Genomic DNA, 72,089 nt, shown 5'->3' with positions numbered 1-72,089 from the left:
GATCAGCAACATTAGTAGCATCATCGGTTTTATGACAAGGAATGAAATGTGCCATCTTACTAAACCTATCAACTACGACAAAGATAGAATCACGACCTTTCTTTGTCCTAGGTAACCCTACAATAAAATCCATGGAGATATCTACCCAAGGCTCCGTAGGTACAGGTAATGGTGTGTAAAGACCTTGAGATAAAACCTTAGATTTGGCCTTTTTACAAGTGATGCACCTGGAACAAAACCTATTGACATCTCTACGCATTTTCGGCCAAAAAAAATGTTCATGCAAAATATCTAAAGTTTTTGTAACCCCAAAATGGCCCATTAAACCACCACTATGAGCTTCCTTAACAAGTAATTCTCTATATGAACATTGTGGGACACAAAGTCTATTCTCACGAAACAAAAACCCATCAAGTATATAGAACTTGTCCACAGCAGACTTACCACACAAAGAGTAAATGTCACCAAAATCAACATCACCATGATACAACTCTTTAAGATGTTCAAATCCCAAGAGCTTAGTGGTTAATGAAGTTAAGAGAACATACCTGCGCGATAGTGCATCGGCCACCACATTTTCCTTACCTTGCTTGTACTGGATGGTATAAGGAAAAGTTTCAATGAATTCCATCCACCGAGCATGCCGCCTGTTTAATTTCCCTTGTCCCTTGAGATGCTTCAGGGACTCATGGTCAGAATGAATGACAAACTCTTTGGGCCAAAGGTAGTGTTGCCATGTCTCCAATGCCCTCACTAGAGCGTATAGCTCTTTGTCATATGTGGGGTAATTAAGTGCAGCCCCACTCAGCTTTTCGCTAAAGAAAGCGATCGGTCGTTTATCCTGCATCAAAACAGCACCAATACCTATGCCAGAGGCATCACATTCAATCTCAAACGCTTTCTCAAAGTTAGGTAATGCAAGGACAGGAGCAGAACATAATTTATCTTTTAGAATATTAAAAGCATTCTCCCGTGCTACCCCCCATGAGAATCCAACCGTCTTTTTAATCACCTCTGTAAGGGGAGCAGCTAAAGTGCTAAAGTCCCTCACAAATCGTCTGTAAAATGATGCTAAGCCATGAAAGCTTCGCACCTCAGACACATTACTAGGTGCAGGCCAATCACGAATTGCCCTTACCTTTTCCTCATCTACTTCAATTCCCTTAGCAGTCACGATATAACCAAGAAAAACAATTCGATCCGTGCAAAAAGAACACTTAGACATGTTAGCATACAATTTTTCCTTTCTAAGCACATCAAAGACACTTTTCAAATGACCTATATGCTCTTCTAATGACTTACTATACACCAATATATCATCAAAGTAAACTACCACAAATTTTCCTATAAATACACGCAACACATGATTCATTAAGCGCATAAAAGTTGATGGTGCATTAGTTAGACCAAAAGGCATAACGAGCCATTCATACAAACCATGTTTAGTTTTAAAAGCAGTTTTCCATTCATCCCCTTCTCTCATTTAATCTGATGGTATCCACTTTTTAAATCTATCTTACTAAACACTACAGCTCCATGTAATTCATCCAACATATCATCTAACCTAGGGATAGGATGACGATACTTTACCGTTATGTTGTTGACGGCTCGACAATCAACACACATTCTCCAGCTCCCATCCTTCTTAGGCACGAGAAGCACAGGAACAGCACATGGACTCATCGACTCTCTCACGTATCCCTTAGCAAGCAACTCTTCCACTTGGCGTTGTAATTCCTTAGTCTCCTCAGGATTACACCGATAAGCTGGACGGTTAGGGATAACTGCTCCAGGTACTAAGTCGATCTGGTGTTCGATGCCTCGAATAGGTGGCAACCCTTCAGGCAAGTCTTCAGGCATCACATCTTGATACTCCTGCAAAAGAGAGACACAAGAACTAGGCAGGACATTGTCAGCTTGATTTACATATGCCTCTTTATAAATAAGTAATAACACAGGCTTATTCATAGAAATAGCATACTTAACCTCACTGGATTTTGCAAAGAAATTGACCTTACTCCGCCCCACACTGTTATTCTCTCTTGACTCTCCTTTTGCATGTGGCCCCTCTCCTTTTAAACTCTCAGAACTATTTTTACCTCGACTCTCTCGCTCTTTGGCCACATCAATATCAATTATCTTTTTTTTTTCAGATTTGGCTTTTCTCTCCCCAAGTCCCCCTTACCATCACTCTTCTGATCATGCTTTTCTCTCGAATCTCTCTGTTTATCAATGGACTCAGGTGCCTTGTTAGAAACAGCCCCGTTGCGGTCTCTGAGCTTAATTTGGTCCTCATAGACCTCTTCTGGTGTCAAGGGAGCGAGAATAATTTTCCTTCCATCATGCATAAAACTATATTGATTCTTTCTCCCTAAATGCATAGCATTTTTATCAAACTACCATGGTCTACCTAGCAAAATATGACCGGCTTGCATAGGAACTACATCACAAAGCAAATCATCTTAGTATTGCCCAATCTTGAGTGACACTAAAACTTGCTTATTAACCTTTATTTCCCCACAATCATTTAACCATTGCAATTTATAAGGATGTGGGTGCTTTGTTACTGGCAATCCTAACTTCTCTACCAAAGTAGTACTAGCTACATTAGCACAACTACCACTATCAATAATCACACTACATACCTTGCTTTGCACGAGACATCGAGTGTGGAAAATATTTTCCCGTTGTTTCTTATCTTCGGCAATCTTCATTTGAGCACTCAATAGTCGTAAGATGACTAGTGATTCTCCCCTCTCGGCTTTAGTGTAGCCGTCTGCCTCATCAGAATCAAATTCCCCTTCATCTTCATCTACCTCACACTCACTCTCACTATCAGTGACCACTGCACCTCCTCTCATCACCATAGCTCTTCTATTCGTGCATTCAGAAGCTATGTGCCCGAAGCCTAAGCATTTGAAACATTGAATTTTACTTGCTCTCGGCTTTTCCTCTACCTTCTGCTTGTTCTTGTCAGTGGAGTCTGTCTTAGGTGTGGGTTTGTCAAACTTGGATGGATTTCTGCTTCCCCTCTCTTGACTTCCCCAACGGTTCTTCCAATTAGAGTTGGTAGATGAGGAACCCCCATTGTAGGTTCGAACTTCCTTCCTCTCCTTAAGTTGGCGTTCTGCTGTCTTTGAGGCATGTACCATGTCTTCCAAATCTACACAATGTTGAAATTCGACAATATTGGCTATGTCCCGATTAAGGCCAGCAAAAAATTGAGACTTGGTAGCTCTCCGATCTTCCACTACATCGGCTCTCAACATTGCCATTTCCATCTCCTTGTAGTAAGCATCTACGCTCTTAGAGCCTTGTCGAAGGGATTGCAATTTTCTGTATAAGCCATCATAGTAATCATTAGGAACAAAACGCTTCCTCATAACGGCTTTCATCTCACCCCACGTGTCAATTTGTGGCTCTCTGCTTCTAAATCTAGAGGTCACAAGTTGATCCCACCAAACTAATGCATAGTCTGTGAACTCAATCACTGCTGCCCTCACTTTCTTCTCATCAGAATAATTATGACAGTCAAATAGGAGTTCAATTCTTTTCTCCCATTCTAGGTAAGATTCAGGATCATCCTTACCATTGAATGAAGGAATCTTCAGCTTCACATTCCCAAGACCTCTGTCTTGTCCCTCATGTTGCCAAACTTGTCTATCCCGGTTATCACGTCGATTTTGTTCTTCGGCATTGCGTGCTTCTTCAGCAACTCTATGATTCTCCTCAATCACATCCATACGCTCCATTAACCGGTTTAACAAGGTCAATACTCGTTCCTCCGCCATTTTTTTTCTACACAGAAAAAGAAACACAACCAAACAGATAACGTTGAACAAACACAAGAAAAAATTTATCCAAGCTCACAATCCTCTCGGTGTTTCACTCAATTCTTTGGCTTTTCACTCTGATACGCTCACCACTCGTTGCCTTTTACCGCTCGATTTCTCTTATTGTGCTCTTTAAAACACTCAGTAGAATAAATTCAGTTTCAAAACCCCGAAAGTTCAAACCGGAATTAAATCCTACAACTTAAGAAGCAAAACGGTAAACAAGAACGGATCGCAGATAACAAGTCGATGACCAAAATTAAAGTGACGATATGGAAGTATAACACGAAACAATGATAATCCAAATACGAATGAAAAAACTCAAATTTTATTCACTATAATTTGGAAGCACCTAATTTTTGTGCTATGATGTGAATTGTAATTATCAATTCTCTGTAACTTTTTTTTTTGACTTTTTTTTTTTGGCTGCTTTACTTTCTTTTGTCTTCTTTCTGAATTGAATTTGAAATCAATTCCACAGCAACTAGATTTGGTTAGGTAAGCACATAATTTTTTTTTGAATTGAAATCTTAATTCAATTCCACTACAACTTCTTTTTCGATTTTTTTTTTCTTTTTATTTATATATATCTTCAACAAACTAGAATTGGTTAATTGAAGCAGATTTTTTTTTTCTTCTGAATTTTAGATTAGGCCAGAACCTATTCTTTGATTCGACAAAACTAAGAAAGGAAGGGAAAAAAAATAATTAATTGAAAAAAAAGAAAGAAAACGGATAGATGAAACCTGAAAAAGTTAGAGCTCGGCTCTGATACCAAACTGATGCGAACCCACGAGGAACGGTGCCTCGAAAACCCGATAACTAGATTTGATTCCCAAGAAAGCTAACGAATCAGGGTTGGATAGAAAAGAACCTTTGGAAAACAGAGTTACAAAGACCCAATCCCAATCTCCAACAACCAAGAATACGATCCGAATGATAAATTGAGACGGAAGAAAACCCCTGCAAAACGAAGTTGCAAAGACCCAATCCCTAGTCTAACTAACAAGGATTCGATTCCGAATTGTTCAGTTGTAGTGCTCCAAAGAACACAAGAGAAACCCTCTCAAGAGAAGAAATTCCAAACTTTAATTTTGATGATAATCGATGTCTGCCGTTACAATCCAAGGGAAAGCTATAAATACCTAACCTAAATCTAATTAGTCTTTGGACGTAATAGTCCTTACAATAAAATAAGGAATGAAATAGGAAGTTAAGGGTATATTGGTAACCCTTCCTAATTATTAAATAAAAACAGAAGCCGATATCTGTTAAGCCGTGCCCACGTCAATTTCCAGGCCACTTTTGTTATGAAGAAACAGAAGCCGATATCTGTTAAGCCGTGCCCACGTCAATTTTCAGGCCACTTTTGTTATGGAGAAACAGAGGCCAAAGTTGTCTAAGCCGTGCCCACGCATTAGGAAAACTTCCGAAATTGTTGCTAAATCCTTGAGAACAATGCCAATCAATCTTGAACATTCTCATGTGAGTCCGAATGCTCCAATTGACCTCCGTATTCACATCTCATGCAACTTGAAAGAGATACGACAATTAATGGATCATTAATTTCAGAAACTACGCTTTTATCCGCGATGTCCATCACTTGGACCATATATGATTCAAGCTCCTCTTCAAACTGTTTGGCTCTTGCTCGGGTAATAGGTCCATCGGGAAGCTTTAATTGAGTGATGTGAGATCCCAAGTTTGAGCTCTGATTTCCATTTTCATCACCTTTGATCCTAGGAAGCTGGGGTATTTATATAGGTTTTTCTAACCTTCAGCATTAATGGGGAAGCAGGTGGAGAGTCATTTCATTACTCATCTTTAATTGCTATTAATTCTCCATTAATCCCAGCATTTAGCATTGAAACCCTCAGAGTTGAGGTATTTGAACAGTCAAGTCTTTATTCCCCTTTAATGGCTATTAATTGCCATTTAATTGTATCTATTCCCATTCATGGATGGTAATAAAGGCGCCTTTTGGTATTCTTGGATTCGTCAAGGCGTATGTACGCTCTCCTTGAGAACAATGGCGGGTCTCCATTACTCGCTCTCATCGGGCGTATCTCGTTATGGCGTATCTCGCCATGGTCCACGTGATGTGGCATAATGCTAGAAATTCCTTCCTTTTCTTCGTTATTTATATATTCACCCCTGCATTAATTCTGCAATGATTGTCATTAATTCCATATTAATCATGCATAAATATCTCTTTTAGAAGGAATAATGGTTTGCCATTATTTCTATTTATTTTCCCTTATTCCTTATTCAAGAATAATTTGGGTTGTTATCAGAAGCCCCCCCTAAAGGTATAAAAAGCTCTTTAGGGTTGTTTAAATGGTGTTTCATTTTTCTATCTTGGAGGAAAGTGGACCCGCCCTAGATGGGGGATCACATATGGATATGATACGCTTTTAGGGGATTTTGCTTCTTCATGGATAGGTGGCCAACCGTATCCATTGTTATCCTCTAGGGGCTTCTTGAGAGTTATATTTCCTTTAGAAAGGGAATAACCCGCCCTTTATGGGACTATTTTTTCCTACCGTGTAGGATTATGATTCGCCTTAGTGACTTCTTTTCTTCAGTTCTGCCATATTAAGGAGAATGACCCGCCCATAGGGATCAGTAAGAATGATCATCCATTTAGGGACTTTTGTGCATTTTGTAGAGGCGAGACTTTGTTATTTCGATGATGAAGATGAGGATTCATTACTTTTATGAAAACGAGACTTCATTAATTGGATGAAGACGAGGCTTCATTGATTGGATGAAGATGAGGCTTCATGAATTGGATGAAGACGAGGCTTCATTGACTGGATGAAGACGAGACTTCATTGTTTGGAGATGAAGACGAGGCTTCATTACTTGGAGATGAAGACGAGGCTTCATTACTTGGAGATAAAGACGAGGCTTCATTACTTGGAGATGAAGACGAGGCTTCATTGACTGGATGAACCCTTTGCTTTCCAGAACTATTTTTACTAATGCATTATATCTTTTAGCAAGTAATTTTCTAGAATCTGATTTAGGATTTCTCTGATTGTTTAGGGTAGGTGGCCAGCTGTACCCCAATGTGTGAACCTTTGTGAAGGTTAGAAGCTTTTATTCCTGGTGAGGAAGTTAAGCTGCCTTAGGCGATCGATTTGCTTCCTATCTTTGAGGTGAATCGATCCGTCGCCAGGTCTTGAGACTCTTCTTTGGGAAGAGTATTTGAGAGTGTAAAGTTCTCACGTCTGAGAAATGTTTTAACTCTGTCTCTGACGGCAATCAATTTTTTCCTATCTTTGAGGTAGATCGATCTGCCGTTGAGATTATTGTCCGATTGTTTGAAAAACTTAAGTACAATTGTTTTAATCCTTATGGTCGCCATTTACTTTTACGTTTGCATAAGTAAATATATAAGTTTGTAGGATTTAATATGGAGTAGGTGGCCATCCATACTCCGTTGTGCGAACCTTTGTGAAGGTTTGAAGCTGTTCTATTCCTTCTAGAGGAAGTAAAGCTGCCTAGGGGATCAACTTGCTACCTATCTTTGAGGTGAAGCGATCCGCCCGTAGGACTTGTGAACCCTTCTTTGGGAAGGGAGTGAGAGAGTGTAAAGTCCTTGCGTCCAATGAATGTTTTAACTCTTTCTCGAATGGTGATCATCTAAAGATGGATCCGCCTATGAGAGTGTTCTCCTATCTTTGAGGAGAAAGTTGAGCTCATTTGAAAGCTCCTGAGGGTCTGTGCTTCTTATCTTTATGGAAAGGGGATCCGCCCGTGATGGGATCAATTGTCCTATCTTTGAGGTAATTGATCCACCTGTGGAACTTTTCATTCGTCAGCCACTGGGCGTATATCAGCACTAAAAGCTAGGCAAATGAATATAAGAAGTATGGCGAGAAAGAATAAATTATAAAATGTAGGATACTATAACAGTTTAATGCACATATAAGAATATGTAAAAATATTGATTTTTAGGCCTATGGTTCCGTCTTTTCTGAGCAACTAGAACCGCATCCTCAATGATGTTTAACTTATGAGTAATCACATATGGGCTTACTCCTGTGGGGATCTCATTCTCCTATGTAAATACGCTTTCAGACTCAATGAGAACTTTTTTAACATCCTCTTTGATCTCAAGTTTTAATCCTTTGGCGATCCGCATCCGCTTTCCATCAGCAATAAGGAGCGTTTCTGTGTCGTCCAAAGCTGTAGTGACAAGTTAATATTTCTCACCTTCGTCCTCTTTGGATTGTGGGCGGATTGATAGTGACGCCGAGTATAAATCTCTTTAGCCACCTTTTGGTTCCCGCTAATCATTACTCCTCCTTTGTTGGTGGGAATGTACATTGTCAGACGACGGATGGAAATTAGGGCTGCAACCTCATTAATCCTTGTTTCATTGACGTGAGACCTCTGGGCCTCATAGGTGTCAGACGGTGTACTATATCCTTTGTATAACTATTTATCTTGATTCAATAATTGCTCTTTCTTAATTATACAGCTATTGGGATGGATAGTTCAATATAATTAAAGGGTATCGTTCGTATCTTTAAGGAATATTCATTTATTTAGATCGGACGGTTACTGCAACTTTTCTAAATTTGAAGAGTGGTAATGTTTATAATTATTAACATTGTTCTATCAAATTCTAAAATTATTATGAAAATATTTAATAAAATAAAATAATTAATCAAAAGTAAATATATAAAACTCAAACCATGGATTTAATTCATCTTTAGAAATATCTTCTATCTCTTCCACCACCTAATATTACGACAAAAGAGCCAACAAAACTACAAATGAAAGGGAAAATTTACCTTTATACACATTATTTGACTTTGATTAATGGTTCCAAACAAGTTAATACTATATTTGTCCTTGTCCAGAATAAGAAGACTCAATCACCAAAAAAAAAAAATTATAAAAATTAAATTAGTAAAAGACAGACATTTCATTTTTATATTCAAATTTCCAAATAAATTTACGGATAAATTAGAAAGAATTATACATTTACTGTTAATAATATAATAACTATTTTAAAGTTATTTTTCCCAGTAACTTGATATTTTAACATGTTTGAAAAAGTTGAAACAACACACTAACTTATCAAAACTTAGTTGGTATTTTAATATGTTTGAAAATGTTTACAATAAACATTTTAGATTTATTAAAATTTGGAAAATTGAGAGTGTTTAAATCTAACTTTTCGGAACATCGGGTCCGTTTGTTTTCTCTGCTGTTTGCTGTTGCTGTTTGCAGTTTCCTGTTACGGTTTGCTGTTTGCTTTTGAAAAGGCTGTTGTTTCAAAAAACAGGGATTCCCTGCTTTTATAAAAAGCTACTTTTCGGCTTCAAAAGGCAAACAGGAGGTGTCTAACCAAACACCTCAAACTCTCCTTTTCAAAGTGAAAAGGCAAACAGGAGGTCGAAAAGCAGCTACCAAACACCCCCTTAATTTTTCATTTCAAACACCATAAAATTTCAAATACCATAAAATATGGGGCTCGGCTAACTTTATGCAACAACAACCATCTTATTCTTTAAGGGCCCGTTTGGTAAGATGTAATGGGCTTTGTAATAGAATGCCCATTAGATTGAAGGGTCATTCATGTTTGGTTGTACTTTAAAATTTTGTTGTAATGGAATGAGAAATCCATAGATTAAATTTTGTTTAACAACTATTGTAATCCCCATTACATAAAAAAAAAATGGATTGAATTCTCATTACATCCAACAAGTTATCCTAATTTCATTTTTAAAGTTCCATCTAACCTCTCATTTGTCAAATCTCACTTCTCATCATTCTCAAAAACGCAAAAACTAGAAAACCTAAAAACGAAAAAAAAACATGAAAAATAAGAAAATGAGAAAATAGAAAAAAAAACGGTGAAATGGAAAATGAAAAAAAAAACGAGAAAAATGTAAAAAAATACTATGAAAACACGGAAAATAAATTTGATTAAAAAAACACGGAAAATTATATACTAATTTCACGATTTTCATGTTTTTTTTTGTTGATTTTAATTATTTAAATAAAATTTTACGATTACATTTAACTAAGCAAACGTAAATATTGTAATGGTAATTACATTTCATCATTTTTTTTACCAAACATGGTAATGGAATCACAATTCCATTCCATTACATTACAAGTTTGATTACATTACATTGCATTACGTCATACCAAACGCACCCTAAGGGTTTTTTTGCCTATATCCTCCATTTCTCTTATTCTCTTCTCTCTCAGACCGTAATCTAACAAGTCTCAAACTTGATCTACTTTGAGTTCTTTTTTCCTCCTTCCCTACCGGGTTAGGTTTTCCTACATTTAAAGTGTTTTTATTATTATTTTCTTTTTAATCGGTGTTCATATATTTTATTGGACCTCCTTATCCATTTAAATTGTATATGCTATCTATTATTATTTCATTTAATATATGCTCCATGAAAAATAAGAAAATGAGAAAATAGAAAAAAAAAACGGTGAAATGGAAAATGAAAAAAAACGAGAAAAATGTAAAAAAATACTATGAAAACACGGAAAAAAAATTTTGATTAAAAAAAACACGGAAAATTATATACTAATTTCACGATTTTCATGTTTTTTTTTTTGTTGATTTTAATTATGTAAATAAAATTTTGCGATTACATTTAACTAAGCAAACGTAAATATTGTAATGGTAATTACATTTCATCATTTTTTTTACCAAACATGGTAATGGAATCACAATTCCATTCCATTACATTACAAGTTTGATTACATTACATTGCATTACGTCATACCAAACGCACCCTAAGGGTTTTTTTGCCTATATCCTCCATTTCTCTTATTCTCTTCTCTCTCAGACCGTAATCTAACAAGTCTCAAACTTGATCTACTTTGAGTTCTTTTTTCCTCCTTCCCTACCGGGTTAGGTTTTCCTACATTTAAAGTGTTTTTATTATTATTTTCTTTTTAATCGGTATTCATATATTTTATTGGACCTCCTTATCCATTTAAATTGTATATGCTATCTATTATTATTTCATTTAAATATTTTTCAAATTTAGTAATTGCATAAACGATTAATCTTGCATGTGGATCAATAGATTTACATGGTTACAACAAAAGAAAAGATCCAGATTTGAATGTTCATAATGATCTAAATGATAAAGATTGGATTTGCAGCTGCTTTTCTGTTGGATTTACAAGAAGTATATGTTTTATCGTTCTTTTGTGTTTTTTTAATATATTTTATGACTTTTTTGCTTTTTGCAGTTGTTTTATTCCCTTCCTAGATCTTGTATTGTAGGTTTTATTCCTTACTACTTTAGTGTTGTACTTGTACTTTTTTTCATCTAATGCAATGATGTAAACATTTCACTTAAAAAATATGCAACAACTTTTAGCTTTTTAAAAAAAACGTTAGTATTTTAGAGTTTTTCTTTAATGAATAATTGTTTGAATTTTTTGTATTTATTTAATATTGATAAAATTACTTTTCTCATTTCTCCAAAACACATTTATTTTATAATATTATTCTTATCTCCATAATATTACTGTCGAAAGAACAATATTTTACTCCGTTCAATAAATTATTATTACTTAGTTATTTAGATGATATTTTATTTATTTATTTGGTAGGAAAGGGAAAGAAAAAACAACAAAAACTAACACCTAACCCGGGATTAGCCTAGGAAAGCTAACCCCCACCCGATCATCCGATAGAATCGAACAAAGGGAGTTCGGAGGAGAAGAAAAGGTAGAAATTCCCGGCATCCTTTCATGGCCCTCCGCAACAAGGCGATCAGCCACCCTATTATGCTCCCTGTACACATGAAAAAAGGAGATAGTATAGAAAGAAGAACACAATCTTCTGATTTCTTTAACAAGGTTTTGGCTACTCAAACACATAGCCTTGTTATTAGCAATCATATTAACTGCTTCAAGGTTGTCAGAATCCACGAGCAGTCTTTTAAGCCCCAGCTCAATAGCCAATCTAAGACCAGAGAAGATACCCCAGAGCTCAACAGAAAAAAAAGAGCCCATCCCCAGATTCTGAGAAAAGCCAGACACCCAATTGCCCCCAACATCTCTCAGAACCCCTCCAGCCGCAATTCTGTCGTCCACAAGACACGAGCCATCGGTATTTAATTTCACAAACCCTTCTCCCGGTCTACTCCGGCCCAAAAGATGCTCCACAGAACTCTGGCTAGTACTGGCTAAATAATCCCCTTTGAAGCTATTGATAATAGTGTTAACTTTCTTGGAGAAATAACCAGGCAAATTAGGAATCACTATAGCTTTTTCACCAAACACCTTAGTATTCCTCCACTGCCAAAGCTGGTCACAGACAACGGCAAAGAGAATAGCACCATGCTCCAACTGAGGCAGTAACAAACCATTCACACCATTTAACAACCAATCATTTTCAGAGTGGGCAAAGAAGTTAAGAAGCAACTCACTTGGAATCACTTTCTCCCATACAATCTTACTCTTCGCACAATCCCTAAGAACATGATAGATGGTTTCTGCCTGCACTTTGAACCTACAACAAGTATCTGCCTCAACTAAATGGCGTCTCTTCCTTTCCACATTAGTTAGCAACCTATTCTTAGCGCTACGCCACAGGAAGCTCCTAATGCGATAAGGAACTTTTAAGGCCTAAATATTCTTCCAAGAGATAGAAGGAGGGATATCCAAGTTAGGACTGAAAGCTTCAATAGCAGATTTGCAGGAATAAGTACCATTGTTTGTAAAGGACCAACAGTGACTATCCCCATCCTCCTCTTTACAACTAACTTTAACTCCACGAATTTTCAGGAGCATTTCCAGATTAAGGTAAGATTCAAATCTCGACCAAACCCAATCTCCCTCCGAGTCCACCACATCAGCGATACTCCAATTTCGGATCTCCAGAGGCAAAGGAGAATTACACACTTCATATAAAGGGGTCTTATCGAGCCAGGTATCATTCCAGAAACTAATAGATCTGCCATTGCCCACCGACCAACCAATCCCAGAGCAGAACTCCGAAAAAACAGCGTTAACCCCTTTCCATAAGAAAGAACAATTAGGAGCTCTCTCTTTTGGGCCCCCGAAAATCTTATCATTTTTGTACTTCCCGCACAATAATCGAACCCAAAGAGCGTCCGGATTCTGCCACATCCTCCAAAGAAGCTTCATTAAAAGCACTTTATTATTATCCTTGGCTTGTCTGATCCCTAACTCACCCCTATTCTTAGATTGGCACACCTCTTTCTAGGGAACCAGATGAATCTTTTTCCCATCTTCCGAATCCCCCCATAGGAACCGACGATTGATCTTATCAAGGCCATTCAGAACCGGCTCAGGCAACCTACAAGCTTGCATTAAATGATTCAGGGCAGCACCATTCACAGACTAGATCAAAGTAAGGCGACCCGCAAGGGAGAGGGTCTTAGCTTTCCAATTAGCACAATTCTTATTAGTCCTATCGAGGATATCCTTAAAAGAGGCTTTTGATACTCTATCACTAGGGCTGTAATCGAGCCGAGCTGAGCCGAGCTTTGGCATGTTCAAGCTCGGCTTGCTATAAAATTAACGAGCTCGAGCCCGAGCCGAGCTTGTTATAAAATTAACGAATTGAGCCCGAGCCGAGCTTTGGCTTGCTCAACGAGCTTGAACCGAGCTTCGAGCTTATTTCGAGCCCAAAATCCTCTTTTGGACTTAGTTCATTAAGAAAATTATCTAACCATGAATTGTTTGTGAGTAAATTGTTAATTATATTTGTGAAGTTTGCTCGTAAATAACTCTTTAATTGTGTACATAAACAAGCTCACAAGCAAAGTTCGTGAATAAATAAACAATATGCTTACAAATAGTTCGTCTATTACTCATTTATTATGTTTGTGAACGAACTCATCTAATAGCAAATGAAATAATATTAAGTTTAGATATTTGTGAACTAACACAAAACTATATAGTTTTCTACAAAACTAAAATTTGTTCATAAATGTTCTAATCGAGCCTGCTCGCGAGCTTTCGAGCCGAGCTTTGGCCTGCTCAAACTTGGCTCGTTTACGAACTAAGCTAGTAAATCGTGTTCACGAGCGGCTCGTTTACAAGTCGAGCCGAGCTTTTATCGAGTCGATCACCGAGCCGCTCATAAGCGGCTCTGTTCATTTACAGCCCTATCTATCACTATGGAGAGGAATCCCCAGATAGTTACCGAGAGATTTGGTTAGAGGAATACCAGAAATCTCACTCAATTTTTTACCAACCCTTGGGTCCATATTCTTATAGCATAACATTCTAGATTTTTGGATATTAATCTTTTGGCCTGAAGCAGAACAAAAGTTGGTCAGGATATCCATTATCACACTAATTTGATCCCCATTCCCTTCCACAAAGATCATAACATCATCGACAAAGAATAAATGGGTGATCGGGGGACAGAATCTATTAATGGTAACCGGATGAAGCCTTTCAGTGTTCACAGCATCTTGGATGAGATGAGATAACCTCTCCATAGCAATAACAAATAAGAACGGGCTCATAGGGTCCCCTTGACGGATGCCCCGGGAGGGAGTAAACTCCTCAGACAAACCCCCATTAATTAAAACTTGGAAAACAGGGGAAGCTTTCTTCAGATCCAGTTTTAGGGCCACAATGCCACGCTTACCCTTTTTGATCTTCATTGAATGGACCATCTCCTGAGCGATAACAATATTGTTCATCATTTGTCTCCCTGGGACAAAGCTGCCTTGATTTTGGCTAATAATAACAAGAAGGATACAACGAAGCCTATTAGCCACAATTTTGGTAATCACCTTGTAAAGAACATTACACAGACTAATAGGCCTCATTTGCAAGAAAGAAGACGGCTTATCCACTTTAGGAATCAGGACCAGAAGAGTTTTATTAACCATCCTAATCCTTCGATCCATTAAAAACCCCTTTGACGAAACCATAAATACCATCTTTTACAGTATCCCAGTGTCTATGGTAAAACCCGGCCGGAAGCCCATCAACCCCCGGAGCTTTAGTAGCTCCAATGTTGAACACTGCCTGACTAATCTCTTTCTGATCAATAGGGTGAAAAGCATCAATCATCTTATCCTCACCAACCATTGGAAACGTAGTCCTAGTACGAGCTATATCCAACTCCATCGGCTCCTCTTTAAATAAATCTTTATAGAAATTGATTGCCAAAAGACGGATTTCATCTTCCTCATAAACCCAATTCCCATTAGGGTCCTTGATAGCCTCAATTCGATTCCTGTCTCCTGATAACAGTGGAAAAATGGAAATACCTCGTATTCTGATCACCATCCTTAATCCAAGCTTTCCTCGATTTCTGAAACCAAAGCAACTCCTCTTGCCTCAGCACCGCTTCCAACTCATTCTGGAGAGACCTAAGAAGACTACTCAAACTATGATCAAATCTGGTCTCCAAGATACGTTGACTACCTTCCACCCTGCTCAGAATTTTCTGTTTCCTTCTAATAATGTGGCAAAAAATGTTTCTATTCCAACCCACCACATTCCTTCTAAAACTTCCGCAGCCATAAGCATATTGGACTGGGGTTTCCAATTATCATGAACAAAATTCTTGAACTCAGGATGAGATTCCCAAGCCACCAGATACCTAAAAGGTCTTATCCCTTTAGAACGAGGAGCTCTCATCAACCTAACTAATATCGGACAATGATCAGAATGACGGAAAGGAAGATTCAACACATATGCTTCAGGAAACCTACTCTGGGCCACAATGTTAGCATAAACTTTGTCTAAACGAACAAATGTATTATTACGTTTCCAAGTAAACTTATAACCCGCTACACCAAGATCAGACAGACCACAAAGATCCATATTCTGTTTATGATTGAGGCAGTGATTAATATAATGATTACCTCCCCTTATTTGATCACTCATAAGGGCAATATCATTAAAATCTCCAGCAATGAACCAGGCATCCATCATACCCGTGCTTAAAGAAAACAAAGCCTCCCATAGACGTTTACGATTAGCAAGGATAGGATCAGCATACACCATAGTGATAAAGAAGGGTTTATTACCAGGATAAGTAACTTTACTGTGAATAAATTGCTTATCCATCAACACGATATCAAACTGAACAAGATCCGGCTTCTAGAAAAGCCAAATCCCACCAGCCCGACCCGTGGCCTCCGACCTGACACACTTCCACCTTTTAAATAAACTAACCACCTCATCAGCTTTAACTCCACTAACTTTGGTTTCTAATAACGCAAAACAAGAAGGGTTAAACTGTTTAATTAAATCCTTTACATAGATGCAGGTCGCCTTGCTAGCCGCTCCTCTCACATTCTAAACAAACAGATCCATCAAGAGAGGACAGCAAACCCATGCCCGCCCAACTAAGCCAGGTATTTATTCGGGGCTCCTAAGAGCCTAGTGGAGGTACCTGTCGCCCCCCTTTTCTCCAAGGTACTAAAAGAATTTTGGAAATTCTTTTGACTACCCTTCAGTTTTTTCATTTTCATTTCATTAACCCCCATGGTTTTCCCATTTCTAGTCTCAATGCTGAGTTTAGAAAGACTAACCTCATTATTCCTCTCAGAAACTTGAGAAAAGTGAGTCTGAGAATAATCCTGATGATCATCTTTGGATTCAAACAAAGGGTTGACCGTCTCCATATTGTTATCAACGGGATCAACAGGCTCTAAGTCTGGCATTCCCAACTCTGTTTGCTCATCAATAGAATCCGGGTCTTGACCATCTTCCACAAGTAGAGCCCCAAACCTTGAACCAGAACAAACCTTCAAAGGATTGCCAGGTACAGCACGATCCTTTGGACTAGACATCTCCTTCATTCCATTATCCTTTTGGGGCAGACTTTGATTACTAATAATATCAGGAGGAAGATTGTGGGCCACTGGAGCACGTGTCCTCCTTCTCCCAGAATGCTTAGCAACCATCCAAGGACCAAAAAATTTCCCATCCCCCTGGATCCCCTCTTCCCTAACCAAAACGGCCTCTGCAACAACCTCGCTTTCCTTCTTCTTCCTAGGGCAACCTTCATAATTGTGCCCAAACATCCCACATTCATAACATATGTTATGGATACCTTCATACTCAATAAAGTAGATGGTATTTTGAAGATAGAATTTAGACAAGAGGGATTTTGCTAGGTCAATATCAATACAAACCCTAGCAAACTTGCCTCTTTCAGCTCCAATTGTAGTTTTGTCCACATGATGGACTTTCCCCACAAGCCCTGCAATCTTCTTAAGGAAGATTTCATTATAATACTCAATTGGGAGACCTGGGAATCTCACCCAAGTCAGAATCCTGTTAACTGAACAATCCCTTGGATTAAAATTAGGGACCCAAGGCTTAATGGCAAGAACATGGTTAGATATAATATATGGTCTCCCATTAATAACTGCTTCATAATCTTCGGCCTGTGTAAATTTAATTACATAATAATCATTTTCCAATTCAGTTATACTTATTTTCCCTTTCCTTGCCCACTGAGCACGAATTCTCTGTGCAAAATAATTAAAACCAATTTTTTTCCCTAGGACAGTCACAATTAAAGATAATTTCCATTTGGACCAAAGGGAACGTTTATCAGCAGACGATAAACGAATAACAGTACACAACGGGTCATCTTGCTCATCATCCTCTACATCTGAGTCTGAAAGAATCTCCTCCCATTCCTCATCCGCCATCCCTCCAATGATGGAATTCTCCTCCTCTACAATCCCCATAACGGTATCCTTCCATGATAATTTAAGGTTCCATGTATACAAGGATTTATTGAAAGCCTCTGCAGGAATTGTCGTTGCCTCGCCTGAAACGCCAGACGGCTCTATCCCGCCCTTCACATCAGATCTGCCCTCCCCGCCAATAGCCTCCCCTTCCGTTGCCGACGCCACCGGGTCCGCCTCCCTCGCCTTTCCCTTATTTCCGTTGGACAAGCCCGCATCGCACAACCCTCCCGGTGCCGGAATAGCGGCCGAATCAATCGTCGGGACAGCTGCCGAAACAGCTGATCCCGACCTCCTCTCCATACCGCCCCCATCGCCTCCCTCCATCTGACCGCCAAACCAAGCCGCCGCAGCCACCATCCCAGCCGCCTCACGACCCCCTTCCTCCTTTTGTCCGCCCAGCCGAGCCGACACAGCCCCTCACCCCATCCGCAACCCGCTCTCCTTCCTCCGACCGCCCCTCCCTAACCAGCGCCGGCCCGCCACCGGAACGGGATCTCTCCCTTCGCCTTTCGTAAGCCTTGTCACCAACCTTCTCTCTCGGCTTTTCTTTCATGATCTAGAAATATTTAGATTATATTTATTAATTTGTGTATTAAATTTTTTATTTTTATAATTTATTTATTAATTAATTTAAAATATATTAATATTAGACATTTTATGTAGTAACAGCAACAACTAATCATAATTTTAACAAACAGTTATAATTGATCAGCTAATAATAATAGCAACAATTATTAGCTAAATGTTGAATCAAATAAGCCCTCAATGATATAGCACAATTTTTAGATATTTTATGTTATTGTTGGGTTAGTAAGAAATCATTCAAAAGTTCGTTAATATCATGTTTGGGGATCATGTGATGTGTTTATAACAATATAGGAAGTTCAAGTCATGTATGCAAATAATAATTGTAATTTTATTATCTTTGTTAATAGAGGTGATTTGTAAAAACTTAATATAACAATAATTTTAAATATTTGTATCATTTCGTGCCATTTTTGGGTTAGCATGTCAACCCTGACCTAACTCAAAAAATTTTGTATCAATTTCGTGTCAACCAAAAAATGACACATTTGAAGAGAGTTAAAAATAAGGGGTGAGATAAGCTTTTAGTGACTCTTTAAATCACTTTGGTATGGAGGATAAACAGAGTGGTATAAGAAAATAAAATCAAAGGATCAATTATCGCATATTTGTTTTAGAGACAGAGAGATAAAGAAGATATAAGTTTCTCAACCCTTAAATCTTATACCTAGAAATGGTGATATAAAGGATGAGATAAGCTTTTACAATTTTAATAAAATGATTTTATCTTTCTTTTTTTTGAAGAATATCTTTCAAATCATGTTATGCAATTTAAGTAAGCGTAATATAGTAAAATATATTATTTTATCAATATTTATATTTCATTATCTTTGTATTTTATCATTATTCATATTCTAACATTTATTCTTATCGTTATTAAATACCAAAACCAAAACGCTCCCAGTGATTTCTTGTTTTTTTTCATTGATAATTTATTATTGAGTTTATTATTGTTGGTGATGATAAGTAGCAATCACTTATCAAATGAGTAAATCTGAATGCTAAAATTGTGTGTTTATCTCCAATAAAATTATGTCATTTGGTAGGTTAAAAATAAATTTATATTTCCAAAATATTAGGAGCAAATTTGTAAATTATCCAAATTAATAAAATACGATTAAAAAAAAAAAGAGTAAATAATGCATTGTCTTTTTCAAATTGAATATTGTGGTGGAGTGAATGGAAAAGCAGACATCGTAAAAATGAGGCGCCATCTATGAGCTCTCTCGGCGAGAGACTATAACCAGTGCGTATTCCCCTGCACCAGGCCACCGCAATGAGCGACCGTTTCTCCAAAATTAGACAACCTAAATCCCCAAAAACTAATGCAAATTCTTCAATGGCGCGAAAATCATCTCTTCTCAAACAATCCCTACTTTTCTTCGGTCTTTTCATCCTCGCCATCTACGCCGTCTTCAACACCTTCTTCAACCCCACCACCCCTTCCCCCACCTTACTTTCCGAACTTCCCTCTCGAGCCAATTTTGTCACCTTTTCCGGCCAAGTGAAGGGAAATTACGGAAATAAGGTCAAGATTTTCATGTATGATCTACCAAAAAAATTCACTACCGGCATTATCGAGCAACACGCGCTGGCGCGTGGCTCCAAAGACACGGCGAATGTTAAATACCCCGGTCACCAGCATATGGGGGAGTGGCACTTGTTTTCGGATCTGAACCGACCGGAACAAGATAGGATCGGTTCACCTGTAATCAAAGTTGACGATCCCGATGATGCTGACTTGTTTTATGTGCCGGTGTTTTCTTCTTTGAGCTTGATAGTGAATCCGATTCGGCCTCCCGGAGCTCAGCCTGTGTTCACTCAACATTATAGTGATGAGGAAATGCAGGAGCAGTTAGTTGAGTGGCTGGAGCAGCAGGAGTATTGGAAGAGAAACAATGGGAGAGACCATGTTATTATTGCTGGGGATCCGAATGCGTTGTATCGGATTATAGACCGTGTAAAGAATTCGATTCTGTTGTTATCTGATTTTGGCCGGGTTAGACCCGACCAAGGGTCGCTGGTGAAGGATGTGATCATACCTTATGCTCATAGGATTAATACTTATAATGGAGAAATCGGCGTTAAGGATCGGAAGACTCTCTTATTTTTCATGGGAAATCGATATAGAAAAGATGTGAGTTGCTCTTTTCTTCTTTCCTATTGTGATTATTGCTGAATATCTCATAATTATGGATTTTTTAGCTTCATTGATTGTCCTTTTATGCCTTTAGATTCTATGTTTTGGTTCTAATATGTAAGATTTATTTTAACAGTAAATATATGCCTATACCACATTTATCAAAATATTGCCATTGGTGATCACTCAATGCAATGAAATTTCTATGCTTAATCTCTTCATATATTGGGGTGCCTAGCTTATTGTAAAATACATTTGTCTTTGTTATATTGTATATTCTAGTAGAGTTCTCTTCATTGTTGTGTTTGGCTGACTTCTTCTCTGACATATATGTTTGAGGAGCTATTTCATGCTGCTCTGATATTTTCTCTGAATGCTTGCTTATAGGGAGGAAAAATTCGTGATTTGCTTTTCCAAATGCTTGAAAAAGAAGACGACGACGTTGTGATAAAACATGGAACACAATCTAGGGAGAATCGCCGTGCAGCTTCACATGGAATGCATGCATCCAAGTTTTGTTTGAATCCTGCTGGAGATACTCCTTCAGCTTGCAGACTTTTTGATTCTATTGTTAGCTTGTGTGTTCCCGTAATTGTCAGTGATAGCATCGAGTTGCCTTTTGAAGACATCATAGACTACAAAAGGATTGCAATATTCGTGGAGACAACAGCTTCTCTAAATCCAGGATATCTAGTTAAGATGCTGAGAAGAGTAACACCACAGAGGATTCTTGAATATCAGAAAGAGTTGAAAAAGGCAAGAATTATTTTGCTTCTATTGACAATCTTTTTAAGCTTTTATCTCTTTGCTTTTGGTTGAAATTGAAATCAATGCAGGAAACAAAAATATAATAGGGTAATGATTAGAATTTATTTTGTTAGTTTCATTCTTTCAGTGACAAAAGCTATGCTCTGAAATGTTTTTACCTAAACAAAAAGGAAAATGAATTTGCTAGTCTTTTTTGGCATATTTTTATTGTTTCTTTTCTTATGGTAGATCTAACAGCTTAACCGACAGTAAATTCTGTGTTGATTAAGAAAATAGCAATTGCTAATAGCCCATTTTATTCTTTGGTCCCATATTGTTTCGTTAAGCTCTTTTTTTCTTCCAATGGTGCCAAGCTGTTGTTATATTAGTATCCTGACATAGACTTGATTCCCACAGCTTTGATTAGAACTGCATTTATTTAACCCCTTTTAGGTCTTCTCGCAGAAGTAGACTTCATCCCCGACTTATTCACCAACTCCAAAGCCTCTACCATTCCCCAACATATCCTTCATGCAAGGATATTTATCCAAACCAGGCTTCACTTGAAATGTCTCTTCCCTCACCCTAAAATAGTCTGATCCTTCTCCACATCCGTAGATGAGTACATGCACTATAGTGATGAAAATGCACACAACCATTACCCTCATTCTCTTCCCTCACTCTAAAATAGTCTGATCCTTCTCCACCATCCTTAGATGACTACATGAACTATAGTGATGATAAAGCACACAACCTTCACCCTCATTTCTCTTCCATTGCTCTCTCCAGGTGAAGCGTACCTTACCGGCTTTCCCTGGAATCCCATTATCCACCATCATCATTGTCCAGAAAATCTCATTTTTCTCAAGCATTCTATCAAATACCTTTCTTGGAAACCTTTTTTTTTTTTTGTAAAGTACGGATTATTTTGGAAGGAATAAGACAAACATTCATGCGGTAGCAAGGAGAAGATGATCGTAATAGGTAGTATTTTCGTCCTATAGTCTTTATAAGCTTTTTTTACTATCCTCCTTTCCTTATGGACTATAATGCCCCTTGTGTTCGTGTGATTTTCTCTCAGAAATTATTGCTTGAGTGAGCCAGATTGACCATATTTTTCATCACAAGATTTAGAACTCCGATTATGATATGCATTTTTCATTATAAATTTGTTTGTTAGGTTATGTTTGGAATTTGCGTTTGGTTAATCATTATCTAACTTCCGGAAAAGAGCCTTAAGTAATATCATGCCTTGCAAGTTTATATATTAAATTTTTGAACCTTTAAGCTTTCTAAGGGATCCCCAGCCGCTTTGTTTCTATTGAAGTCATCTTTTGGCTGCTAGATTGCATATGATATAACATTCAGTGTTTAATTAAGATTTTCTGGTTTCAATTGTGTGGTTCAGGTCAGTCAGTATTTCGAATATGGTAATTCAAATGGAACTGTGAATGCAATATGGCATGAGGTTGCACAGAAGCTACCTCTTGTAAGATTAATGGTTAACCGTGACAAAAGGGTCGTCAGGACGGACTTAACTGAACCAGACTGTTCTTGTTTGTGTACTAATCAGACCGCACTTACTCAGACTTTATGATGCCAACTTCTCCTACTTTTTCTGAAGACGATACTTACGAAACCTGGTACAATCGACTCCATACATCTGGGGAAAAAAGCCTTTCCCTTTCTTCGGTTTTTGAAAACCAGTAACACTATCATATGGGTATTTATTCGGAGGCAAAACATACATAGTCCAAGTCTTTTGAGAATGTAGGTTTTGGCCATCAAATTGTGTCCCCTTTTGCATATTTTTGTTGTTGTACTCATAGTAGATTTAACTTTCTTACCTACATTTACCTTGTATGCTATGAAGCACAAAATTAGAGTTGTTCAAAATTCTAATAGTTATAAAATTCATTTGTATATACTAGAGAATAAATCATGTGGTATTATAATTAATTCTTTTTAATTGTTATCTTTTGTTATAATCTTTGATTATAAATTTTTTTTTGAAAGGTTGTAAAGTTTATTGGTTACTTAGTTTTTTTTTTTTTTTGATGATTTATTGGTTACCTAGTTATTTGTAGTTTTAAACGAATTGCTCAAAGCTTTTATTTAGCTCTATGGAACTTCTTTAGTATATACTGTAAAGGAATTTGCATGCCCTTTATTTAGCTCTATGGAGTTTGATGAACCAACCCAAATATTATTTCTGTTCGGTTATTTTATTAAAAAAATCGAATAAAACCGAACTTAATTCATAGCTATATATATTATTGTATTAACTAGTATGTCTGAAATTGAATAAATTAGATGCGTTATTATTATTAATATTGGATTATAAAATTTTAAGATAACTTTGTCTTCTATTATTAAAAAAGAAAAAAGATAACTTTGTCTTCTCTTTTTTAATTATATTCAGTTTATATTCAAACTTAAAAAATCTAGTTCGATTTGATTAGTTGCTTCTTTTTTTGTTTCCTTCAATTGTATTCAGTTTGGATTTTTAAACCGAACGGATCCATAATATCCATATGCACTCCTATATTTTTTACCAATTCTTCTTTAGTTTTATTTTATAGTAATGCACCTTTTTTTAATAAATAAACCATATGCAGTCCTTTTAATACATAAACAACTCCATTGTGACCAATTGGGCATGGTTCAATTTGTAACTGAATGTGAAAGATCACGAGTTCAATACTCCATATCTGAAAAAAACAGAACTCATCCATTATGTGTGCCTAACAAACAAAACAAGTAGCTTAATTCATGATATTTTAACTATGCATACATAACGTGACATTCAACAAGAAATGTATCAAAGAAAAGAAAAAATAAAAAAAGGCTTAAGTACACTATTTTCTCAGTTAACTTGTCTAGAAAAAATTCATTCAATGGTTTCCTGAACTTTTAGAGTATTCTGATATTTTTCTGAACTTGTTTAAAACATTACCATAGCAAAATGTATATTTCACACGCCTTAAAAAAGTTAAACGAAGTCACACATCCAATTTGGACTGACACATAGAAAAACGACATGTTCTTTTTTTTTTTTACCATGTAATGACATTGTCACTTTTACCTACATTTTAATAGTCTAGTGTACCGAAACAAATACTTGTCACACCAAGAGCAAGGAACATTTTAAAAATTCTGCTCAAGTAACAAAAGATATTAGATTCAACGATGAAAAATAAATAATTAACCCCTTTCATTTTTCCGGTGTGATAGTTCAAATGCGACATGTCACTTATATGTAAATTTGTTTGACTTTTTTAAAACACGTACAATACACTTTTCCACATGTAGTTCACTCTTTACAATTAAGGAATTAATTGACTATATTTTAAACAAGTTAAGAGAGTTATCAGAGTATTTTAAGCAAGTTGGGGCTCGAAAGATTAGAGAAGATTAGACCAATCAAATTTTTTTTTTGAACAAATTCAAAAGAAGAGTGATGTACTAAGCCAAAAATAATAATTGGAAAAAATAAAGATAAATACAATTGATGAAAAAATGCTAAATACAGAAGCTAGATAATACTTTTTGCTCGGGGTTTATGATGTTGATATTAATCAAAAGAAATTAAAATAATATAAAAAAAACTCTGATTAATTTCGAATTCAAAGAAATCATCTTATAAGCGAAATATAAGATAATAGCAAACCTAAAAATAGGAACTGAATAACAACTCAACTCCTACAAAAAATAAGAAACTAAAACCATGTTCTCTAAAAAGCAGCAGTGACCTGCACTGGTTTATTTGTCGAAAAATATCGTGTTTTGGAAAATATTGGATATGGAAAAATCGTGTTGGAAAATAAAATATTTTCCGATTTTTAAGCACCACACCGAACAATGAGAAAAAGTAGTAGGTGCTACTATTTTTAAAAGGCTAAGAATGATGAAAGGTTTCAAAGGCTTAGAAAAATGTCTCTTTTCCCCACTTAAAATTTTCCGAAGCAAACAAACACCAGAAAATCATGAAGATATTTTCCGGCACAATATTTTTTCTGCAAACAAACGGAGCCTAAATCACATCATAGAATCCATTAGCAAATTCATTTCTAATACAAGGCACTGAATCATATGATCAACAACAATATAAACCACTTGAAATAATTACATTTACATCACACCAAAATTTGCAAATATAAGCTCCTAAACATGTGGCCAGGTAAAATATGATGATTGATAATGGAAAATTTTCGACCTTGCACCCTCTTTTTCATCAACCACATTTTCTACTTGTACATAAGAGGGCCAGATCTTGATACTGCAAATCTTGGCAATGGACTCGGACCTGTGCTGCCTGATGTTGAGCCTTCAAGTTTGCCTCTGCGGCTTGAACTGTAATCCAAGGGTCCAGAACGGCGAACATTCCGATGCTTGCTTTCGTTGTTGCGAAGGTTTCCACTCTCAGTATCATAAGTGTGATCCTGGTTAAGCGATGATGAGCCCTTAAAGTATCCCGAATCATATGCACCATGCTGAGGCGTTGAGTCTCCTCGAGGCTGCTTAACCGCAGGAGAAGCGTGTGACAGTGATACAGCAGGTGAATGGCGAGGTGATGAATTTAGTAGAGCTAGTGGCATGGAAGGCGAATTCGAGTAATACTGGCTGTAAATTGATCGGAGAATCGCATAAGGAATATGAGCTTCGAGAAAACTTCTCGGAAGGTATGGGGAAATCTCGCAGAGTTGGTCCAAGAAAATAAGCTTTGCTACCAGATGAGATCTGCTCAGAACAGAGGGATCTCCATTAATAATTGCCAGATTCATAGCACGAAATGAACTACTAACAGAAAAGAAAAAAGAACTACAAAGCACCCCTATGTTACATGGAACCGGAAATGTGAGAGAAACGTGTAAATAATAAAAATTTGGATATTTTTAAAATTATAAGGATGTATGTTTAATTTATATATAAGAAAAAAGGGCGGCCCGGTCGCACTACGCGTCCCCGCTGGGCGAGGGTCCGGGAAGGGGTCCCACCACAAGGGTGTACTGGGGGCAAGCCTTCCCCTGCCAATTTATTTGGCAAGAGGCCGCTCCTAAGACTCGAACCCTTGACCTCTTGGTCACACGACAACAACGTTTACCGTTGCGCCAAGGCTCGCCCTCTGTTTAATTTATATATATATGAAAAAAAAAAAAAAAAATTATATACAAGTCAAATAATAAAGGGGAAAAAAGGACTTTTTTTTATTTTGAAAGCTGTAGAAGATATGATCTAGGAAATATTAGAGATTTACCGAACAAGTGATTTAGCATTTATCCGTTTCTGAAAACACATTACATGCTAAAAAACGAGTTACCAAATTTTAAGAAACGGGTTTCCATTTTTTTTTTAATTATGGAAACATAACCTAAAACTTTTACTACAAGTTTTCAAGAGTTTCGGTTTCCGAAATGGATACAGAAAAGTGAAACACTTTAAAATCAAAGTTTCCGAGCAACATAGAATAAAAATATAGAGGTCTAAGAAAACATTGCAACTTAAAGATTGTGATTTAAATTTTGTTATAAGATTCCTGAAACACTATACAACTGATTAATCTTCCAAAGAGTAAATGAAAATAGGAAATTATCTCCATGCCAATTTCAAATAATTTGTTTTTTGGAAACTTTATGAGAAATCCTCTCAAAGACATAGTTTTGAGAAAGAACACACTATGTGATAAAGCACGACATGCAGTGTTGTGCAGACAGAAGATCGTTATGAATGGATGGCGGTGGAATATAAAAAGCAGAAACAGAATATGCAACAGATATGAATGTTTGAATTGTCCAAGTACACGAAGAAACAAGTCCAGACTAGAAAATTAACTTGGAATCTCTTTCCCCCAAAGAATTGTCAATAAAGTAGACACAACTTGAAGATTCAAGTTTTATGCAGATATGCATGTTGAAATGAGACTAGAAAAGTAGCATGACATCACATTCACAGACCAATCAAAAGGGTAAAAGGGACAGATTTGACACTTCAACTTGGTTCAATTTGCCTCGAGATGAACTTTGAGTACTAATTAGTATTTCTGCTTCGTATTTTGGGTCAAATTAGTCTAAAATGACACATGAAATCAGAAATTGGCACGTATTAAACAACCATGAAACATATGATGACATATTTAAAAAAAAAATGTCATGGACTTCATTGATACTCAAAGTTTGTGGAAAATTGATTTTGTGAGCCAAGTGAAAGGGTCAATTTGACCCATTATCCCAAATTCAAAAGATAAAGAGTATGCATAAAATGTCGGGTAAATTACATTCATGGTCCCTGAACTATAGTGCTACTAACATTATAGCCCTAAACTTCATTTATTGACATAAAAATCTTTAAATTTGCATTACTGTAATATTAAAATCCAAATCAGCAAAAATCCATCAAAAGATCATCGAAATGAGGGTAACATAGGTATTTATTTGACAATAATTTTTTGTGACTTGGATAAAAAAAGAGTCAATGATGTAGTCAAACTTGTTCAGGTCATTATTAAGTTAATTGTTTTATGGGTTTTTGTTGATTTGGACTTTAATGTTACAATAGTGTAAGTTCAAGAATTTTAATGTCAAAATATGAAGTTTAGGGGCCATAATATTAGTAGCGCTATAGTTTAGGGGCCATGGACGTATTTTACCCCATAAATGTCCACATATGCATGTAATCGTTGCTATGTTACCTATTCACTTCATTCCAAGAATCTAGCACAATTCCAGCAGCAAATTTGACAAAAAGCTGCATTGCAGATTTTATGCTTGCTTCTGTTGACAAATTGCTGTGTAGTTCAGGATCCAAACCCTCGCCAGAATGACCATTGGAAAATGATTGCCTCTGCTGATGTTCACGTTCCATTCTCACAAACTCACTTCCTGCAATCACAGCACTCATGCACCTGCCAGCAATATTCGAAACCATTATCCGAGTTCGTAATCTTTGAAAACATTATCCGAGTTCATAAAGTGTAAACACATCAGCAAAATCAACACCAGTTTTTATCTGTTTGAATTTGAACGAATGAAACACAGAAAAGCTAATGGGAATGACAGCTTCATGTTTGAAATCAACTAACCAAGCTAATGCATATAGCACAAACTGTATAAATGAATACACACAGGAAGAGATAATGAGTGAATCACAAGGACCACACTGCTAAATTTTCTTTCCTGGAAAATGATCAAATGAATCGAACATTTACGACTAAATCCGCTTATCCAAGCAAAAATAATAATTTCTTTTTTTGAGAATCCAAGCAAAATTAATAATTTCAACCCTTCAAGTATGTGATAAAACTTTGGAACTAAAATTTAAATTCAATTAAAAGGTGAGGAACTAAACAAAGCTTAATTCAAGTAACAGAGAGAAGAGATTAAAGTTTATATTTCTCCAAAAGTCCAGGAATATTTATAGTATACTCAAAGTTAATCACATGCACATTTTCTATTTTATCCAAGATTTGAAAGTGAGGAACTAAACAAAGCTTAATTCACGTAACCGAGAGAAGAGATTAAAGTTTATATTTCTCCAAAAGACCAGGAATATTTATAGTATACTCAAAGTTAATCACATGCACATTTTCTATTTTATCCAAGATTTGAAAAATTAGATGGTAAACAGGCTTGAGAGAAGAAGACCAGCGAATAATGAACAGAAGACCAGCGAATAATGAACTCATATGATATAATTTTTAACCAACCTTCAAGTAAGTGCTGAAAATATCTTAATCAAGAGAATATCATGCAAATCCAAAACCAACCTTGCCAAACAATGGATATTGTTGTTGAAGCCCCCTGTATCAACGTTGAAGCCAGTGGTATTCCATATATTTGATGTCATAAAGGTGGCAAATAAGTACGGCAATAAGGTCCAAGAACCATCATTTGCACCCCCAACCTCTTCAAGAATTGATCGAACCCACTCAGAATCATGATTCACAACTGTACCAATACTATTTGCCACACTTCTTAAACTCCTAATTTCTCTCTTTTCAGGCATTTCTTCAGGTATATGCTTAACTACCCCAGCAAGTAGTGAATATATCAAGGGTGCACCTTCTTCGAGAACAATCCCAGCAGCCTCAGCTAGAAGCTGATCAAAAGCAAGTGCTTGCCCTGCCTCAATACAAAATCCAATTACTGTGTCTAAGTCCACAATCTGCTTTGAAGATGCCTCTCTTTCTATTCGATCACCAGAATGCATGCTACCAGCAACAGCCTCCAAGATTTCTCGGTTTGAACGCAAGGATGTGTCAATGCAATTTAAAAGTGCAGCAGTGTGTTCTTTCATCATTCTGTCTAGCCTATCAACTCCATAGCCACCAAAAACACGAACAAAGGCCTTTAATTCTCTGAGATCAGTAACTGACTCTGCAAAATATCCACCAACAGGCCTTGTGCTTTTGAAACATTTGTGCATTGGTGTAAACAAGATTCCAGCACCTGATATATCTTTGACGATGTTTTCTATGTACCAGTTGCATACAACTTCAGCAGCTGATCCAGAGAGCTGTTCTGATGGTTTTTCAAACAATTGGAGAAAAGAAACAGGTCCTGAAAAGGCCTCTGTGAGAAGAACTTCTCGAATACCATGTGTTAGGTCCATGCTTATGTGCTGCTCTGCTAAATGCATTATGGTCATGTGCCTACGAATTAGCGACTCTAGGACAGAAGGCCGTTGGAGATCATTGTCAGTTTTTAGCACTGAAAACAACCTTCTTCTGAAGTTCCCTAAGAAGCACTCTCTCATATACTGCAAACAGTTTAGCTGTCATAACAATATCCAAAGAAATGGATGGGTTGCATGTAGTGGATAAAGGATGCAATGCACATAGATTGTTCAACAGGGTAAAGAACTCATCCTCCCCACACAAAGCAAATGGAAATAGAAAGGGACAGTGTTCTAGAGCTATATGTTCATGATTCAGTACAGATACAAAGTAAGCATAGTCCAGCCAAGTTAAGGCCACCACCAGCAGATTTTCTGTAAGGTTATCCACAACCCTTACCAATATTCATCTTTTTTTTCAGTTAAACGCCAGTTTGACCTTAAACTCGAAGCCCATATTTAATTTAGTCCATACTTTTTTGGCTCAGTTAGCATTTCAATACCCCGCTTGAACTTGTCAAAGTACTGAATCTAAAAGCTCAAACTTGTAAAGAAAGGCCCCGGAATAGTTTAACAAATTTAACACATACGTTATGCAATTTTGAGCTTAATAACCATTTATAATGATGGAAATCTTGTTATTTTGTGAGAATAGAACATAGTCATTAAAGGCGCATGAACAGATAAGAGAAGTAGGACTTTGATAAACTTCTTGGTGGATTCTCCTAGTGGAACAGTTTTTTTGGAGTCCACTGATGCTTCAGAACAATCAAAGACTGGAGAGATGATGCTTTCATTGCTTGATAAAGTGGTGGAACATGTTGGAGAGAAAAATGTTGTTCAAATGTCACTGATAGTGCAGCTAACAATGTCAAGGCAGGTTAGTTTGGAATTGTAATTTAAATCTTTTCTTATTTTTTATCATTTTATTTTTTTATTAATCACTGTTCTATAGTTTAGTAAGATCTTTTACTTATGTTAGCTTTCTTTTATAGGTAAAGGTCTGATGAGAAAGAGACCGAATTTATATTGGACTCCTTGTGCTGCCTATTGCATTGATCTAATCTTGGAGGATATAGGGAAGCTAGAAAGAGTGAAAGATACTTTGAAAACAGGTGTGAGCTTAAGTTCCTACATTTATGTCCGATCGGGTTTAGTGAATATGTTGAGGCGTTTCACTAATGGAAGGGAGCTTATTAGGCCTAGTGTAACAAGGTTTGCCAAAGCATTCATAGTCAAAACCAAATTTGAGGATGAAGTTCACTTCTGAAAAATGGACAAATAGTAAATGGGCAAAAGAGGCAGCTGGTAAAAGAGCAGTGTCCACTGTGTTGAATGACAACTTTTGGACGAATATTGTGTATAGCTTGAAGGTATTTGGTCCTTTAGTCCGTGTTCTTAGACTGGTTGATGGTGAGAAAAGGTCAGCAATGGGATATATTTATGAAGCAATGAATAGGGTTAAGAAGCTATTGAAGCATCCTTTAATAAGAAAGACAAGAAGTACAAGGAAGTCTTAGATTATAGATAGAAGATGGGAATGTCAACTTCATCAACCCTTGCATGCTGCTGGACATTATCTTAACCCCGAATTCTCCTACTCAAATGCTAGTAAAATCCTTAAAGATAAAGAGGTATGTGGTGGGTTATTTGAATGTCTAATGAGGTTGGTTCCTAACCTTGATGTACAAGACAAAATAATGAGTGAATTAAGCTTATATCACAATGCGCAAGAGCTGTTTGGAACTCCTTTGGCTATTAGGCACCGCAGCACAAAACCTCTGGTAATTATTCATGATATCTTAACTTCTATATTTATACTCTGTTTTTCTTCATGTTTATTATAGGTTTGTTCGTTGCTGTTTTTTATGTTTATTATAGGTTAGTCTGTTGCAGTTTTTTGATGTATAGGTTAGTATGTTGCTGTTTTTTGCTGTTTATTATAGGTTATTTTGTGAGAATAGATTGACTTCAGCTTTTACTTCTTTATAATGTTGTTTACATTTTACAATTCGAATTTTGATTGTCACAGTGAGATGTCAGCATTCAAAATTCAGAATCTCTCTGAGGTGAAGGAGACATGCTAATTGTTTTACTATTAGTAAACCCTATCCCAGAGATAATTTTGGTTTGAAAAGAACAAACACAATAAGAAAAAATGTTGAGGAATACCAGATTCTGTTATCATATAATCACATGAGGTAGAAAGACCATAAACCAAAATAGAAATTGCAAGCCTCACCTCCCTCAAAACAAATACGTGGTTTAGAACACATATTGGCTCCATGTCATTCAGAACTGAACACAAGTTTGTCAACCTTTGCATAGCAGCTTCTAACCTGAAATAAGACAAAAATGAAGACCCAACTCTAGCTTGAAATCAACACAAAATTCAAGACCTAAATGTGGAATTTCTGGAGTTACACCAGTATAGGTTAGAATGGTCTTACATTTTAATAGAACTGTTATTTTCGGGATAACTCTCATGTCCAGGCAGAGGAAAACCAACTGTTCCCCTGGGAGATTTAGCTGATGGAATTGAAACTCTAGATGTGTTGTTCAAATAAAAAGCTGCCTGCTCTGGAAGAAGCTGAAATTTTCAGGAAAGAAATAATAATAATCAGCAAAGCCTCAATGAAAAGTTCCTTATATAATATAGCAATAATTGAAGATAACAACCTGACCCTCCAAGGCACCAAATCCTCCTTCAGAATCAAGAATATTAATCAAGCCCTCCAATCCTCCCATGATAGATTCAATAAGCGATTCAACATACAGGACTGCATCTCGCCCAATCTTAGTAACCTGCTAGCAGTAAATAGTAAATATCAGATCCTTTCTGCTTCTTTGACCTGATGAGAGAAAATTTGTGGCATGAATTTGTTTGCTGATGGATTGGGAATTGAGAAGGGGAGGGGGAACTTATGTTGACACAGACGATAATTTTGGTAGGGCATAATTCATCAGGAAAAAAACTTCAGATACTAATGAATGCCTAAATGCAACAATCATTCAATCAAAAAGGTTATTAGTCTAACATCTGCAGTATTATGCCATAAACTTGTTCTTTGTTGACAATAAACCATTTAACTGAACAGCTTAAGTAGATAAGTGAAGTCCAAGATTAGTTTCTATTATCTCTGACGCACCCTTGCATGCGAATTCCTCTTCGGCTTGAAATGTGTACAATACACGTCCATCCTACCATGTGTTGAAATTTCATTAATAAATTCTCTCTGATATTTAACCAAGCATGTAAACAATCAATGTTATGCCCTAACATCCAATCACTATTAGATAGTAATTACATATTTTACTGATGCAACAAAACTAATGGCATTCTTTATTATCAAGTATATATCCTACAAATAGTTATATGATAAAGTCCATAAAAGGATTAACTGTCCATAAGAAATGATAACGAGATTATTATGGTGAAATCATTGCTCACAAAAAGGTTATATTATTAAACATAAGATTGGACATTATTAAAATATAGACTAGGATATACAATGTCGCTTCCTTATGAAGTTGTTGTTCTCATAAAATATAGTGTGGTGATATTTAAGCAAATACAAATTACAATAATGATCGTTGGTAAACAAAATAAAACAAGTACGCTGAACTGAAAAAAAAAAAGAAAAAAAAAACCATTTGGGTAATACCAATTACAGTTGTGCAAGTAAAAATTTATTATAAATCCTCAAGACTTTATATCACCATAACATCTTGAGCATGTAGCAGTATATTTAACTCTATTAGCTGTTTCTCGTTCATGAGTTGCTAATACTATCGAAATTGGGTATAAGTACAACCACGCTAAAACAGGCGAGTGACTAATGAAAGATTTACGCCTCTTACTAGTAAGAATGCATATGCCATGGCCTCATGTAAGAAATTCTTACATCAGGTGGAAAAAAACTCTGAAAGGGTGTTACAAATTTCCATTTCATGTGAATTGTGTCTGTATGCATGTGGAGTCAAAAACCAATAAATTAGCTTATGAAATTGGCACTAGTTCCACAACTTTTTAGTGTGATATAAAGGAATTTATCGCATGGTAACCAGGCATGAAAGAGTGAAGTCAAACCGCTTTTGACTATTCTAATCATTTAGGTGATGCATTGCTAGATGTCATTCACGATGTAGAAGTATGAATTGATTAATTAGTCTAATTAATGATAAATTTGCAAGCTTAAATATATATAATCTTATTTAAATAAGGATTAGAACTCATTTGTTGTTAATGTGTATCAAAACCTAATCACACACAATATGCATTCGGATTTAAATGAATACTACTTGAGTATGGATTTTCATTGAATAAATATCAAATCCTTACGGGATTCAGGGTATTTCGGTGATTCCATGAATTATAACTAGGTTAGGATTTTAGACATATTACGAATACCCTATAGTTAACTGGCTAGCAACCCCTATTAAAAATATAAGAGATATGGACAGGTAGCATTCTCTTTCTAGCCAAATCAGCCTCTCCTTTTTCAGGTATCTCTATTATTGTTCATGTGTATTACCTTTGCAGCCCAAACATTTAGCTTCTGGTTTTCTATAACTCAATTACATGGTTCTAAAAGAGACTAATTGAAGAATTAATTAATCAATGATATTCTTTAAACTAATTATTTGATTATTAAGTTGCATAAAATTAATCACCGGAATGTGTTAAGTGGAAAATAAAAAAAAAATTGATGTCCATTATGTTTATGTGTATCATGCATGTTTATTTCTTAATAAAACGAATAATCAAGGAATTGAAAAAATGAAAGTTGAGTTGAAAGACCTTTGGCTATTAAGTCAAACTTTTCTTAAAAGTTGGTGATAAGAATGTGATTGGACTGGTCTTAACACCATCCTGGTGATACCAACTGAATTCAATGAAGTTCTCAAGGACAAGGAAAATAGAGATGAAAGGGGTTTTGGTATGCATCAAACCTACAAATACCATGATTAAAAGAACATGGCAACTTACGACAAAAATAAAAGTAATCTTCTCCAATAAAACATCCAAAATTGAGAATAATTCATCTATTTTAAAGGATTAGTTGCAGGATTCCATTATTTTGTTAGGTAAATCTACATCCTCTATGTCACATCTAAGAGAGCCATTATACCATAATCAAAATTTGAAATAAATCTTAAGTCTACATTCTCTACATACTAATTACTAAATAACTTAACCAATATGAAACAAGCAAGTTATCTAAAAATAAAAATAACTTGATTGGAAAAAAACACTTAAGAGTTCTATGCTTACATAATTTACATGAAATGCCTAGCTTATTTTTGAATTTTTTTTGGGTTCATGGGCTACATCACTTGCTATAAAGTTCATAAATAAGAAGTGTGTACATGCTTGGAAAATAGCAGATTGTGTTAGACATTGAAGATCTGGAAGGAGAATATCACAAAAATGCTTATGATAGCAGAACAAGTATCCTTGGACATTTCTAAGAATTTTGTTTGCTTCATCAAATTGTCCTTTCTGCACTTTTAATTTTTTACCCTTCAAAGTCATTTCATTTAATTTTTTTTGTTTTTGTTTTTGTTTTTTCCACTAACAAATCATTATTAATCAACTACAATACCACCCTCGCACAGCCCATAATAAATAAAGTCATAATGCATCACCTCTTCTGGAACAATCGGAGAAGCACATTCTGGAAAGCTACTAGCAACACCAAGCCATGCACAACAATGTTGGGGACGTCCCTCTGGTCCAAACATAGTGTTCCTGAAAACCTGCATTACTATTATGTGAGCCTATAGTTACATTACATAAGGGCTGTTTCCTCGAATGCAATAGAAACCTATAGCAAGCGACCTACAAATGAAATGAAAGGAAGCAAGTACAAAAGTCAAAGCAACAAAATATGCATACAACTTTCCAATTCCATTACCACATAGACTAAAGGACAAAGATAAATCGGGAGGTTAGCAACCTTTGAGGGTGTTGACGAGCATAGCCTTTAAGGCCCACAAATTTACCATAAACTGAGAAGGTAAACTTACTGCTGTAAGGTGCTGATGGTAGAAATACAGTTTTCTCAGGCTCCCATGCTTTGATAATTGAAACTCAAGTTCATCAATGCATCTGAATTGAAAGAGATCCATATGCATTATTGCTTTTGTACTTTATAAAGTTCTAACATCCTACAAACAGAAAATGGATTGAACACAAAGCACCCAGAATATTTGAATTATACAAAATGTACTGCAGAGCAAACATTAAACTCCAATGCAGTCTCAGAATAGGAACTTCAAGAGTTAAAATTCCAGAAGGACCTTTAACATTAATTTTCCAAGACAAGGTTCATATAAAGATAATGATTCTTATCTTTGCACCCAACCCAATTAAATAACTAGAAAACAAGCCACTGGGCAGTTGGGCAAAGAGAATTAACAGTACACAGTATACTAATATATGCAAGCTTCTAGTATAACATTTAAAACAAAAATCTAGACTGGTAGCTGCTAAGAGCTAAAGAACCACAAAACAAAACAAAAAAATGTAAGCTTAAGCTTGTAAGTGAGACACAAGAGAAATGTCATATTTTAATGCACTCTTTACATGGATGTCTATAGGGTTTAAAACATTGACAACCACAAACAAAATTTGCATTAAGCTGAAACTATAATGAACAAGGTTTAACTTTTAACTCTTTTTCATTTATCCACAATCTTTCAAGATATCTACACTCATTACTAATAACAACAGTCATAGTAGCAATAAGAAGTTCAACAATACCTGGACCAGTTATATGCAGCGTTTCCTTCTAGTAGTAAGCCTTCCTTTCCAGTAGAGACAGTTGCTTTCTCCAAATGTCTTATGTTTATTGATGACCTAGCTGATGTGACAATCATCAATATTGATAACCAATCCTTACGAAATTCCTGCTTGATGACAAGTTTCAATGCAATGAACAACATGCTCGTAATAAGTTTAAAAAAAAAATGAACAGTAAAAATGATAACAACAACGACGAGCTTTCACTAAATTTATCACTAATTTCAGCAAAGCTGCTAAGTTCTTATTTAAATAAGCAAACTCACCCAACTCAACTAATGTTTCTATAAGAGCAACAGTAGCTATTCATAAAATTTTAGACTGTACAATGAGGGGAAAAAAACGAGAAGCATCTACTGAGTATGAGCGAGAAGCATCTACTAAGAAAATTATAGTAAGCAACAGTTCCAAAGTATAAGATACCAGCAGAAATCCATAATACCTTGGCATGAAAATAGAATTAAGTATATGAAAAGCATGGTCTAGAAAGACCTCTTACAGATAAATCACATGTGATGGCAGGAACACTTGCACCCTGTGGCTTTGGTATGTTCTCAAGATGCTGAACAATCTTCTGTAGAAGCCCCTTTAAGCCAGAATCAAGATCAAGAGCCACCATTCCAGGAGTTCCCAGCAAAAAACGGATTCTACCACCACAAGAAGAAAGGTATGATAATGCATAACCTCGAACAGCTGCATTTACATGTAAAATATTTCAGGATTTTCATCCATATTAGTGATCTGTGGATCAAGAGAAGAACATCGGAGAATATATGGCACCTCTGCAGTCAAGTTTACATGGCTAATGTTTGAGATGCATACTAGCAATGAACATGAAAAAGAAAAAAAAAAATCATAAGATTTGTGTCTCTCTATCTAGCGAAAAATGTTTGGCTTTCTATGTCTATGTAAACTGGCAATAAAATTACTAGAAATGGCTATCAGGGTAATAACAAATGTTTTATGGGGAAGAACTAACTTGCCTAACCTTAATGAGGAAGGTGATCCAGAGAATTTTTATACTCAGATAAATCAGTTTGATAGTACTTTTAACTTTGAGTACCTTAATGTATGGAAAAGAAACTGAGTACAACACTTGTTTGAACTTTGAAGGGATATGTATATACTCGGTGCCAGAGTTTCTTATTGCTCATTAGACATTGTTGATACTTGAGATGGAGGAATGAGTTATATGTTATTCATATTCATCGTGGAAAGGCAATCCACTCAAAAATTGTATGCTTCTATTAAAGTTCGTCAGCAAGTTGGTATTTGAGTTTCATAAGCTAATCATGGAACCCAAAATGATTTCAAGAATAGGGAGTCTACCTACATTGATTGCACATAGGAAGCTAAACGAGGACTAAATCTTTGAGAGTTTGATGAAAAGAATGACATTTCTTCGAACCGCTCCACCAATTAAACTTTAGCATTCAAATGTTTTTTGAGTATTGTGGTTGTGAGGAGAAAGGACATATTAACAGAATTTCCTTGTGAAACAAACTGTAGCACTTGTTCTACTATGCTGCCCTATAAGCAATCAACCCCAAACTTTTCAAATCAGGAAAGAATGTTGTAGTTAATGTACCACCAAATAACTATAACCCAAGTCCTAATCTTAGTGGGTCTGGCAAAGAAGGGACCCCAAAATAATTATCATTATTCCTTTACAAGATTTACTCATATCAAGTCCATTCTAACCTGCAATATATTTGCGTACTAAACAAGATAGACGATCCATCCCATCAAGTAAAAAACCAATAGTAGGGTCACTTGGATCCTGCAGCAAAAAGAAAGATAAAAATTTAGGTTCAAGCGTTTCACAAGTTTAATGACAGTAGTATTACTTAACAACTCGACGAAGTTTCAATCTAAACTAGTTGGGCGTCGCATTTAGACCCCAGACTGACTATTCAAAAAATTTGCATGAAATCTTAGCAAATGCCAGTTAGATTAACAATAAGAAATGTTGGTTACAGTTTTGAGCAACAGAAGGAAGAATCTGACATACTATGTCTACCGGTACCATCCGAGCAGCTTTAGATTTTGATGATGCAATTCCTACATGCTGGAAATACCAGATGACTTCAGATTGAGCCAACGCCAACGCAGAAAATATCATCTGTAGGAAACACCACAGATTTAAAGAAAATAAGCAATATTATTCCATGAATTTTTTGTTTAACATGTGAAAATTTTAATTTCTGAAGATATGGGGAAAAATCAAAATGAAAAATAAGCAATATATTAAGTCATTCATTTTTTACTGTTAAATTTCCCTTTTATACTGATCAGGCTGTAATTCCTTGTTTCAAAATCTCTACAAGATCAACCTTTTCAATAGTATAAGTATAATATACACAAGAACACAAGCAACTCCCACAACATTAATTGAAAATATTAGTGATGACAAAGTTTTCACCTGCAAGACAGGTCAAAGTCATCCACAAAACTAAAACAAATTAAAAGAATATAATTGGGTTCTTTACCTAGATATACAAGGTATATCATAGCGCATTGGAAGCACAATCTTTCAAGCAGTCCTTTTTCATGTTCAATTGGTCACTCAAGAAAAGTACCACAAACTCAAATTTGTAATGGAAGTTCTAATGTATTGAATAGCCTAACCACAATATTCGTTCTAAAGGACCAGAAGCTTCACACAATATATAGGAATAGAGTTGTGTACAGAAATAGCATTAATGGAATATGTTGCTCCTTCAAGATTATATTTGATTTCCTCTAAATGCACAAAAGACTTAGGAGGCTTCCACGCTTTTCCATTTTGTTCAAGGATTTTAAGCCCACATCTCAATAACAATCCCCACCCTAGATTGAACAAAAGAATTTAACGTGTTGCTATCTGGTTGGCTACATAATTAATGAAACTTATCTAAAAAATGCAAAAATAATATCTAAATTTCTGAAACCTTATTTCAATGCAATATTAAGTAATTATAAATGAAGAGCAACCACTTTATACAAAGAGATCTTAGAAATGCCTATGTATAGCATTACTTGGATGTTTGGAGCCAACAAACTGGGCTGATCAGTGAAAAATAGCACCATTCTTCCAATTTCTTGCTTTAACAATATTCTCCTCTCATGGTGAATGGCATCACATGATAAAAGCGCCTGTTCATGCACTTCACTGCAAAGGTTTAACAAATCCCATTATTATACTACACTCAAGTAGACAAGTACCGTACACCATATTCTCTAACCTTTTTTTCCCATGAAAGATTTTAATAAGGGTAATCTATTCTTCTTTCCACTTTTTCAGACAAAAGGTCTCCTAATGCATGTAATCAACAAGTAGGAGATATTTAACATGAATCAAGGCAAAAAAGGGGTTTCGTATTTTGTTGCACTGTCTACACAAGGAGAAGAAAAGGTCGGGGGAATTCCGGATTACAAATTGTAACATTAAAAAAGATTGTTGAAATTTCAATTCACTGGGAAGTATTCATCCATTATCCAGCTTATTAGAATGTGAATGGTTAGAACCGATCCTGTTAGGAATAAATGCAATTACGATAAACGAAAAAATAAGCAAACACACAAGAATTGTTAACCCAGTTCGCCACTCAATATGAATGACTACGTCTGGGGGCACTACCAAGCCAGGATATTTCACTATAATGAAAGAGATGCGGATTACAGAGAAAGAGGTTACATTTATACTGCTTAAGAAACCCTAATCGCCCAAAAAATTTTAGTCTATATATATTAGTTGGATCGCTACAGTTTGGCCCATCGCTTCAGTTGGGCCTGTATATATTAGTCTCCAAAAGCCCAATAGTTCCTAGCTATATGAATTAATCATTCTTCCCTTATTACAAGAAAACGGTCACTGAGTGCTCTCTATATATATTATCATGAATGCAATACACAAACACACATATACACATCTGCCTTTCTCATTTTTGCAGGCCATCTCTTGTAATTACATTGAAATATTCATTCAGTTCCAAATTAAGAACTTATTCATTCAGCATTCTGTCACAATCAGTTTCCTTCCTGAAGCCTAAATAAGCCATCAAATGAGAAATGAAATTCTGATGCTTCTTAATAAACAAACAGAAACGTTCACCTTCCTTTAAGTTAAACTGGTCAAGAAAGATGAACAACACCAAATCTTTTTAACCTACAGACTGAAAATACCATGTTTGAACAACTTGTTGGGGTAAACTCATGCATGCATGACAGGTTTTCAAACCTTACACAAATTATTTGCTTTGGCAAAAACTAGTTTGAATGCTAATAAAATAGTACAGCAGTTATTAAATCCATGCTTTTCCTCAAAATTTTAACAAGGAAAATTATTCATGTGTGTACATTGAGAATTTACTCGCTTTTGAATCAGAAATCACCGTAATTTCCAGAAACTGGATATGGAGAAGCTTATTGACCTAAAAACAGGAGCACAAGAGCTAACAGTTTCTTTTAGGATAAATAACATGTCTCATTCTAGGACTTATAAAACTTTGTTAAGCAACAACGAGTAAAGCTTTTAACATCACATCTATAAAACGCAATCTATCATTATACCTTATCATTTTCTCAACCTGTTTTGCCACACTGTATTCCAAGTCTGCTTCTTTTTGCTTAGTACGTCCAGATTTAGCCATTTTCTTCGATTCTAATATCCGTGGTAAGACATATAACTGGTAATCCTCATGTAATAACACATACTGCAGATTCAAGATTTCAACAAAAATCAGATATTGCGATGGGCAATACAGTTTTTCTTTTTCCTTTTTAAAGCACCAAACTTACCTCATCCCTGAATAATGTGAGAATCAAATTTTCCTTCAGCACAACCTGAGACCATTTTGCAAGTATAAACCCATAAAGAAGAGTAAGCCAGCACAAAACACATTATGGAATATGTTATGAAGCGGTATCACATTCATTAATGACCAGCGGATAAGAATGACTATTTTACTGGGAAGAAATGAATAATAATATGAAGAATGAAGCAATGAAAGAACAATGGCATGTTTATACGTTCTAGCAAGTTCATTCACACCCATTAAAGTAAAATAGTTTTTTTTCTCGAAAACACAACAGAAAAGTTTAATATTTAAAAGAAAAATTAAGCAAAAAACAAAACCTTTGAACAGCCTAATTCATTGCATTATTGCATTAGTTAACCATTATTTTCTATCAGCATTGACATTTGAAGAAAACTAGTTCAAGGAACTAAAGACACTCCGAAACAACCTGCAAAACCCCAAGGTCTGACAACTCTATCCTGCCCCTCGAGCAATATTAATGCTAGTTAATGATGTGGGACATACCAGAGCAATATCAATGCTAGTTACACGAAGCAGCTCATCAGGACAAACAAGATATCCAAGTAGCACCCATTCCTTGTAAGATGTAACATTTGCTAGATCTTGGGCCCGCTATCATTATGATAAGAAATTAGGCATGTAATTGCAATTATCAGTAAATGTTATAGTTATTTATGATGAAAGTATTAGAAATACTGCAATAGTATTTACCATAGGATGTGCAGAATTTGTAAGTATATCTGGATACCGAGGATGATATGGACTTAGAAATCCCTCATTTCTGAGCTTCCGCGTATCTGTTGATAAGAAAATAATGGGACCCACAGCCTCTAATACCTGGATAACAAATTAAAAAATCAAGCATAAAAGTTATAGGATTTATTCTGAAAAGAAAATACTAAAATGAAAAATGAAAGAATTAACAGCCAGAGCAGAGACAATCATCTATCCAACTAACATGGACACTAACATCTTATTATGAAATCATTTAATCAATCAAACCATATCAAGCATTAGAATGATTTCCACACATCTAGCCTTTTACCTGCAACTTATACGCTTTTTCAATATTGGTTCTCAAAAGAATAATTTGATGAAATCGAGTACTTTATTAACTGTGAAATATATCTTCTGGTCAATTTGTCAATCGCTGGTTCAATTTTGTTGCAGTTATTAGTTCACATATGTGCAACCGAACTGATCATTAACTTTTACATGTTTATTTCTGTAGAAACGCTTACTACCAACTTACAACCCTCTACACACACGGATCTGATTAATTAAGTATACTGTCTCAAGAGAGAAAGCTGCCATGTGTTAGTTATGTCCAGAATTTCGTAAAGGTAATGATTGCGATGATGATGAATATATTATCTCAGCAAAGAAGAGATAAAAAGAAATAAAAAGACAACCTCTCCGATGCGTGGACTGACAAAATTGAGGTCTTCCTGTAAGCCTTTCAATGGTGGATCATAGGAATCTATAAATTGAACCAACCTAAGATAAAAAAAAATAAAACACAAAGGAAATAATAATATTAGATGAGTAAGTTAAAGATAAAATATCAATCACATGATAGAGTTCATTAACAACAAACCAAAGCAACCATGCAAGAACGAAATTATGCAATGATTATGTGTAACTATGAGCTCGCATGTCTCGCATAACTCTCCATATCTAAAGACTTGTTTTGGTAGAAATAAGAGTTGCACTAGTTCTACTAGGAAGAAAATTTGCTTGGCTTATTTTAAAATCAAATTGATTTCCTTTATCACATTTCTTATAGATACACTTTTCTTCATTTTTACCAAGCAAGTCTGCTAATACAATTCAATTTGGGACCAACTTAAAAAAATGGAACCAGTATATTGAATCTCACCAAATCAATCTACACTATGAATTTTGTTTATTTTAGACAACTCAAAATAACATGTAAGAGTCAACTTTTTGTCACACAAATAAACAAACTAAGCTAATGTTATTGAAATGTTACCAAATTATAGATAAGGTTCCCTAAATGATTATAAATACAGATGGAAGTATGGTGAGCTATTTTTCTTATGGATTAATTAACTACAATGAGAAAAACAGAAGGACAATGTTAGTGTTCAGTGCCATTTTTTCGCCTTGCGCCTAGCTCCATGCCTCACGAAAAGAACCAGTCTATTGGAGACTAGGGCAATAGCATGCAGCCTCATGAGCATTGGACCTAAGGCATGTCTTTAATAACTAGACCTATTCCATCCCCATAAACGCATTTTATGGTGGAAAAAATTAATGGTATTCAAGTGATTTATTGAAATGAAATAATCATTTTAATGATTCCTTTTTCCTTCAGTTTCCCCTACGAAATATCTTTCCCCTAGCTTCCATTTTATTCATCCTCGCTTTGATTCCTCACTTCCTTTTTTTCCCAAACCAGGTGAATCGTGAAATATTGTTTGTCTGGACAGTTGGTTTGCAATTTAGGTTTAGGAGTAGTTATAGGACTTAATGTTAGGATATCTTAGGAAATGAATAAAAGGATAGAAGTTGGATATGCAAAAGAAACTAAATAAATGCCTAATTTATAATGGTAAGTGGTAATGGCTATTTGTTCATAAGACAACTAAGTGTTTTTTCCATTGGGACACTCATAGTGGGCTTATAAGTACCAAGTCAATCAAATATAATCATCAACTACAACATCAAGATCCTTCTGAAACTCTGTAGATTTAGATGAGTGCTGGTTCTGAATTTAATTTTTCATAAAATAGGCCCTGATTGTATTATTGAGCTTCTATTGTAAGCTTTAGCAAATCCAGAGCAATTAAGAAACACCCGCCTTGTAAAATAGGTGCAGATAGATGTATTCTCATCCTAGAATACAATCATTAAGTTAAAAACACCAAAGCCTCCTAGCACCACTAAAAATGCTTCCTTACCTGTTAGATTCAGAACTTATGCTATTATACTTGTAAGCCCCAAGCTGAAAGTATAGCAACTTTATCCAAATACACTTCTAATGGTTCTTAATATACAGAATCCGGTCAGCTAAGAATAAATAAATGGCATAACGCTAGAACTTGACCAGCATAAGAACACACTTACAATGAATTTGCAAAGAAAGCAATTCAAGTGATTGATTCAAACTCAAAATACGCACTTCACTAAGCAGAGTTATATCCTTTCTAACATAAGCAGCAAAATGAATGTATTCAGACATATATTCCATCAAGATAAATAGCTCAAGACTGAAACCAGATTTCATAATGTTAATAACATCATTGAAAAGGTAAAGGGCTTGATATATAATGAAAATCTTTTGAATTATAAGCTTTTCGCGCTTAATCAATCACATGAAAATGAGCAAAGGTTGCAACCAGGAATTAATGAATATATGAAAAGGAACATGGCATTTCATTAAAATATTTCTTCTAGGAGAACAAACAAAGATAACCCCATTAATCAAAAGCTATCCATACCGATGATAGAAATCACAGTCTCTGTCATTTCTTGTCATTGCATGCAGAAGATTATACATCTGTAGCATCATTTTCCTTGGCATCTGCATGACAGCTTTGAAATTCCAGTGTCAAAGTCTACACAAGTTCTCAAATAAAGGATCAAGGAAGAAACTATACAGAAGAAAAAAACAACCAAAGATAATGAAACAGAAATGTGACTTGCCTTCTCAGATAAAAGGTTAACACGCACGAAGGAACAAAATAGATCCATAAATGCATGTAGTATAAGTGAGTTCTGATGGGGCTGCAAAATTCCACAAGCATTATATTTTTGTCACTCTACAGTAGAGACAACAAAATAAAACAAAAAGGTTCGGCGTGCGAGGAAGGACATGCAAGTAAACATCTTCATGGTTCCATGTCCATTAGTAACTGTTTAAGAGACTAATCAAACTTTTAGGTAGTGCTTGGTAAGGGGGATTGGAGGAGGGAAGGGGAGGGGAGTGGAGGGGGTGGGGTGGGGCACAAATATCAAGCATGTATCCAGTCATAAATATGTCTAATACATGCCTTGATATTTTGTGTCCCACTACCCTCCACTTCCTCCCTCCAATCCCTCTTAACAAACATACCCAAAACCGCACTTAGTTTTGATGAACTTGTTTAGCGTTGTTGAATGATTAATTATATGTTGCATGACAATGGAGAAAGCAGTTTTGAGACTCACCAGCAAGGTAATGACTGTGCTACTTAGATCCAATATAAGACGCAGAGCTTGTTCTCGAAATGCCATCAAGTCAATAAGCAACTGATACACATAAAAGAAGGCTATTACTTACTAGACGTAACTATATTGATTCACGTTTTCACAATGATCAGAAAGCAAGCAATATTCCCTGGTTCTCATCATAAATAAATAATAGTTCACTTATGTTGCTTCTCAACAATGGGTAATGAACCTTGTACCTTCCTTACAAGATACCCCAAATTCGAACCATGATAGCTATCTTCCCAAAATGAAAGGTAATAAAGATAATGCATTTGAAGTTTATATATGTTATAATATGATTACAGAAGAATAGCTTCGCAGATCATAGTGTACCGATAATGAACATGAATTAAGATTAATACTAGCTAATTCATAATCGATTTGAATTTCAAGTAGGCCTATTTGGCCACATAGCAGCAAGAAATGTTCCTTTCTATTCTTCTTTTCTGAAGAACATGAAAGGTTCCTGCTTACCCCATCACTACCAGCATTGAGCAGAACTTAGTTAAATAATTTATGTTTGACAAAACTTTTCTGAGAGGTGATGCCTGTGCATTGACAAAACGGATTCATTCAACTAAGGTACAAATAAAGGCTTATCACCACTAATCATTGTTGCTGAATGAACTCCATGAAAGTATTCATTAGCAATATCATGCACGAACTACATGAAAATCTAGCATTCAAAACGTCTTCTCAGCAGAACATTAAGGATGAGTAAAAAAACAAGTAATTCCTTTGTAAAAAAAAGCAATGCCAGTATAATCATTAGCCTATTTCAGCAATAGTATTGTGATGCATGACAGAAACTCATCTACAATAAAAAACAAAAGGCTTGAAATTTCTAGCAAGAAAAGGAAATGACAGAAAGAAAGAAAATTCAAGGTTTTAACATGATAAACTGCAATTTATTTGAAGATAACAGCAAAGACATCAAGTCCCGAAAAGAACGGTCATTACTATAAATCAAAACCACCATATCCAAGCATTCCTAAGGCTTAAAACAAGTAGAACATGACCTAAAGGCCTATAGCACACTTGAAACAGAATAAAAAGGAGTTCTCTAATCTTAGACAGAAACATTTGCAACAGATAAACATAATTTCTATATAAACTTAGAAATGATAAATCATTGTTACATTGAACTGATATTTCCCAGTTTACGGAGCCCGGGCCACAAAATTGTTGATGAGACAAGCTCGTTAAGGATGCTCAGAGCTGAAATGGCAAACCAAACTCAAATTTGATATTAAGTTAAGCTCATTCTCTCTATATTTGGTAATAATCCAAGCTTCTGGACCTAAATGCTCAGCTCAGCAGTTGGTTTACAGCCCTAGCTTCTCAGTCCACATATATGAGCTCTAAAACTAAAGATGTCTGCTAGGAATCAATTATCAACTAATCCAGGCACACGTATAGAAGAATCATGCACTGCACAATATACATGCTAAGAAAGTTCTTAGAAAGGCAAAATGTTTTCATGCACAGATAAACATGTTTAGCCAAAAAATAACTATAATAAGCAATACAAATACTGATGACGTATGAAGAACAAACATGAAATTGACAAGCTAAAAAAAATACCTCCATACCTGGACCCATGGCTCTAAACTCTGCAAATGAACTTCTGCACTATCGTTCAGAGCATCTAAAGCAACCTTGTCAACCTGCATGATCCTTCCAGTTCCAGAGTTATAGAATTCATCTATTTTCCTACAAAGACACCATAGGAAAGAAAAATGTGCATCTGTAAAAAGATAAGGTCAATTCTTACTCGTTCTAGCTGCAATTTGCTAAAATGCTCAGGGAACTTCTTTGACAACATTAAGCAGATTCTCGGATGGTTTGGGAATATTCCAGCTTTCCAAAATGCTTCTGAGAAAACATGATTAACTGGATCCGGATAATCAAGGATTTGATTTAATCTATACATTTTGGCCATAAGTCCTTCAGCTACATCAGTAAGCTGTACAATCCACTGCAAATTCAAACCCTTATAAGACCCGCCCGAACTCTGAAACTGTCCATCAGAACCCTGACTCTTGTTCCTAGAAGGCCTAAATGTGACTGGAGAAGTCATATCAGGACCCAAGTACTCAGTCCATCTTGATGGACCCTCCAATTCCCTCGATCTTGCAGATGTGGGCGAGAGCGATGCGTCACGGTCTGAAAAATCTTGCCGCTGTTTTGTCATCAATCTTCTTCACTGAGAGCTCTCCGCGTCAATTTCTGATAAGAGACAGCTTTTCACGAAATTAAACGTCGCTCCTTTGATAGCAAAAGTGTTGATAAGCACCTTAAATTACATTTGACTTTCCATTTTCAGAGTTTCTTCCGCTGTTATAAACACATTAAACCAAATGAAGTAGTTTCAGTAAGGTATGGAAAGATGGAAAGACAGTGAATCAGAATTAGGCATCAGAAAAGGGAAAAGGGAAAATTCACCCAAATAAGTGGAGCTACTGCTATTACAATAATCAAAGAGAATACACACTGGCTACCATTGCAACAAATCCAAAGACCGAGAAAGAGAGTAGACTAAATTCTCAGGAGATCAAGCCAACCATTATCGATTTGATCTAAAATCAACCATCCAAATGAAAGCAAAAACATATTCAATCCTAATCAGGCACCGAATAGGAAGAACTAACAAGACCCATTAGCAATGCATTCTGAATTACAACAAAAATCATCATCTTTAGGAGTGGTTGAGAGAAGAAATAATGAAATTAAACAATTTTGGTAAATAAAAGAAAATGATTGCAAAAGTCCACCTACCTACTCCATTGCAGTTTCAACAATCAAGACAACGCAAAAAAGAAAAGATAACGGAAGTTGAGCTTCTCTGCTTCAGAGAGTGAGCTTCAAGACATAGGAAGAAAAATAGCTATAACCGTTGCCAATCTAATACCCGAATATAAATTCTTGGGTCGATATAGGTTTTTTTTCTTATGGAAGTTAAAATTTTAATTATGACGCTATCAAAAAAAAAAAAAAAAAATTAATTATGACGACTAGAAAAATATTTTTTTATTATTTTTTTCAATATATTCAAAAAAAAACATATTATTTATTATTTTGATCAAAAAAACATATTATTTATTATTTCCGACCATTAAAAGTATAAATTTACATTTTTGTTTCAAAAAAATATAAATTTACATTTTTTTTTTAATTAAGAGATAGGAGGCAGACAAATGCATTAGGACATCCCGACTAGGTCGGCACCCTCTAACAAACACGCATCCACAAAATTTACATTTAGATATGAAATATTATGAATTTACCCTAATGTTTCTAAATAAAATTAGCTTTTATTCATATTTAACGGTAAATTTAAATAAATTATTTTATCGTTTTTTTTTAATTGTTTCATGTTTATTGGATTCTATATTGGCTTTGAAAAAATCTATCAATCCTTTTCTTCTTCCATTTTCTTTCTTTTTCCTTTCAATCTTTTTATTTTGTTGATATACTTTGAGGAGTACGAAGAATCTTCCTTCTTCCTTATCGTACCGGGTTAGATTTCTGTATTTCTTTTTATTGTTTTTTTAGTCTGTGTTCATATATTTTAGCGGAACTCTTTATCCGTCTGATTGTATCTGCTCTCTATTATTTTGTCGTTTATGCTTTTTTTGGATTTAGCAAGAACGGAAATGATTTATCTTGTCCATAGATCAATTAATTTACGTGGTTGCAAAAAAAAATGACTCAGATCCGAATCTTCGGAATGGTCTAAAGGATGATGTTTCGATTGTAGATGTCTTTCTGCACATTTGGACTTGCGAGAAATATTTGTTTTATATTGTTTATGCCTTTTATGGGTTCTTTTTTCGCTTTTTGTAGTTATTTTCATCCATTTGTGAATATTGTATTTGTTTTAGCCTATGTATAAAGTCATTTTGTTTGTTGTATTTCTTTTTTTTATGTAATTTCGTACGAGCTATAAAAAAAATCTTAAAAGAAAATTCGATAATGGCATAGTATAATTGAACTTATATTAAACATTATATATTTCGACTATAAGTTGTAATTAAGAATTTGGATTAATCTTTCAAAAAAAAAAGAATTTGGATTATTATTCTAACGTGCCTACTTATTCACAATATTCTAATAAAATCAGTTTCAAATAATTTTTAGTAAGATATATATATATATATATATATATATATATATATATATATATAATCTATAATAAACACATCAAATCTTGATTTAAGGAATTGTGTATGAAAGTGAGTGGAGGAGATGTTGAAGTTGGTTGGAAAGATTATGTTTAGAATATGAAATAAATAAAAATATTGATTATATCCTTCACTTAGACATTAATTTAACATAATTAGTGATTCTATATTTCTTCCATCTCAAATTGAAATTTATTATAATACTTTGATATTTAGCTCCTTATAAATTATACATAATTTTATTTTATAACAAATGGAGTATTTATCTTCATAATTATAACATACTAGAAGTAAACCCGCACCGTGCAAGATTTTTTTTGAAAAGAAAACAAAATTATTAATCACTTCTTAAAGCTGGAACAAAAAAAGAGTGGGAGTAAAACATCTGAATCTTTATAATGTGACATAGAATCAGTCGTCCTAACTAAAGTATGAGCTACTAGATTTGCAGATCTCTGACAAACCGAGCACGGCAGTTATAAATTTCTCTTATAAGAGATTTACAATCAGAAACAATAAGGTCTACCATAGAACTCACATTCTTTTTATTGTTGATAGTATTGACTAAAAGTTAAGGATCTGAAATTACATTTCCTTCAACCAGCTCAAAGCTTCTCAGATGTTGATGTCTTCAGCGATAAGTACATTAAATGTAAAAGGCAGACAACTATTTCAAGCTTGAAAAAAACCAAGAGTCTTATAACACACACAACCCTTTGAACGAAAACCAAAGATCTGCCATCTTTTTCTTCATCATCAGAATTTTAATACCTCTCTTAGTGAGAAATCTGCCGATGAGACTCCAGCTCGGAGCTTTTGGTGTTGGTTGGACCTCAGCATCGTCAACTACCCCTGCATCGTCACTATCTTCTCCCAAAGTTATTTTTGCATACGACTCATTTACGCATTCCATGATCAGAGAGAGAAATAGAAAAAACAACAAAAGGAAAAGAAATCTCAGAGAAAAAAATCTTATCAACAACGAGACATTCTTAATCAAAACGATATTAGCCCTATGTAGAGTATTACTTGCGATAAATTTTAGAACAAAGGAAAAAAAAGTGTACGAGATTTATCATAAGTTATTATTTAGATTAAAACACACCTGTTGAAAAAAAATTGCAATTAAATATTTATATTCTATCACTTTGAATTTTCTCTTTGACAGCTCTATCACTTTAAATTTAATTTTGCCTTAAATATGTTTTTCATAAATGAATAAACCAATTACATTTTAAAATATCAACTCTTCTCAAATCACAATAATACTTCACTGTGGTTACGTTTTTTTTTCAAAATTAATCATTAAAACAAATATCATATCAATTTCAAAATCTAACGTGAATAAAATTAATAAATGATTAGAAATACTTTGAAACCAATTCAAATAATTTGTATTTAATTTGTATATAAAATGTTAGAGTAAAAGGAATTTGTTAGAATTAACAGATATATTATCTGTTAATAACCGAATCCACATCAGCAACCAAGTTTTAGTTAGTTAATAGATTAGCAGTTAACAGCTTATTAGCTAATCCACTTCACACTATAAATATATCTTCTCTCTGATCACATTAATCATCAAGTTACAACTTGTATCTTGTAATTCTCAATTCCTTTGATCAATAATATATCATCTTTCAATTCTCTGTACTTTGATCTTCTCTAAATGGTATCAGAGCTTCCGCAAGAGATCAATTGTTAATTGGAAATGAAATCAAAGGTGAAGCAAAAAAAAATCAGATCCTTGAATCAGAAAGTGAAGAAGAAGAGCAAAATCACAACAATTCAAGTAAAGATCATAATCAAGAAGAAACGGAGGAGATGGCAAATGTTGATAGTTCTCAATTCGAACTCCACAATTCAGATCATCATGGTGTATCTCTTGTAAGTGCACCCCTAACTATTACTGATTATCTTTCTTGGTTGATGGCAATCAAAATTGGTTTGGCTGCAAAGGATAATTTGGATTTTGTTTTACGTGATGATCTTAAACCTGCAATTAATTCTCCATTGTTCAATAAGTGGCAAAGATGTGATAAGATGGTTAGGTCTTGGGTTTTAGCTTCGATTTCTACAGATTTGGCAAAATCTTTCTTATATGCAAAGACTGCAAAAGAGCTCTGGATTGAATTAGAGTAGAGATATGGTAAATCAAATGGGCCATTGATCTACCAAGTTAGAAAAGTTCTGGCAACTCTGAGTCAGGGAGATTTACCAGTTTGTGTGTACTACACAAGAATGAAAAAGTTATGGGAGGATCTTGCTATGCTAAATCATGTACCCGCCTGTAATTGTAATGCTTCAACCAAGAAGATGACTGAATTGATAGAAGAAGACCATTTGATGCAATTTTTTATGGGTCTTAATGATTCTTATGAACAAACAAGAAATTAGATCTTAATGATAGGTCCCCTTCCCTCTGTGAATAAAGCATACTTAATGGTGCAAAAGATGGAAAAACAGAAGCAAGATGTAGTTGTTGGAGGTGGAACAAAGTCTGATAAATTGGAAATTGCTAATGTTGTTCTTTCAAGGAATGAAAAGAGTGAATGAGAAAGATCTAAAAAGAGATGTTTTGCACTCATTGCAAAAAAGTCAGGCCATTTAAAAGATACAAGTTTCAAATTAAAAGGGTTATCCGGACTGGTTTAAATCCAAGAAAAGAGGAGTTAAGAAATCCAACCAGTATGCTCATAATGTTCAAGAATAGTGTAGCAACAATGAAGATACAAATGCAGATCAAGGACAGTCTCAATTCTTCAGCAATTTTATGCATAAAGAATTATAGAAGTTCATATCTAACAAGAAAGCAACCGATCTAGCCTACTTTACTAGCTTTACAGGTAATGTCACTAACTATGCCAATCTGAAATGTATAGGTACAAATGATTGGATAATTGATTCTGGTGCAAGATCTCACATGTGTGCAAAACTTGAGAATTTTATCACAACTTCTCAATTAGCAAATGCACAAAAAGTAGTTCTTATAGATGGGATTATGAAGATGATAAAACAAAAGGGCATTGTCAAGTTCAGTGACAAGTTTCAACTCAGAAATGTCTTATATGTGCCTAGTTTTCAGTTCAATCTTTTATCAGTAGGACAATTACTGAAAGAAGAAGAAATTAGGATCAGTTTTTACCCAACTCATTGTACTTTACAGGACCTGAAGACAAAAGAAGTGTTGGTTGTAGGACACATGGATGAGGGACTATACAGATTGACAAAAGGTTCTTTTCATCCATAGTTGCTACAAGGTGATATTGTTGCTTTTCATAGTACTGTTTTAGTGAATTCTGCTGATTTGGTAGATGATGAAAGTGTATACTGGCATTACAGATTAGGCCATGTTTCTTGAAGTTAAAACATATTTCTAGTATAAACTGTAAAGAAATAGCAGTCCCGTGTGAGATATGTCCACTTGCCAAACAACATAGACTCACTTTTCCTAATATTGTATCTTTGTCAAATTCAGTTTTGGAACTTTTGCACACAGATATTTGGGGTCCTTATCACTTAAATTCAACTAACAATGCTATATTCATTATCATCATCGTGGATGATTACTTAAGAGCTCTTTGGACTATATTACTAGTCCAAAAAATAGAAGTTTGTGATGCCATGAGCAAATTTATATTGTTAGTGCAGAATCAGTTTAGCACTAGAGTTAAGAAACTTAAAAGGGACAATGGTACTGAATTTATCAGTCATGCTTTCTAGAATTTTTTTATCTAAATTTGGAATTTTCCATAAAAAATCTTGTGCATATACACCCCAACAAAAGGGGGTTATTGAAAGAAAACACAAGCACCTTTTATAGGTGGCCATAACACAGCTTTTTCAATCAGGAGTTCCTAGTACATTCTAGGAAAAAGCCATCAAAACTACAGCTCACATCATCAATTTGCTTCCAGTTGAAAGTCTTGGTTGGTAGACACCATTTGAAAGGCTCCATAAGAGATCTCCAGATTATACACACATCAAAATCTTTGGTGATGGCTAACAAGAATATGCATCTAGCACCTCAAGCTCAAAATTTGGTAGAATTTTTAATCTTGAATTTAGTAAAGCTGGACTTCCTTTAGAAATAGTTGAATTTGAGAATAAATGCAAAAATAAGCAAATATGGATCATTAGAAATTCCTATGCATTTACACATGGAAAAAGATATACATCACTGTTCCAATTTAGTACGCATCAAATTGGCAGAAAATCTCGCATTTCACAAGAAAATAATAGAAAGTTGTAGCCCCCAAAAGCCTCTTAGACTATTTCTTGGTAGGTGCACATAACAAGGGTTCATCTATACTGTGGAAGAAAATCTACTGTCCTCAATTCGGTGTCCCCTTCTATGTCCCTCTCACAAAAAGTGGTCCCTTTTTGTTATGTGGGTTCCCTTGGATCACAAAATATATTATTTTAATTAAATGGGGACCACCTTTTGTGAGAGGGACATGGAATGGGACATTGAAATGGGAACATCATATTTTCTTCCCCATATTGTGATGAAGCATTTAAGAGGTTTAGCCCCAATACTGAGACTGCCCGTTCAACTAAGCAGCTACTGACTAGGTAACAAAGACATTATCCCAGATATGGAGTTCTTCAAGTTTTCATGTGAATCCAGCAAAATGTGCGACAAAGTACTTTCAATACCAACTAAAGCAAGCGCAAGCTCCATGAGAACTTGGAAATATATATGTAACAATTAGTCTTCGGGACTAAAAGATAACCCAATTGCTTGCAATACAATGAATGCATGTCAATGCCATTCAACTAAAAATCGTTCTAGCTAAGCTCCAAAACCAGTTAGTTGACCTTCAATTAAGTAAATAAGTTTGCGGTTGAAGGGGTCTCTCGCGACACAAATTTGAGGAATAAATAAAGCAATTCCTTGTTATTTAATAGAATTCCTACTGTAAAAAACACACAAGCTAATCCAAAATTTACATAGCAGCTGAAAACTCAAATCTAATGATCCAATGGTAGAAAAATTTGTTGGTCCCTTATAACGTTACAAGTATAGTTCCAAGGGGGGGTTAGGAACTATTTAAAAATTTTAAGCTAGGGCAGACTTCTTTTTCGTGAGAAAAAGGTTTGGACAGCGGCGCTGAGTGAATAACAAGATACTGGCTTAGTCAACTAGTGACTAGGTCAGTTTCTTTACTTGAGTCAGGAGATAGCACTTAGAGTCTATTCCTGAGCTCATATATTCAACACGCACAACTCAACTTGACCTCTTTACTTGGTCAGTTTTTGTTTAAGCAAGCAATAAATATATAAAGGAGTTTAAGGTTAGAAATATGTTACTCAGCAGATTTATCCAGGTTCGGCCTCCAAGCCTACGTCCTGTCCCCGGAACACGTTCCGAGATTTCGAATTCTCTACTGAGCTCTTTAACGATAGAGCATCAAACCTTTTACAATCTTAGCAACTGAGTATAACAAGAGTACCTTCCTCTATACCTCTACTCAATCCTAATCTCTCGCTGAGTACTATAACCGAGTACTCAGCCTCTCCTTTCTAATCTCTAGAAATGATAAGTGTTTGTCCTAAACAATGATTGCTAAGACACCTTAGATGATTGAATAATCACTCTAGACTTTTACACAAAAGATATGAAATTTAGTGTAAGATTGCTTTGCTTTTGCTTGCAGAACTTTGCGTAGAAATTTGGTCAGCGTAATGGCTTGATCAAGTTCTGTATTGAATGAAGCAACTGATGGCACTATTTATAGAGACGTCTGAGGTGTCGGTCATTTCGAATTTCGAAATAACCGTTGGAGGGAAACGACTTCCTGTCGTTGTCATCCTGACTTGCTCAGAGCTCTCGTCCAATCAGATTTGAGTATCTTCTGTCCTCGGTCAGCTTTTGGTCAGCTCGGCAGAGTGTCTCTCTATTTATGGTAATGTCAACTAGACAGCATACTGTGTCATCTGAACTTTACCCAAAGTGGAAACACTTTGTCTGGAAGTTTTCCTTAGCCAGCTGCTGTCTTGTACACTTTGTCGAATCAACTAAGCAGCTTCGTCCCGAAGTTGTTCCCTGAAGGTCTTCTAGATCCTTCTTCCGCTGAGTTGCGTTTTGTCCATAACGACAACGTTTTTGACATACACGGGCCGAGTTGCGTTAATTTGTTTGACTTGGGCTTTGACTTCCATATTGGGCTTGGGCCTTTTAAACTTTGTATCTTATAAACAATTTAACTCAACATTGAACAAACACATTAGTAGTGTAAATCAAAGCATTTAAACTTAGTGTGTTTAGAATATGTTTTTAATTATACTTAAACAATTTTGTCAAATCAAAATTATGTGGAAAGGTGTTTCAACAAAATTCATGTGACGGTTAATAATTAAAACTACCAAAAGCAATATTAGTGGCCTTCCAATAGGTATTAAATACTTCCCTGACACATATGTTTGAGCCCATATGCAGAGTCAAAAAGAGCTCCAAAGGATATAAGAATAGATGACTCTCTAGAAGGCATCGTCTAATGGAAAGTTGGGAGGATAACAACAATAATGATCTATGTTCATGTTATCTCTTATTTTACATCTAATTCAACCATCTCAACCGAGTATGAGCGAAATTTCATCATGCAACGACAGCATCTACTAAGAAAATTATAGTAAGCAATAGTTCCAAAAGTATAAGATACCAGCAGAAATCCAGAATACATTGGCATGAAAATAGAATTAAGTATATGAAAAGCATGGTCCAGAAGAACCTCTTACAGATAAATCACATGTGATGGCAGGAACACGTGCACCCTGCGGCTTTGGTATGTTCTCAAGATGCTGAACAATCTTCTGTAGAAGCCATTTTAAGCCAGAATCAAGATCAAGAGCCACCATTCTAGGAGTTCCCAGCAAAAAACGGATTCTACCACCACAAGAAGAAATGTATGATAATGCATAACCTCGAACAGCTGCATTTACATGTAAAATATTTCAGGATTTTCATCCATATTAGTGATCTGTGGATCAAGAGAAGAACATCGGAGAATATATGGCACCTCTACAGTCAAGTCTACATGGCTAATGTTTGAGATGCATACTAGCAATGAACATGAACAAAAAAAATCATAAGATTTGTGTCTCTCTATCTAGCGAAAAATGTTTTTCTTTCTATGTCTATGTAAACTGGTAATAAAATTACTAGAAATGGCTATCAATGTAATAACAAATGTTTTATTAGGGAAGAACTAACTTCCCTAACCTTAATGAGGAAGGTGATCCAGAGAATTTTTATACTCAGATAAATCAGTTTGAGAGTACTTTTAACTTTGAGTACCTTAATGTATGGAAAAGAAACTGAGTACAACACTTGTTTGAACTTTGAAGGGATATGTATATACTCGGTGCCAGAGTTTCTTATTGCTCATTAGGCATTGTTGATACTTGAGATGGAGGAATGAGTTATCTGTTATTCATATATTACGTATTTGCGAAGTATGCGAATTCGCATGCGGAATAATTGCGAATGATGTTAAGTGTATGGAAGGTTGTGTATATATTTGTGGAACTAGCAGTTCTCGAAATTTGCATATGGAATATCCGTGAAGTATGTGAAGTGCAAGTGTGAAGTACGTGAATTCGCATATGGAATAACTGCGAATTATGCAGAGTGTATGGAAACATGTGTATACATTTGTGGAACTAGCAGTTCGCGGAATTCGCATATGGAATATCCGCGAAGTATGCGAAGTGTATGTGCGAAGTAAATGAATTCGCATATGGAATAACTGCGAATTATGCGCAGTGTATGGAAATGTGTGTATACATTTGTGGAAGTAGCAGTTCGCGGAATTCGCATATGGAATATCCGCGAACTACGCGAAATGTATTTGTGAAATATGCGAATTCGCATGTCAAATAACTGCGAATTATGCGAATTCGCATGTGGTATAACTGCGAATTATGCAAAGTGTATGTTATTTCATTCTATCATCTCATTCTTTTTTGTTTATTATTGATAAAAGCATGTCAGCCGAGTTTTTATTGTGTGTGATCATGTGGAATGGCCAGTGGAAAACCATTGGTAAGACCATGACATATGAGGGGGGTGAGAAGAAATTGCTGAAGATGTCATCGGGAATCAGCTTGGAAATGCTGCAAGAGAGAGTATACACTACTGCTCGTGTTGATCCAATGTCATTTAATATGCATATGACTATGCAGTTAACTTACGGTCCAAACAAACTACCTAGGGCAGTAGTTCCGATTGTTGATTCAAGTGATGTTGAGTGTTTTTTAGATTATTATCGGATGAAAATTGACGATGTTATCCCACTATATGTTAATTTTGACTCACGAACAATCCAACAGCGAGTCATGAAGGTAGAGAATGTTATTCATTCAAGTTGTGATGCCAATGCCACAGTTGAATTGGAAACAACTCCTGAAGTAGACAACACAACCGTTGAACGCCCAACTCATCGGCCAGGAAAACAACCAATCACTGAGTGCAATATTGCATCCAATCCTGGTTTAGATGATATTAGCTCGAATCCGAAATGTAGAAACAATAAGGAAGAGGACTGATCCATTTTGATGGCTCTCTAAGATCCATGATGCACCTAAGTTTACTATTGAAGATAGTTCATCAAAAGGGGTCATCGGTTTAAAGGTACACGACATATTCTCCAACAAACGAGAATTGCAGGATGCACTAGGAAAATAAAATACGCAGTGAACAACAGGTTTGAATGGAAAGTGTACAAGTCTAACAAGTCCATGTTTGAGGTTAGATGTAGACATAAGGATGCATGTAAATGGACAGCTAGAGGAATTGCGATATCCAATTCAAGTATGTTTAGGCTCCGAAGAATGGATACAATGGCCAACCACACATGTTCTAGAGATCAAATGTTACCACATCACAGGCAAACGGGGGAATGAGTGGCTGGCATACTACTTTTGGATAAGTTTGATATCCACGGTAGAGTGTTTAGACCAAATGACATTGTGAAAGATTTTTAGACCGACTATAAAATAAACTTATCGTACATACAGGCTTGGAGAGCTAGGAAGTGGGCGATAGAAGATGTGATGGGTTCACTGAAAGAGTCATACATGTTGTTACCGGACTACTGTGAGACGTTGAAAGCATGCAACCCAGGTACAGTAACACATATTCAAACTGACGATGCTGATCATTTTCAGTACTTCTTTATGGCGTTTGGTCCTTCACTTAGAGCTTTTAAAGAACACATTCGCCCTGTCATTTATGTTGATGGAGCCTTCCTAAAAGGTAAGTATCCAGGACAATTGTACATTGCATTTAGGAAAGATGGTAATAACCAGATATATCCTATCGCTTTTGGGGTTGGACCAAACGAGAGCAATGAGGCTTGGACTTGGTTTATGACCAAGCTCAAAGAATGTATTGGGGACATAGAGAATTTTGCCATCATCTCTGATAGGCACAAAGGAATTGACTATGCTGTGAATTTGGTGTTTCTGAATGTAATACATAGATGTTGTTGTCAGCATTTGAAAATGAACGTGCAGGCTAAATTCGGGTCAGTTAGAAAGATAGGCGATGTGTACTGGTGAGCTGCTAAAGCTTACAGGGTTTCAGATTTTATCGAAGCATTCGCTCGACTCCGGGAGCTACATGGCCCAACAACAGTATATCTAGAGCAAGCTGGTATCCAGAGATGGTCGCGTGCATATTTTCATACCCGTCGTTATAACATAATGACAACAAACATTATAGAATCATGGAACACGGTAATGGTTAAAGGAAGACGTTTGCCTATCACAATATTGATAGAGTACATTAGAACTAATGTCCAACGATGGTTCTACGAAAGATAAAAAGTGGCTGGTAAATATTTTATACGTTATGTCATTTCTGGTAATTTAGATGATACATAAATACATTACCTTCATGTTTTCATTCCCATGAGCACGAGAACATCATCTGTCAATTTGGGGTGAACGGAAGATGACGGAACATGTTACGAAAGCTATACCTTATACATTCCATGGAATAAACCAACACACATTTCAGATTGGGGACCGAGGGAAAGAGGGAGTTGTTGACTTAAATGCAGGTACTTGCACGTGTAGAAAATGGCAACTTTCTCAATTTCCTTGTAAACATGTATGTAAAGTTGCATGCGAGAATCGACTAAGTAACGCATACCAATGGGTTGATAAATACTACACCAACAACGCAGTTAGATTAGCTTACGCAGAATGTATCTACCCAGTCGGACCCCCCAGACGGAGTGGACAAACTGTGACCCTCCAAGGAAAGTGCTTCCCCCTCTAAGAGGTTCTGCACCAGTTGGACGACCAAGAAGTCAGAACAGAAGACCGTCACAAGGTGAAGACCCATTGCCAAGGGTATGTAGCCGATGTGGGAATAGCAGGCATAATAGGTTGAATTGTCATCGACCGTTGCCAAATACAAGTCAAACTCCAAGTACAATGGCAAGTTCACGAAGTTCTAGCACTTCGAACAATTGATGCGGTTTGAATTTTTAAGAGCAAAATTTATCCTTATGTTTTGTAAGAACATGTATCCTTATGCCTTGTGAGATTAACTATTCTAATGAATTTGTATGATGAAGCTTTATTATGTTTTGTAAGATTGTGTATCCTTGTACACATGTTAATGTAGTGAAAAGCAACTTCGTGAATAGATGTACAACTTCGTGAATGAATGGTTAAATGAGTTCGCGAATATATGTGTCTGCGGAGCAGGAGGTCTTTTCGCGAAGCTAATGTACTTCGCATATCCATGGTTACCTTCGCGAATCTGGAAATTGTGAAATAATGAATTCACGAATAAAAGAACAACATCGCAAATATGATGTTATGCGGATAAAACAATATGTAACACAAATTGCACAAAATATATAACACAACTAGCACACAATATATAACACAAATTGCACAAAATATATAACACAACTAGCACACAATATATAACACAAATTGCACAAAATATATAACAAAATATACAAGATGCACAAAATATATAACACGTACAAAAATATTAATTGTACAACTCAAAATTTATACAGTTTACCATGGAAAATTTCAAGGATGACACGTAATCTGAGGAAATCTCCGTCATCTGGATCTACTTCAGACACCTGCCGACCAGCTGTTAAAAGTTGAGAAAAAAGGCACACCAGCAACCCATAATCGTTCGATGTTGTTCTCTGTTGTGGAGTATCCGGTAGCCTAGTCCACCCTATCCGGTTGTTGGCATTTTGACCATTCCACCCTATGGTTTTACCAATAGCAACTGTAAGTACGGTCATGGGCCTCTTGAGTACTTGACCAAGCTTCTCCTCACTGTCATTAGAAAGACAACTATCATATATGTACATATGCATATTCATTGTATTTAGCACTCCTAATATCCAGTGGTTTCCTTTGATGTTGTATGGCATGAATATTTGCTTCAAACCCTTCCATGGTCTCATAAACATGTCATCTCTACCATTGATCGTACTAGACACGTGGCCCATATCCATATTATGTGACAACTGTATATATCCAGTGAATTGGCTATCACATGTAGTCCAATCCGCATCTAATCCAGACTCGATCGACTGGCACCGCAACAGATACAGGAATGCATCGATGTGCTAATTCAGAAAAAACAAACCATAATATAGACATAAGTCAAACATGTGCATCACAAACATGCAAAATCACAAACATATGCCTACCAAACAAACAACGCATAATATTTAAAAGCAATACCTCCCCATCCCAATATTTTCCCAGTGTCTCAGCTTCTATGAACCACGAGATTTCCGAATGTAGTGGTTCCGTCCCTTTAACGATCCTTGACGACTTTCTGTTGCAAAAATTCCTCCAAACCTCATACGTACACACATCTTCCTTATCAAGCCGGACTGACCATGACATAGGTACGGCAGGTGCTCTAGGAACGGTGGGACTCTGTGATACGACAATAGCCATGCTCTGAGCTACCTTCTCAGCTACTTTCTTAGGTCCCTTCTTGGCTACCTTCTTGGTTTCCTTCCTAGCCACCTGCTTACACAGTTTTCTTTTCTTTTCCTCGGTGTACGGTGTTGTCACGTGATGTGATCGCTTCCTTTATCGCACCGCCCTAATCGGTTGAGGCTGATGCACATCATCTATTACAGCTTGTGTGTTCTCGCTTAAACTGATAATTTCTTCCTGTCAAAACATAACGACCGAACACACTTTAAGGAACATATTTCAAATTAAATATAAAACTACATGTATATAAAGTATCGTATACATCTCTTCTCTTGTGGTTCCGTGTCATCACCGACTTCAATCACCTCCCCACACTGCTCTTCCTTCCTCTCACCCTCTTCCTTCTTATCCTCCTCTCCACACTGCTCTTCCTTCCTCTGATCACCCTCTTCCTTCTTATCCTCCTCTCCACACTACTCTTCCTTCCTCTCACCCTCTTCCTTCTTATCCTCCTCTCCACTCTGCTCTTCTTTCCTCTCACCATCTTCCTTCTTATCATCTCCACCCTGCTCTTCTATCCTTTCACCATCTTCCTTCTTATCCTCTCCATATTGATCTTCTTTCCTCTCTCCTTCTTCATTCTTCTTTTGTTCTTCACTATGTTCCCCACCATGCTCTTCTACAACGTTCTCCTCCCCCACAACGTTCTCATCCCCACCTATTTCCCCCTATAAATTCTAAATTCATATACATATCACATCCATTACGCTCTCCCATCCGATCTGCCTTAATCTCAGCCTTTAGCTCCGCCATCAACTCCTCCATCAACTCCACCCTCAACTCCGCCCTCAACTCCTCCTTCAACTCTGCCCTCAACTCCACCCTATCTCGCCTATTAGACTCACTTAACTCCAATATCATCTTCCGCACCAATTCATCTGCCAATGAATCTTTAAGTTCCACCTTCAACATTTTAAATCTCTCCCGCATCTTTGCCTTCCTCTCTTCTTCCTCATTTGCATGTACATTCACTTCATTCTTCTTCTTACACCTCTTCTCATTTCTAATTCTCTCCTCCTCATCCATCTCATCATACTCTTCCTCATTTTCCACATCCTCTTCGCCCTGATTACCTACAACATTCTCTACCTCATTCTCTTCCTCATTATGTACCTCATTCTCTTCCTCATTGTTCTCCTCTTCTTCACTTAGCTCAAACCCCTTACAAGGTTCGAATAACACATCAAGGTCTACGGCTTTCCCATCTAAATAATCTTTGATTGGCGTATACCAATCGTATTTTGCCTCGACTTCCTTGATAACAAGTTCAGATGCTTGCACATCAGCTGACTGAACACATGTAAAATCAAACCCAACTCCATAAGCACATGTTATTTACATCCAAAGCACACATTAATTATGTACATAAGACATATGTACTTACCTTAAAAATTTCTTCAGCTTCTGAGAAAGTTATATTCTTTGCACTTATCCATCGACATATACGAGGGTACACAGTCTTTGATCTCCTCATATAGTATTTAGGGGGTGCATGTAATATCTCCAGTATCCAAGCCTACAAAGTATTAAATAAAAAGCATTACAGTTGAAATCTAATATGAAGTAAATCAAATGAATATAGGAAACATACATGGAACGCTTGTGCTAATCCATGAAGCTGATATAGGACGGCCTTTGCCTTCCTTGTTGCTTGTGGAACGCCTCAAATGCCTTCTTCCTTGATGGACCCGAAACAGCTCGTTCCATCGTCTTGTACAGCTCATCCCAAGCAGGCACACCCTATGGAAACGAGTTAAACATAGTGGGGAAATCAGTTAGGTTGATGATATTGTTATCAACCTTTTTCAATCGATCAGTTGTGAGTAGGAACCTATATATAACGAACAACATAGCCATTGCTACCGCATCATCGTTATTTTTGTTCTCCCAATTAGTCTCTAAGAAGGTATCAAATATATTTTTGTGATTTATGCTCCGTCTACCTCCAAAGTAGAGCTTCCTCAATCTGTTTTCCCTTTTGTAATTACTCATCCGCTTGAAAATTGGTAACGGATCACCTAGTCTCAAACTGGTTATGAGTGCGAATTCATGCTGACCGAATTTCACTTCAACACTATTGATGTTGAACCACATTTCGCCGGATTTTCCCTCTTTCGGTTTGATCTCCATTGTAAGAACCCTATGGCATAGAGGAGAGGACAACGAATACACTTTGAAGTCCACCAAATGCCCGAAGCATGTTTTCCGAAACATGTCCAACTGCATTGTAGATAATTTTTGTTTCACTTTCTTCATCACCTCAGCATCAGAACGAACTGTGATAGTAGCTCTTGTATCCAAGGTGTAGGGGTACTTGAAGTGATATCTTTGGTACTCTTTGTTGGTCCCTTATAACGTAACAAGTTAGTTCCAAGGGGGGATAGGAACTATTTAAAATTTTAGTACGTTAAGGCTGACTTCTTTTTCTTTGAAAAAGGATTACACAGCTGTTAGACAAGGTGCCGACGGCCTCGCCCGGGCGGACCGGGGGGTGGACACCTCATGGCGACGTAAGCGGTGATTGGCGTCGAAAGCAACCAATCGTGGAATCAAGCTGCTCGGCAGGACCGGAGCCTGGAGTATGGAAGAGTCGCCACCCACGAATGGGAAAATGAACACCGATCCCTTGCGGGAGACCGGTGAGGGTTCGGGAAACTTAGGTACGAGCCGAGAAGGCTAGCTCCTTTCTAGAGAAAGGCTACTAGGCACCCCGACATCGCCCGGTTATGAACCACCGGCCTCCTACTCAGCGTGTTAGGCGATAACGGACTAATCGCATATTTCTTTAAGTTTGAAATTCATTTGAAACCTTTTCTTTCTCGCTTTGAAAACCGTTTTGAGCATGTCATTAAAAGCCACTTTAGTAAAGAATCACCCATTTTGCATAAATTTAAAATACATAGGAGAGAGAGGGGGAGAAGAAAGAATTGATTTATTCACAGTGTGATTTTATGTTTTAGACTATACACTAATTCTAAGCCAATTTCATTCCCAAAAAAAAAACGAGTTTATTTACATTATTCGTACCTTAATCGTCGTTGGAACGATTTAGGTACGTTTCAAAACCCCGTTAATCTACATGACATCGACTCGAATCGCCGTTGGAACGACTCGAGCGTTTGAAAACATGAGATAAGAAGTTTTAACAAAAAACGTGGTTAAGCATACAAGTCCATTTATTTTTGTACAAAATCACTTAGGCAAGAAAACGATTCAAAACTCTATTATTTACAAATAGAAAACGATTTTAATTACAAGGTTCGCTCAATCCGTCGTTGGAACGGATTAAGGTTTCAACACGTGATATTTTGGAAATGGTTTAAAAATGACAAAAAACGTTATTTACACTTTAGGAATATCTAGAAAAGCTTTTAATTTAAACAAACAACTTGAAATCTCTTTTTGTCTTTTATTTTCCCCTTTTCACTCAATTGGCCCTTACTTGAACATCATTACAATAATTACCAAATCAATGCCAAATTTACCCAATCAAATAAATTTTAAAATATATACATATATACAAAAATAAAATAAAAATACATATATATACATAGTTTTATCTAAAAATAAGGATATATCTATAGATAAAAATGAGTAAGAAATACTATATGATATAATAAAGAAAATGAGAAAGAATACTGAATATAATACATCTTTATTTTAGTTAAAGCTATGTAAAAATAATGGGCAAAAATCCCAAAATAAGAGAATATCATTTATCCCAAAATGGTTTCACCTAATAATAGCTAATATAACCCAAACAACCCAAAAACTATATATATACATACATATATTACTTTATAACATCAAATCCAAACAAATTAAATTCCAACATGAACTAAATAGCTATATAATACATAATTAATGGTTATAGGACTTGAAAATAATTTTTATAAACATATTACATAATTAAATACATATGTACACAAGTATAAATATCAAAAAGTTGAGAAAAGATGGTTAAAAGGGTGATTTTCGGATTCCAGCAGATTACCGATGGAAAATCCGTTGCTAATCTGCTGTTAGTGACAGAAATGACAGAATATCAGACCTATACTCTCCAGATTTATTCAAATGCTTTAGATTAGATCTATTCTATCATTTTGGACCTCCGAACTACCAAAATAGGATCATAGTCTATAACGGAGACTCCTAAAACGACGTTTTATTTTTAAACGTTATTTTAGAATTATTTTCAAAAACTTATAATTACAACGTTTTTTAATCCCGAACTACCTTTGAGTCGGATCACGGTTCGTATTGGGATATTAAAACGAGGTTTTTTATTTCAAAAACAAAACCAAACGTTTGTTTAACACGAGACGAAAATTAAATAAATACAGAATAATAAATAAAACGTGATAAATAAATAATTAACTAAATAAATAAAACTTTAGAATAAATAAATAAAATGAATAAATAAATAAATAAAGGAAATAAATAAAACGAGTCTAGTCCTCGGATAATACCTCAAGATCGGTATTGACAGCTGAAGTCGGTTGATTCCACGAATCGTGATTTTTCGGTGTTTTTGGTAAAATATTTAACTTTGGAAAATTTGGATTTTTTTAGAAAAAAAATATTTTTCCCAAAAAATTCACTTTCTCTCTCTAAAAATTTCCTTAGAGTGAGAAGCTCTCCAAAAAGTCCCCCCCAAATGCATGGGGATCCGTGCCTTTTCAGTTGGGCAAACGCCCAACTTCTGTTGGGCGCACGCCCAACCAACTTTGGGCGTGCGCCCAACGTCGTTGGGCGTCCGCCCGACTGATGTTGGGCGCACGCCCAACGTAGGTTGGGCGCGCGCGCCCCGCTGCCATTGGGCGTGCGCCCCGCGCTATCGGGCGCGCGTCCAACTACCGTCGGGCGCGCGCCGACTGTCGCTAGGCGCTCGCCCAACGCCGTTGAGCACCCACGAGCCGTCCACTCGACGACCGTAACCCCTACAGATCCTCTCGTGATTTTTATTTTTTTTTTTGCTTTAAATTATCGGAACCAACCGCTTCAACCGTCTTGTTATGGGTTTTTTTCACAGGTCCTCCGACTCGGTGTCTACAGTTGCCCCTACTTTCCTATTTTGACAGTGATGTGTGTGTTTTGAAAACGTTTTTTTGTTAACGCAACACATGCAATGTAAATATATTAAAGTAAAAGACACGTATAGAGTAGGAGGAAGAATACCTGATCTCCATGCCGCATGCTCCGGCCTTTTCTTCGATCTTTGCCTTGTCTGTCTCGTCAATAGCAACCCTGGTCCACGACCGCGGGTAAAATGGCTCAAAAGCAATCCTGGTCTCTAAATCGACCGCAGGCAGAAAAGGCTCAAAAGCAACCCTGGTCCACGACCGCGGGTAAAATGGCTCAAAAGCAACCCTGGTCCACGACCGCGGGTAAAATGGCTCAATAGCGACCCTGGTCCACGACTGTGGGTAAAATGGCTCAAAAGCAACCCTGGTCTCTAAATCGACCGCAGGCAAAATGGCTCAATAGCAACCCTGGTCCACGACCGCGGGTAAAATGGCTCAAAAGCAACCCTGGTCTCTAAATCGACCGCAGGCAAAATGGCTCAATAGCAACCCTGGTTCACGACCGTGGGTAAAATGGCTCAAAAGCAACCCTGGTCTCTAAATCGACCGCAGGCAAAATGGCTCAATAGCAACCCTGGTCCACGACCGCGGGTAAAATGGCTCAATAGCAACCGTGGTCTCTAAATCGACCACAGGCAAAATGGCTCAAAAGCAACCCTAGTCCACGACCGCGGGTAAAATGGCTCAAAAGCAACCCTGGTCTCTAAATCGACCGCATGCAAAATGGCTCAAAAGCAACCCTGGTCCACGACCGCGGGTAAAATGGCTCAATGGCAACTCTGGTCAACGACCGTGGGTAAAAGGGCTCACTAGCAACCCTGGTCTCTAAATCGACCGTAGGTAAAATGGCTCTCTCTAGCAATTTTGGATTTTAACATCGTTGTCTGTATTTTTACTGGAGCTATCATCTCGGGTATTTGAGTTGTTGATAGGAACGTCCTTATCTCTTCGTCGGGAACATTTTAGACTAAAAATTATTTTTCCATCGACTGTTGTCTATATTTTGACTGGCGCCACTGTTCTGTAAAATTTCGGCTATCGTCTAGAGTCATATCCTTATGGTATTGGTCACTACCTGGCATAAACATAGGCTGAAACGGACTGCAAATCGGAGGTCTGTGCACCTGGTAATTAATTATTTACTTTTTACCTTTATGTCACGTCGTACCTTTTTCGCTATTTATGGGAATGTCATTCCCTTCTTCTATATAAGGTGGTGGGGTTTTATTTCAACCCCACACCCTCTCTCTCTTCTCTCTCTCTCTCTAGCACTAAACTATTCTCGTGATGGATTCGGATAAATACGATGGCACGAAGGGTATGGACGCGGGTTTTGAGAACTTGACTATAGTGGCTCCTTTTCAGCATCCTGCTTCTCATCTGAGCCGGACCAACATCAATCCGATATGTACCCCCTTAATCTTTATCCTTTGACAAGACTTCTAGGCCTTAGCAGCCCCATTTTGAACGTCATTTGCATGCTAACCTTTAAGCTGCTTAGAAGACTTTTAGTTAGAAAACGCGAATTTTTATGCACGTGAGCAATGCTTTATGCTTTTTGTTTGTTGAAAGAATATAAACTATATACATGTGAATATTAAAAATATGAACAATGCATGCCCACAGTAAAAATGTGAATAGTGCACGTGAATAGTAGAAAACATGAATAATGCATGCTAACCGCAAAAAACATGAATAGTGCATGTGAATAGTAAAAACATGAGTAGTGCACGTGAATAGTAAACACGTGAATAGTAAAAACATGAATAATGAAAACGTGAATAGTGCACGTGAATAGTAAAAACGTGAATAATGCACGTGAATAGTAAAAACGTAAACGGTGCACGTGAATAGTGAAAAAAGTAAACAACTAAATTAAAAGTTTTTAACCCAAGTTAGAATTAGATTAAGCTCCTCGCAAGCACGCGGGAGAGTGGAACACCAAAAAATAATGAATTAACCAAATCCTATACAAATGATCCTACGAATGAAATCTCACAGAGTAACGATCCTAACTGACAGGAACTTCTAGGTTAGATTTAAACATAACCGAAAGAATAACTAGGTTAACAAACTTTTATTAGACTTATGCATAGAAGCGAGGTTCTCGAGGAGTAATGACTTTAGTTTGGCCCTTTGCCTTACCCGTTCTGTTCCTTCCAGGTCATTGGCATTTCAGGGACCACCGAGGACATTCATATCTGGCATGCCATGCTTAGCCCGGTGGCTAAAGCCCGGGTACGAGAGTTGGGCTTCGAGCCTTTCATCCTGGCACTGCCTCGTGCCAACGGAGTGTGCGACCGGTTCGGCCTGCGCGCCTTATGCGAGAGATGGGTAGACTCGACCCACACCTTTCACTTCTCGTTTGGGGAGATGACGATCTCGCCCCGCGACTTCTCCCTACTGACCAGATTGCGGGGGTAGCGGCATCCCGGTCCCGCTTTTCTTCAACATGGTGCGTCCTCGGGTTGACCGAGCTGAGATATCTGCTCTGATTGGACCCGGAGTCTATACAGGTGTCAAGTCCACCCCGATGAAGTTTGTTACCACCTTTGGATTATTGAGTCGTAGGGACTTCTGTGACCGAGATGACACGGATCAGGCCACTCGCAGCTTCCTTCTGTACGCTTTAGGCGAGACGATCTTTCGCACTAAGAGCGGAACCATACATGCGGGTCTCATCCAGGCTTTCCGTGATTTGGGTGCGGTGTCGTCCTACGATTGAGCAGGAGCCGGCTTGGCTTTTCTATATAAATTCCTGGACTTGACTTGCCGGAAACGCAAGGATTTCGGTGGTTACACCTTTGCCCTCCTGGTACGCCCTTTATCCTTGGCTTGTCTCTTTATTCTTTTCATGATTTCTGCTTCTGACATCAGTTTCTACTAGCAGGTTTGGGCCTATGAGAGGCGGATTCTTCCGTGCATCCGCAGGAGTAGGCCACGCACGGTTAGGCTTCCACTCATGGCGAGGTGGAGTGACTTTAATCTGCGCGACGAGAGGAGCCGGACGGTGGCCCGACTCCTATTATGGATCGACACGCGGAGCTTGGGACAGGTGAACGTCTCCTAACTATGCCGGATTTTCGTTTGATCTTGTCTGACCTTTCTTTTGTTTTTCAGATTTCATTCAGATGGGACGACCTCGACTTTGGTCCCGATTATGCTTATGTCACCCGCATTCAGGGGCAGCAGTGTGTGCTCACCAGCCCATGCGTGCGAGCATGGTATTTGGGCGACCGGAGTTTTACTGGGGATAGCGCCACACATTGGATGCCAGGTGAGATTCCCGTGTCCATGTTTGCGGTGAGGGTCATGCCCTTGTCGGACATCCGTCGCGATTTGACCCGTCGATTTGCTCCTCGAGATGTGTGGGACCACGCAGGGGGCTGCATCCACTATTTATTGACTCTGTTGACCCCGTTGGATCCTCCCGAGGTCGCGATGGATGTGGACCCTGCGGATGACGTGTTTTCGGCGGAGGCTGTTGCTGCGGTCTTTGGTCAGGAGGAGATTTCGGTGAGTGCTTTGACTTATTTATTCTTTATTTACGAGACGGTTATGGGTATTTATTGTGTCTTTACATGCAGGAGGGTTCCTTGAGGAGCGCTCGGACGTCAGACTTTTTCGATGGTGCTCGGGCCCGGACGTCTGCGAGCGAGCCTTCCTATTATGCAGGCGAGTCCTTAGGCGTTGCCCGACCAGAGTGGCTTCGCGTTGGCACACCCTTCCCGATCCCAGGGAGAGATTTTCTAGTGATTCATTACGGCGAGGCGGGCGTGGCCTACTCCGGCATCGAGACAGCCCATTCGGTTTTTACCTCGAGGATGCCGTTCGATCCCCCTGATGCCCTCCATACTTCGAGGGAGACGTGTACCGATTACATGGGATTGTCCGGTTATTTCAGAGAGCAGCTCAACCTGCGCTGTGCCGGCCACCTGGTGAGTATTCTTATTCTGTATTAGTGTAGTGAAATGTATGCGTGTGATTAGGGGTGAGCATCAGTTCGGTTCGGTTACTAACCGAACCGAACTATCGGTTAACCGAACCGAATTATCACTTGTTTTGAAAACCGAACCGAACCAAATAAGAGTAGTAACCGAAATTTACCAAACCGAAATTTTTTGGTTCGGTTCGGTTACCAACCGAATAACCAAAAAACTCTCTTCTATATTTTTATAAAAAATCAAAAGCCACTGAAGTGACCAAACAACCAAAAAACATAAAAATCATGTACTGAAGTCAAAATGTTATGTTTTAGGAGAGGAATTATGTTGTGGCTGCTATATATATATATGCTGAAAAATTAGGTCTCAAAATCGTAAATGGTTGAATGAGGTAAGATAATGGGCCATTGTTTTTTTTATGTTATCAGGGTTTTATTCTTGGTTGGGTTGGGCTTTAATTTTTTTTGTAAGTTTATATATTTATAAAGATAAATTATAGTTTTTATATTTATATTAGTTCGGTTCGGTTATCGGTTATACCAATAATTTTTTTTACTAACCGAACCGATAACCGATAACCAAATAAAATCAAAACTACAACCGAACCGAACCAGAATGTTAAAATAACCGAACCAAAATAACTTTTCGGTTCGGTTATCGGTTCGGTAATCGGTTACCGGTTTTTTTGCACACCCCTACGTGTGATGCACATATGTATGTATGACTTTAGTTGTTGTCTGTTTTGATACATTTTTTTCTTCTTTTTTTTATTTGCAGAGCGATCTTCATGCAAACGAGCAGCGGCTCAGTGAGTCGCAGCGGGATGCCGATGCTAGGGTCGGGCAAGTCTATCGAGAGAGAAATGCTCATTGGTCGGAGATGATGCGAGTGGAGATCGAGGGGCGTCTTGCCGCAGAGGAGATGACACGAGTGGAGACCGTGGGGCACCTTGCCACCGAGGAGGGTCGTCGGGTTGCCGAGGAGGGTCGTCGGGTTGCCGAGGAGGCCTTATCTGCGGAGCGGGCTTCTCGTATGAGGGACTTTGAGGACTTCTGGGATCTTCCTCCTCATTAGGCTCATTATTTGTAGTTTTCTCATTAGTATTACCCCGATGTATAGCTTGTATATAGGGAGAGGGGTGGATAGGACGTAGGCTTTTTATGTGAAAGTGGTAGGAAATGTATAACTCATGATTCATAATACAATGCATTCAGTAGATTATAATGATTCCAATCATTCTCTTCAAATATATTCATGCCTTTATTTATTTACAAACAACGGAAATACTTAGCCGCTTATACATTATTTTCATAATTGCTCAAAATATAACCACTGTTACCAGGACCCGCCTTTTTCGGTGTTCAGATCCCAGTGATTTTTCAACTCTCCTTTTATTATCCCGGAATTTTCAAACGAGTGCCCTTTCGGGTTTTC

The 72,089-nt window shown here is 36.6% G+C and overlaps 2 protein-coding genes across 2 annotated transcripts; one reads left to right on the top strand and one right to left on the bottom strand.

The window, feature by feature from the left end:
• Positions 1-19,294: 19,294 nt before the first annotated feature.
• Positions 19,295-22,984, top strand: LOC136206120 (probable arabinosyltransferase ARAD1). The gene is made up of 3 exons (XM_065997047.1): positions 19,295-20,261; positions 20,652-21,020; positions 22,420-22,984. The coding sequence occupies exons 1-3, from the start codon at positions 19,401-19,403 to the stop codon at positions 22,606-22,608; spliced, it is 1,419 nt and encodes a 472-aa protein (XP_065853119.1). The 5' UTR covers positions 19,295-19,400; the 3' UTR covers positions 22,609-22,984.
• A 2,056-nt stretch (positions 22,985-25,040) lies between these two features.
• On the bottom strand, positions 25,041-48,356 carry LOC136205338 (protein NAP1). Its single transcript, XM_065995883.1, has 24 exons — positions 48,219-48,356; positions 47,215-47,777; positions 47,033-47,107; positions 45,399-45,479; positions 44,895-44,975; positions 44,690-44,772; positions 42,638-42,722; positions 41,937-42,062; positions 41,730-41,837; positions 41,206-41,250; positions 40,978-41,120; positions 39,445-39,577; positions 38,438-38,548; positions 38,128-38,206; positions 36,926-37,119; positions 36,388-36,533; positions 35,652-35,733; positions 35,271-35,381; positions 32,301-32,426; positions 32,072-32,211; positions 31,864-31,960; positions 28,774-29,765; positions 27,700-27,912; positions 25,041-25,751 (listed from the first exon to the last, which is right to left on the bottom strand). The coding sequence occupies exons 2-24, from the start codon at positions 47,632-47,634 to the stop codon at positions 25,259-25,261; spliced, it is 4,164 nt and encodes a 1,387-aa protein (XP_065851955.1). The 5' UTR covers positions 47,635-47,777; positions 48,219-48,356; the 3' UTR covers positions 25,041-25,258.
• Positions 48,357-72,089: the final 23,733 nt, after the last annotated feature.

The sequence above is a fragment of the Euphorbia lathyris genome, chromosome 9 (genome assembly GCF_963576675.1).
Source record: "Euphorbia lathyris chromosome 9, ddEupLath1.1, whole genome shotgun sequence".
Lineage (NCBI taxonomy): Eukaryota > Viridiplantae > Streptophyta > Magnoliopsida > Malpighiales > Euphorbiaceae > Euphorbia > Euphorbia lathyris.
Note: the sequence above shows the minus strand (reverse complement) of the source record. Positions and strands in the feature narration are given on the sequence as shown.

Excerpts from the sequence above, each read along its gene's own strand:
- LOC136206120 (XM_065997047.1), top strand. The coding sequence starts at position 19,401 with ATGAGCGACCGTTTCTCCAAAATTAGACAACCTAAATCCCCAAAAACT. Across the intron at positions 20,262-20,651 it reads GAAATCGATATAGAAAAGAT|GGAGGAAAAATTCGTGATTT; the intron begins GTGAGTTGCTCT and ends GCTTGCTTATAG. Across the intron at positions 21,021-22,419 it reads ATCAGAAAGAGTTGAAAAAG|GTCAGTCAGTATTTCGAATA; the intron begins GCAAGAATTATT and ends TGTGTGGTTCAG.
- LOC136205338 (XM_065995883.1), bottom strand. The coding sequence starts at position 47,634 with ATGACAAAACAGCGGCAAGATTTTTCAGACCGTGACGCATCGCTCTCG. Across the intron at positions 38,207-38,437 it reads GGATGGTACCGGTAGACATA|GATCCAAGTGACCCTACTAT; the intron begins GTATGTCAGATT and ends TTTTTGCTGCAG. Across the intron at positions 37,120-38,127 it reads AGTACGCAAATATATTGCAG|CTGTTCGAGGTTATGCATTA; the intron begins GTTAGAATGGAC and ends ATGTAAATGCAG.